The 70,182-nt window shown below is 34.7% G+C and overlaps 8 protein-coding genes across 16 annotated transcripts; 3 read left to right on the forward strand and 5 right to left on the reverse strand.

Annotated features, from left to right (window-relative positions):
* On the forward strand, positions 2,130-5,259 carry LOC109718610. Of its 2 annotated transcripts, XM_020244917.1 has the most exons (4): positions 2,130-2,585; positions 3,644-3,805; positions 3,875-3,931; positions 4,601-5,259. In XM_020244917.1, exons 1-4 carry the CDS (start codon positions 2,277-2,279, stop codon positions 4,952-4,954), a joined length of 882 nt encoding a protein of 293 aa, XP_020100506.1. In that variant the 5' UTR covers positions 2,130-2,276; the 3' UTR covers positions 4,955-5,259. The 2 variants fall into 2 exon arrangements, with proteins under 2 accessions (XP_020100506.1, XP_020100507.1); XM_020244918.1 differs by lacking the exon at positions 3,875-3,931 and having other exon boundaries at positions 2,134-2,585.
* On the reverse strand, positions 5,725-7,800 carry LOC109717903. Of its 5 annotated transcripts, none has more exons than XM_020243859.1 (4): positions 7,164-7,800; positions 6,909-7,077; positions 6,206-6,815; positions 5,725-6,073 (listed from the first exon to the last, which is right to left on the reverse strand). In XM_020243859.1, the coding sequence occupies exons 2-4, from the start codon at positions 6,976-6,978 to the stop codon at positions 5,902-5,904; spliced, it is 852 nt and encodes a 283-aa protein (XP_020099448.1). In that variant the 5' UTR covers positions 6,979-7,077; positions 7,164-7,800; the 3' UTR covers positions 5,725-5,901. The 5 variants fall into 5 exon arrangements, with proteins under 5 accessions (XP_020099448.1, XP_020099446.1, XP_020099445.1 ...); XM_020243857.1 differs by having other exon boundaries at positions 6,206-7,077; positions 7,164-7,221; positions 7,493-7,796; XM_020243856.1 differs by having other exon boundaries at positions 6,206-7,077; positions 7,164-7,330; positions 7,493-7,796.
* LOC109718166 (pollen-specific protein SF21-like) lies at positions 13,053-17,780 on the forward strand. 3 transcript variants are annotated; one of them, XM_020244201.1, is made up of 11 exons: positions 13,053-13,289; positions 14,497-14,596; positions 14,892-14,989; positions 15,118-15,206; positions 15,422-15,482; positions 15,556-15,642; positions 15,746-15,823; positions 15,935-15,991; positions 16,108-16,163; positions 16,556-16,691; positions 17,230-17,780. In XM_020244201.1, the coding sequence occupies exons 1-11, from the start codon at positions 13,176-13,178 to the stop codon at positions 17,449-17,451; spliced, it is 1,098 nt and encodes a 365-aa protein (XP_020099790.1). In that variant the 5' UTR covers positions 13,053-13,175; the 3' UTR covers positions 17,452-17,780. The 3 variants fall into 3 exon arrangements, with proteins under 3 accessions (XP_020099790.1, XP_020099792.1, XP_020099791.1); XM_020244203.1 differs by having other exon boundaries at positions 13,054-13,289; positions 15,108-15,206; XM_020244202.1 differs by lacking the exon at positions 13,053-13,289 and having other exon boundaries at positions 14,470-14,596.
* Positions 18,247-19,906, reverse strand: LOC109718165 (putrescine hydroxycinnamoyltransferase-like). The gene has a single exon (XM_020244200.1). The coding sequence runs from the start codon at positions 19,782-19,784 to the stop codon at positions 18,384-18,386; it is 1,401 nt and encodes a 466-aa protein (XP_020099789.1). The 5' UTR covers positions 19,785-19,906; the 3' UTR covers positions 18,247-18,383.
* LOC109718167 lies at positions 20,718-26,496 on the reverse strand. Of its 2 annotated transcripts, XM_020244204.1 has the most exons (11): positions 26,113-26,496; positions 24,990-25,043; positions 24,845-24,907; positions 24,248-24,326; positions 24,050-24,124; positions 23,359-23,437; positions 22,863-22,908; positions 22,458-22,567; positions 22,285-22,354; positions 21,574-21,656; positions 20,718-21,027 (listed from the first exon to the last, which is right to left on the reverse strand). In XM_020244204.1, exons 1-11 carry the CDS (start codon positions 26,440-26,442, stop codon positions 21,000-21,002), a joined length of 1,017 nt encoding a protein of 338 aa, XP_020099793.1. In that variant the 5' UTR covers positions 26,443-26,496; the 3' UTR covers positions 20,718-20,999. The 2 variants fall into 2 exon arrangements, with proteins under 2 accessions (XP_020099793.1, XP_020099794.1); XM_020244205.1 differs by lacking the exon at positions 24,990-25,043 and having other exon boundaries at positions 26,113-26,493.
* On the reverse strand, positions 28,577-31,815 carry LOC109718615 (probable inositol oxygenase). Its single transcript, XM_020244922.1, has 11 exons — positions 31,697-31,815; positions 31,003-31,108; positions 30,789-30,870; positions 30,342-30,549; positions 30,047-30,106; positions 29,887-29,939; positions 29,672-29,794; positions 29,503-29,572; positions 29,319-29,397; positions 28,932-29,013; positions 28,577-28,828 (listed from the first exon to the last, which is right to left on the reverse strand). Exons 1-11 carry the CDS (start codon positions 31,725-31,727, stop codon positions 28,802-28,804), a joined length of 921 nt encoding a protein of 306 aa, XP_020100511.1. The 5' UTR covers positions 31,728-31,815; the 3' UTR covers positions 28,577-28,801.
* Positions 46,744-56,064, forward strand: LOC109718149 (DNA repair protein RadA). Its single transcript, XM_020244176.1, has 15 exons — positions 46,744-47,762; positions 48,066-48,121; positions 48,882-48,940; positions 49,105-49,176; positions 49,508-49,591; positions 49,716-49,823; positions 50,349-50,411; positions 51,192-51,272; positions 52,078-52,143; positions 52,450-52,605; positions 53,273-53,350; positions 54,000-54,038; positions 54,550-54,632; positions 55,008-55,080; positions 55,665-56,064. The coding sequence occupies exons 1-15, from the start codon at positions 46,897-46,899 to the stop codon at positions 55,839-55,841; spliced, it is 2,061 nt and encodes a 686-aa protein (XP_020099765.1). The 5' UTR covers positions 46,744-46,896; the 3' UTR covers positions 55,842-56,064.
* LOC109718150 (ATP-dependent 6-phosphofructokinase 3-like) lies at positions 56,302-61,451 on the reverse strand. The gene is made up of 15 exons (XM_020244177.1): positions 61,291-61,451; positions 60,945-61,154; positions 60,461-60,507; positions 60,282-60,321; positions 59,748-59,810; positions 59,495-59,632; positions 58,850-59,008; positions 58,678-58,731; positions 58,403-58,471; positions 58,190-58,319; positions 57,714-57,754; positions 57,361-57,585; positions 57,095-57,146; positions 56,838-56,992; positions 56,302-56,748 (listed from the first exon to the last, which is right to left on the reverse strand). The coding sequence occupies exons 2-15, from the start codon at positions 61,044-61,046 to the stop codon at positions 56,521-56,523; spliced, it is 1,503 nt and encodes a 500-aa protein (XP_020099766.1). The 5' UTR covers positions 61,047-61,154; positions 61,291-61,451; the 3' UTR covers positions 56,302-56,520.

Below are 70,182 nucleotides of genomic sequence, written 5' to 3' on the forward strand. Positions count from 1 at the left end.
ATATTTTTAAAATATCATAATATATATATATATATATTAAATTATAATTTAAAAAAATAAAATTTTAAAAAAAATGGTGCACCGGGTGCACCCAAAAACCTGCTGCCCTTGTAGGGAGAGCAACAGTAGTGATGGGCCCGCATGGCTTGGATGCCACACGGCACCCATCTGGAAATGGCTCTATACACGTGGCGCCAATCTGGGATATCCCTAAATTAATTTTTTTTGGACACAACGTCCATAAAAATTTTGCCCTGTTGTTAGTTGTTACTACTAGTGGAAGATGAATATAGAGTCCAACATCAATCTATTCCTGCTTTTATTCTCTCCTATTGCCTTTTCTTTTTCTGGTGAAATATTTTCTCCTATTAATTGAAATGCACTTGAAGTATTCTCAATTCAAATTCAATTGCTGGTACAAATAGGGGAGGGATTAGCTAATATCACCCCTATTTAATATTTAAATATAAATATAAATTTTTATTTTTAAAAATTTATAATTTTAAATTTCAAAATTAATATTTTTTAAATTTTAAATTTAAATTTTAAAATTAATATTTGTAACTTTAATTTTTTAAATTTGAGATTTAAAAATATAGATTTTAATTTTGAATTTTTGAATTTAAATTCTAATTTACATATTTTCCAATTATTTGAGAATTGTACTATTTATAGTTTATATTTTATATTTGATAACTAATTTTTAAATTTGAGATTTAAAAAAGATGGATTTTAATTTTAAATTTCTAATAACTAAAATTTTTAATTTTTTAATTTTAATTATATATTTTTAATTATTTAAATTTTTTTAAATTTAAATTCAAATATAATGGTTGCGGCAATATCATTATTTTCATTTTTAACTATCCACGGGTATTCTTTTATTCTATCTTACTCTATCCAAACGTTATTACTTTCTTTGTGAGCCCCTATGGGAAAGTTCGGATATTTAATTCGATTGAGACCAAAAATGCTTCATCCAAACGGGGGCGGATCGCGAGAACGTTTCACGCTAGTGTGGAAGAAAAAGAAGTACTTGAGCGCTAAAAATATTAATAATTTTAAAATATAAAGTAATTCAAACATTTTATTACTTTATAAATTATGCTCGTAGAATTGTAACTTTTCACTTAAATGATAGTGTATGTATTTTAAAATAGTAATTCTTAATTTTAATTTTTAAATAATTAACTATAATATATTATAATATATAATAAATATATAGTTATAAAGTAATATAGTATAGATATATTTAAATAGAATAAGTAAATAAATAAAATTAAGAGCCAGTCCAGAAGGCCTGTGCCGTGCTGGTCTGGGGCTATGCTGGGCTGTACCGGGCTGCGTGGATGGCCTAACACAGCCCACATTACACGGTTTTGGATCCCAATTTTTAGGCTGGGTCAAAACTTGGTTTTATGCGGCCCAAAATATAAATTGATAGAAGCCTGTAAATAATTAATTAATATTTTTTTTATTTTTATCTTTTTCAGATGGCAAGTTTTACGGGGACAGCAGATTTGATTTTGTCCTTAAATAGCTACTTGTATGGGGTTATTGCGTTTGTCTTTTCGGTGGCAATTACTCCCCCTCCATCTGTAATAATTATTTCAAATGAATGTATCGTAGGATTTAAATTTTATTCAACTTTATGTATTTTAGGATTTATAACTATTATTGCTAGTTTAGTCTCTATTACTTCTGCTGCTTATGCGAAGTATATTTTACTTCGCAACCCTAATCAGCGAAGTAAACAAATAATTATAATTTTGCGAGTATTATTAGTGAATGCAATAGTAGGATTAAATATTTGTATTGTAGGTTCTTTTTTTTCTTTTCTTTTTGTACTGCAAATAAAAATTGGAAAGTTTTCTTGCTTTCCAATTGAATTGCAGATTATCGGTTCTATATTATCTATGTATTTGATAGGTTTAGAGTTAGTATTTGGGATCAACACAATTTATGATATACTATATATAGAATGAAAAAAAAAAGAAAAAAAAAGAAAATTAAATAAATAAAAAAATTAACTAAAGACATAGGTAGTAACCTAGGGTTTTTNGAATGAATGATAGCAAGCCACCCATTTCTCTTAAAAAAAATTTTAAAAAGAAAAAAAGAGAAAAAAAAAAAAAGAAAACTAAAGACAGACAGTGTCTCACTTTGTAGCTTAATACATCTTCTTAATGAAAATGAATGGTAGCAAGCCACCCATTTCTCTGAAAGAAAAAAAAAAAAAAACTAAAAACTAAAAACTAAAAACTAAAGACAGACAGATGGAGGGAGGATCCGTCGAGTCCTCCGGCGCCACTTTGGCCCCTGCGGCGGAGGCGGCGGTGGCGGCGGCTGCGGCTGCGTCGCACTATTCGCTTCCGCCGAGCCGGTTCCAGAGCGAGGACATCCTATTCTGTGTGGACGTGGACGCAGAATCGCGGAGGGAGATGAAGCTCTCTGGGCCGAAGGGGCGCCCCATAACGCGGCTCGACGCCGTGAAGCAGGCGCTCCTCCTGTTCGTACACTCCAAGGTCGCCATCAACTCCGATCACCGCTTCGCCCTCTCCGCGCTCTCCCAATCCGTATCCTGGGTACGTGAGAATTAGGGTTTCCTCTTTGCTTTGATATTATTCTAATGGATAAGCATGTCGTTTCCTAGCTCCTGTGATTTTGCTTTGTTTCCAAACTATGGTTTGTTGTTGGTTCTGAATTCGTGAACGCCCTAGTTGGAATTCTCTGACAATTGTTTGGATGAAGCAAATCAGATTTCGATTACTAGGGCTTGGGTTTTATTTGGCATTTTATCTTACGAAGTTGGGTGAGTTAGGGTTTGTTCGCTGGAATCCTCGAAATTACTGATTCGGAAGGAGCAAATTAGTTTAGTCTCCAGTTTCTCCATACGATTATAGAGTTTGGAATATTTTGATGAGTACAGACGAATCCAGTTATTCGGGGTCGGATTTGATTCGTGTGGTTCCTAAAACCTGAAAATGTATTTTCTTCAAAATCTTAATGGCAACAAGTTAATTTAATCTCGATTTGGTAAGCTTTTTTTAATCCTTTAATTGTTGTTTGCCTTGATGCCTTAAGTAGATGTGTAATTTGTCGGACTTTGGAGCGATTATAGATTTTTAAGGATTGGAAGGAATTTTAAATTCTACTTCTTACAACTGAGGGTTTTTAGCCCTGTGCCTTGGCACCCTTTGGCATTCGACTAAAATCTATTTTCTGTTTGTGCTTTTAGTAAGTTTGGCGCACTATGTCTTTCATTTACTCAAACAGCAGGACAGCTCACGTTGCGCGAACTTACCCTTACTCTTCACATTCTTCTATTATCTGTATATTAACTTGTGGTAGTGTATAGAAGTTGCACTGAGAGACATTCCAAAGAAGCCTTGCGATACTTCACTTGACAAAATAAAACAAGTTTATAACAAACAATACTGGTGTTTGCCATGTATTCTTTCGTGTTCTTTCTTTTTAATGGAGTACTTTTAAAAAAAAGTTTTCAAGTGTGATAATTCAGTTTTTTGGGTTCCTTAGAGGGGGAAAAATAAAGGATACAATATTCATTGCTTTATTTTATGTTGATGAAATATGAATTTTAGAATCTAAATCTAAAAATTTGCTTGAACTTTCTTGCTTTAAGGTGAGGAAGGAGTTTACCAATGACATTAATTTGGTAACTGAGGCAGTTAGATCACTCACAACAGTTGAGTCACCATCCGGGCTCGCCGATATTACCCAGCTTTTCCGAATAGCTGCCCACGAAGCAAAAAAATCGCGTGCGCAAGGACGTATTTTCAGGGTTGTAAGTATCATCAAACTTCTCTGGAAATCATAAATCTTTTATACCATGGGCCTTGATTTTTTTTTCCAGGTTTTATTGCCTCAATTTCACCGGAGTGTGGAGATTTTTGTTTTGGTTGTTATAGAGGTATTCTTATGTCCATTTTGTAACCATTTCTTCATGTAGGTTCCAGATAAAATACTTCATTAGTTATTTTACTTTATTTATTGAGTAATTTTATCGAGATAGAATCATTTTAGGGTAGCGTGAGTTGATTAAGTATGATGAGAATGTATTCAACTAATTCAATGCGATGCATATGAACTGTATAGATGATAAAGAGATTATCGAAGCTCTGTTGTACATTGTTTACTTTGTTGCTAATTGAATAATTATGTTGGCCTGAATAAGAGAATTTCTTTGCAAAGCTGGTCAAACTGAGACTGATAAACAGCTAGTTCGTTTGAATAAGAGAATTTCTTTGCGAAGCTGCTCAAACTGAGACTGATAAACAGCAAGTTCTATGTGCAAACCTTACCTGAGTAATAGCGTGTTTTGAAAATTTTGCTTTTACTACCTAACCTCTCACTCTCTTGGATTATTCTGTAACCTAGCAGAACATTCTATTACTTGGCGGACCATTTTATGACTTTCTGCTCTAAAATTGTTTGGTTCGAACAAAAGTTGCCAAAATTTTCCAAATGAGATGTAATGAGTGGTGAAATAGCCATTTTAAAACATGCTATAGGTCAAGTTTGTACATTTTTACCTAATACTTGTTGCTTACACCAGCCATTTTTTATTATTCTTTTCCAGATACTCATCTACTGCCGATCATCGGTCCGACCCCACCACCAATGGCCGGTGAGCCAGAAGCTCTTCACCATGGATGTTATATACCTCCACGACAAGCCTGGCCCCGAGAACTGCCCGCAAAAGGTGTATGATGCCCTAGTTGATGCCCTAGAGCATGTCAGCGAGAACGAGGGCTACATCTTCGAGAGCGGCCAGGGCCTGGCTCGCGTCCTATTCAGGCAAATTTGCACACTCCTGGCCCACCCAGTCCAGCGGTGCGTGCAAGACGACCTCGACATACCCAAATCGCTCACGAGGAAGGTGCCAACCGATGTTACTGCTGGTGAAGAGAGTGTGCCTGTTTCCACCGTTTAAAATTCAGATAACCCTGCTGGAAATATTATGAGCTGTGCTTTGGCCTTCTTGCTGATCAGAACCAACAAGCAGACCTGTTTTCTGATAAATCCGTACGATAAACTGAGTTGGGTAAAAGTGCAAATCTCGAAATCTCCGAGAGAATTTTATCTGCATTTTGGCCACACTGTTTTATGGAGAAGAATATTAGGACTTCGTATACTTGTTACTTAGCTGAATGTTTGTTGTAATACTGTACTACCTTTCATCTAAAATGAATAGTTGGAAGCTCTGTTTCTGATTAAATGTTCAATGTCTTTCAACTATTGATATTATGTATAAAGCTTAGTAACTTAGTTCTATATTTAAGCAGCAAGAGATAATCAGTGTCAAAAATAATTCTCCCTTTGTAAAGGATTGTAGGATGCTGATCACGAGATCTGCAGTATCGATGATTTTGTGCATCAGTTATAAAAATGCGCGTTTAATGCACACCTATCAGATGTGCATCAGTTATAAAAATGCGCGTTTAATGCACACCTATCAGACGGAATTTGGCAAGCTTATAATCGACGGTAAAATGTACTAATCATCCTCCAACTATCAACAAGTTACAATATGATCATTAGATGTTTTGTGAAAATCAGTGTCATTCTTTCTTTCCCCGAATAGTACGGCTCCGTGTTCAATTCATTTTCATATCATACAAAATAATTACTTTTTTAAAAGAATAGTCCTAGTAGATATAGTTCATGGTACATTTTCTAAAGCTTCTTCCCAACTGCCCTTAATAACACGACAAATGCCTTTATAATTATAACTCAACTGATATAATAACATTGGTAATTTGATTAAGAAGAGAAATTCCCACCATCTCATTAAAAGTTATGCTACAGCCTACATGTTTAACTACAAGAAATGTACACATGGAGAGCAGAAATTGAATTGCTGTTACGTGCGTCTCAGATTCAGCGGCAGAAAGGGCAACTGGAAAAGCAAGAAAACCAGCTTTGCTCTGCTGCATCTGGAACTGCTTTTGAAGGCTGCTTCTGTAAAGGAGGATCCTGCGTTTGCTCTTCTTGTGCCGGCCGACGTACAGACTCGCCCTTCAGAGACCCATTTCTTCCTTCCCCTGTTAGTCTGCACATTACCCAGATATTAAAAATTTCGCAAAACAAGTCAATATCCTAAAAGGAAGAACTTTTTTTGAGTTCCTTTTGAGCTTGCAATGGCTATTTACGCCACCAAATGGGGAAAGAGAAGGAATCATACATTGGAAACGCAAAAGAACGCACGCTGCCATCGGACAACCCGGACGTACTGTCGGAGTGACGAATATCAACAACGGCGGGCTTGCTTTTACCGTTATGCTCCTCTGCAGCTGCTCTCAAGACATCCTTCATTGCCTCCGCATTCGCCGCCTGTGCTGTGCCTGGCTGCTTCAAATCCGGCTGGGGGATCGGACCTTGTGGTGAATTAGTGACGACTAGCGGAGTAATCGGCGAAAAATCCAAATGGCTGCCATAGTAATTGGTCAGATCCCCGGACCTTTCTATGTGGATACTGAATAGTGATTCATTTGAAGTCACACTCCATTCCACAGGGTTTGTGGACTTGGACCGGAAGATCGAAGAAGGAAGTCTGCTAGGCTCGGGGCCGTCCGATCTCCCCATCGATTGAATCTGAGGGCTTTGCTTCGCTCCTAATGCGACAAGATTATCTGATCCTGGAGTTGAAGTAGTTGAATCATTTTTAGTAGATAAGTCGATGATTTGTACTTCTGATCGAGCACTTTCCTTATCAGAAACCTCGTCTTTTTCTGCGATCGACCTGTTGAGGTCGGCAGGGTCTAATTGGAAGAAATCTTCATCTGAAGATGCGTCTGAAGAAGAAGAAAATGATGAGAAAGACGCTTCTTTTTCGAGCTTGAGCACAATATCATTTTCTGGCTTGGAGAGATCGTTGGTGTCCTTACGAACTTCAGCTTCCAAATTCTCCTCCGCATGTCCGAGGTTTGCTTCCGCATGTAGAGATTCTTTTTCCATGTAAATATGAATGAGATCAGGTATTCTAGAATCTCAACATAACCGCGGCATCTGGATAATTGGGGGGGGTGGAAAGGTAAAGAAGTATTTCCCAATAACCTGTACAAGATTAAAAATGTTTCATTTATGACGGAAAATATAACAGAAACAGTTCACAAAATTACAGGAATAGTTACATACACAACCTGCAAAATTATCTAGTTAAGTGTATGTCCCTGCAGAATCGAAGCTCCCATATACATCCTTCAAAAATTAATCTTCTTACATCAGCAAAATTTGAGTGTGAATTGAATCAACACGCAGATAATTTTGAATATGAATTCGATCGGGAACATAAAAACCCATAATTGGCCTAAAGATGAACATCAACAGGAGGAGCAAATTAATAGCAATCAATGAAATTAGAATCCTACCAACAACAGTGAAAAGCGTCTCAACACTCGCAAAACTTGCGATTTTCGCCCCAACAACATCAACAAAACCACAAATAACGATATGCGTGAGGAGGAATTACCTTCTTGAGAAACAGATGCTCAAATTGAAGCCCCGAAAAATGAGATTTTTTTTCCCCCTCCCCCTTTCTCTCTTTCTCTCTCCTTTTTTTCCTCTGAACGAGGGGGAAAATTACCTGGAACTTTCGAATTTGCCCTAATTAGAGAAGGGAAGGGGAGAACCTCTCCCTCCCCACAACCTCTCCTCGGGTCGCGAAACGCGGGAAACCTCCGATCGACAACCATCGAAAACGCGGGAAGCGCTTTTCCCGCCGCCGAGAAGTCCCGCGGCGAACCCACGCCGTTGCTTGGGCTGTCGTCAGAGCTGGCAACAGGAGATATTATTCGACGAACTTGCTGCACCACGTCATTCGTGGACCGGCCACTGTGAGAGTGCAACACAAACTCTTGAATTGCATGGTAAAAAAAGGCATGTATATACTTCTTGTACTTTTGGAGAAGCTCTCAAAAATTTTAAAGGTATTTTCATGTTTTATTATAAATAGGAGCTTTTGCTTTTTTTTTTTTTTTTTTTACTATTATGCAAAAATTTTAAATTTATTCTCTAGGAGAAATAAAAATATTTGAAGGAATTTTTTAAAATCAACAAAGTTATTTTGATCCTTCAGAAAGAAATAAAAAAAAAATTAAGAGGGTTAGGGTAGAAGATTTTTTTTTTTAGAATTGAAACTTATAGAAAAAAATAAAGAAAGATGAAGAGTAACGAAAAAATAATAATATTTCACAGCAGTCAAAACTTTTTCCTTTAAATTGAAGAGATAGAATAGAAAGAAAAAAATTATTTTTTTCTTTTTTTTTCTTCTCTTAGTCCAAATAATGGTGAAAAAAAATTATCTTTTTTTATTGCAACTGTCATCGAAAAAATACGTGATTATATAATATCAGATATTTTTATAATGCAATAAATAGAATGGACTGCGGTGGGTATATCTGATGATGGGCCAAGTTGGGCCAAATTTGGCTTCATAGGCTTCCGTCTCTCTGATATGTAAATTTTACGCTCTATTTATTTAAAAGAAAGTAAATATAATGTCACCATGTCATAGCAGCAAAAAGCATAGTGATTAAAATTGCAAATATATATATGTAAATATATTGCGAACATTATTAAAAATTTGAGTTAAATTGAGCCGGATTGGTCCTTGGTTTTTTGCTAGGAGAGCATTTCCAAAGGCTATACTATTAGGTACCGTTTGGTTCGGGTATAAGCAAGAACTAGTTATTACAGGAATAGGTATAAGTATGAGGATAAGAAAAATAGTGTTTGGATGAAAATTAGATTGTTCTCAGAGATAAGAACAATTTTAGATAGTTTTATATAGAAAATGAAGGTGTTGGTGGGGATAATCAAGAACTATTATTCTCGGATAAAAAATTAGCGTTTAGGTATAAAGGCGGGATAAGAGCCTATTCCTATCCCTATCCCTAACCAAACGCTGCCTTAAGAACTTGATTTTGCTATCGATAGATAAATTTATTCTGTTTAATTCGGTAAATATATATAATTTATCCTTATTAAATATTAATGTATTAATGTATTAATGTCACTCGCCATTCACAAACTAACCGAGTTTGTTGTAGTTTTGTCCAATTTACCATCCTACCCCTGATTATTTTACATGAAAGAAGATGATGTTCTTATCCATAGGTTATAAAGCATTATCCACACACAATTAAAAAATCATCTCTATCAAAAGTTAAAAAAAAAAAAGAAAAAAAAAAGAAAAGAAAAAAAAAAGGATGATGAGTGTACAACCCTCAACTAAGGCCTAAATTTTGGTACTAAACCTTTACTTGCCATTTCCTCCTAAGAAAGGGAAAAACAATTAAAAATGGTTAGAAAATCCTTAACCACTACGAATTAGGTAGCTTGTGCGTTGTCAACCCCTTTTCCAAGTCATTGCCAACTTTGGAATGACCCGAATAACCATGCGTGCTTGTTTGTACCTTTCTTTCAGATAAAAAGTATTTCCTTGATCACCTTTACTTTGAATAAAAGTTTGTGGTTTCCTCACATCTTGCTTGAGGGAAAAGTGCTTCTACGGATGGTGATGTTAAGTGATGGAAAACTTATCCTAATTAGTTTTTAATTTGGCCACTATCTCTATAATTTTGTAACGTCCCAATAATTTCACATGAAAAAGGAGTTTTAATTAGAAATATATGAAATCTTGCATTCTAGTAATAATAATTAGGCCCAAATATTTCAGCCTGTGGTTTGGGTTCAAAACGAGTTATTATTGTTAGCAGATCGAATCGTTATATTGGCATCAGAGTCAAATACTCCGGAAGTGTACAAGTTAAGTGTTATGCGGAGCAAAGTTTTACACCATAAATTTAATAGGAGTCACCTCTTGAAGGTCTCTCACCGTAATAATAATAATTAAATTTAAATATTTTGGACCGATAGTTTAAACCTAATAAATTATTATTGTTGGCAGAGTGAGTCGTTATATCTTTAATTTTTATTGTGGACTAGCCAACTCTTGGCTTCTAGCCTTCTTTACCCCACCCTGGGTGTTATTGAAGATAATTAAATCGAAGCACCATTATCTGACTACTTAAGTTTTTAAAAAATAATTATTGTTTCATATTATTTAATATAGTATCATAACGGACGGTCCAGTCAGGCTCTTATAACATAATTAGTTTTCTCTCATTTAATTTAAGTCCACATTTACACTATCATCTAATAGCTTCGCTTCTAGAGAATAATGACCGTCTTATATGCGCAAGAGAAAGACAGATGCCTAGCTATGTTAACTATACAAGACAAAATTATCCTAATATATCTTGACAACACAATTCTAAAATACATCACGTATTAATTAGTCAAGAGAGGAGGCCCTTCTTGTTCTTAAGTTTCTGTTCCATCAAAACTAAATTCAAGCATTTTAAAAATTGCTCGAGTCAAAGCCGTAACATAATAGATTACTCTTTACATTTCTCCAATTTAAAACCTAATTCTAGAGAAGAATACAATGGCTTTACTAGTTTCCCTCCGCCAATCGCGGCGTAACGAGAATGTAGAGAAAGCTATATATGTTGAAGAACGGCAGGAATATTCGCATATATATTGTGAATAAGCTTCTCACATTAAACCCAACACTTTTGATGAGATCACCTACCACTTTTGATTAAATTAATCCTTAATACCATGTTAAAAATTCGAGTCAAAATCATAAAGAAAATCTAATTGATATAAAAACATCTTTACAGATTATACACAAGTCAATCCATGCTTCTATCATATGAGACTATTATGCCAAACCAAATAATCTTGGAAACAAAATAATCAAATTTAGGTATCGGAAAAATCTATTGATATGAGATACTCAAGTGTTATGTGTTTCTAATTCTACGCCTAACAACTATGTCCTACAAATCTACCAAACACTAACTTCAATAACGGCATAATAGTCAAATATTCGAATGTTTTATTTGTGTGATAAACTGTGTGAGAATAAAGTACTTTTTACAAATAAAATAAGAAACCTGGCATGACTCTTAATTTTAGATTTCTGACTCTGATATTATGTTAAAAGATATATGAAGTTATTCTCTAAAGTCTACAACACTGGATTACCAAATTTTGTATAGATACAAGTTTTTGGTTCAAAGTAAGAAGCCACATCAACATATATTCATGTAGGGCCCCAGGGCTACACTTAGCATGATTAAGTTTTGGGGGGATATATACAGGGTCATATTCCTAGATTGTGTCACCTTTTAGCTGGGGACTTTTTAAATACATATGTTGCATATAATTAGCTCTTAATAATCTAAAGCTATAATTTTAATAGATATAATATAAATTCATTTAATAATATAATTAGCTCTTTTCCTTCGTAATTTTATTTATTATGTTGTATTTTTGGATAGGTTATTGTCTGAATAGTACTTGTAAACAAAGTAACGCAATTAAATCCCCAAATAGTACTTCTGTAGCGGCAAAATGCAGCTTCTGTTTAAACATCATATTTTTTCGATACTTTCTACTGTAGTAAAAAACTTTAAATTGTTCTAATTGTCAAATTTTGTGTTAAAAGTAATAACCGAAAAATATAGAGATAAAAACATACAAAACTTACATGATCTATGGACCATTTTGAATTAGGTATCCCACCATTTAAAATTTTGGTTCTACAAATCAATCTTTTAATTTGTTTGATCTAAATTAGTCAACAATATTTTAACTTCAAATTTTAAAATATTACTTATAATTAAAAAAATTATATAAAATATACTAACTAAATTTAGAAAGATAGACGATATATTCAACTTTTTTAAAGTTAAAGCACCGTTGACTAATTTAAATCAAACAAATTTAAAAATAAATTATAAAATTAAAATTTTGATATAAATTTTTATTTGTTCTTACCAAACAAAAATAAGAATTAGTTGGGACAACCACACTAAAGCCAAACTATCAGTGGGCCCCAACTTCCCAGCAACATACAAAGGAGAGTGTTGCAGCAAAATGAATCTTATCCAGCGAAAAAGAGAGTGGCAAAGAATTTAATGATTAGTATCCTATTTAGTTTCTAAATTCAAAGCCTAATTATTTTATATTTTTTTATTTTTTTTTAAAAAAAATTTCTTTTCGTACCTCACTATCCCACCAATTAATTAGTATTTATTCTAATTCTGATAAAGAAAAAACACAAATTGATTACGGAATCGTCTCAATCTCCCTAGAATACCTTCTTTTTTTTTTTTCCCTCATCCAAATATATATTTATTAGTTTGATCAAAACTCTTCAATGTCACGCTTGTAATATACTATTACAATTATTATGTCTCTGACATGTGGGCCCAAAGTCAAAATACACATAAGCGTTCTAACGTGATCTCCCTGGCCCCACATGGACCATCCATCAATTGCGCCAGCCACTAGCCACGCGCCACGTGTCCCGAAGGCATGCAACGGCCCGTTACAGGACCACAGCCTCACAGCTGCCACATACTTGTTAGCACGTGTTGAGAGGTCAAAGTTGGGCCCACCGCTTGCCGATCCCAGCCGTCCGATCCGATTAGTCAACGGTCAAACCTCCGGGAGACCCCTGATCGAGCGGTGTCCAGCGCGAAACACGGGCGACGGGGAGAGGGGAAATGTTCTATTTCAGGGAAATATATCCGGCATGTAATTGATTACTATTAATTACTCAATTGATTTTAGTAAGAATGTACGAAGAACCCCCCCCCCACTCTTTTTGACAATTTTGCAAAACGTCCTCTGCCAAACTCTCGGAATTGACTTAAATTAGAGGATTCCATATAAAGTAACCATTCAGTAGTAAATAATCAAATTCTATAGAATTACTTTTTTCTTTGAGAGAATAGTAGCATGCTACATTGCTACTCCGTCATTTTATTTTTTAAAAAGTAAATTTAAAAAAAATATATAATTAAATTAAATTTTTAATTTAAAATTTTAAATATCAACAATCAAATTTTTAAGCTCGAAATACCCATAGAATTCGTTATTGGGTTATTTCAAAATTATATATAGTTGAGGTGGTTACTGTACATTGTCATCTTCATTATCTCTTTTTCTATTATCCAGTAGCGGTAACCTCACCGGAGGTGGAGGAAGAGCTGCGAAGAGAGGAAAGGGAGCGTCGAGACGAAGCGCTTGCTATATCTATATATATTCGAGACGAAGCGCTTGCCATATCTATATATATGCGAGAGAGAGAGAGAGAGAGAGAGAGAGAGGGGTCCTCGTCGAGATCATTAATGGGGGAATCGAGCGACTCCGTGTCGGTGGATATGGAGAGAATCACATTTGGGGGAAAGGTTAGGGTTTCTCGAACAATGAGGGTTTTGATCATGGATCATTATTATTGTAACCTCTTGCTTGTTGAAGTTTGTCGATTCTTAGATCTGATGTTGATCCATTCTAGGTGGTTATATCATTTTCATACAGTTTTACGACATATTTATACGTTATTTTTCGACGAGCTTGATATGTGTATGTAGAGATTGATGGGATTGTGTGATGGTATGTGTGATTTAGTGGTAACATTCTTTTTTTTCTTTTCTAAATTTTTGTAATCAAAAGAAGCTGATTTTATAATTTTGGGTTTTGTGTTCCCCCCCCCCTTTTTTTTTTCCTTGATATGTTCCTTGCGTCGTAGTTTTCGTTCTTTTCTTTTATTTCTCTCCATGATTTAACTGTAAATTTGTTTCAAGGCTTATGGCAATTTGGAGTTTCCTTTGGTGTATTATGCTTCAATTATGGGATAAGTAACAGTAAAGAATATAGATTAAATCGCTAATAATTCATGGCCTTTTCTTAATTTGTAGCCATACGTGTTGGCAACTTAGATCATGAAAGATTTCTGTTAAGTTGAAAGTTTTCTGCTCAAATTGGGTTAATCATAATCTCAATCTTGAAATGTTTATCATGGAAGTTCTTTAGCTCAATTGGGTTTTGTATAATCTCCTTACTGAGTTCAATTGTGTTACGTAAGTTAGAACCTCCTCCAAGTCGAAAAATTGTATTTTGCTTTTACCTTGTAGGTAATCTCTTATTAAGTGAATGCTACAATCACAAAGCCGAATTACTTCAAAGAAAAGGAAAAAAAAAAAAAAAACTTTGGAATCATCTCCGAGGTAGTAAAATATCACTGAATTCTCTTAAAATGGCATTCCATTGTGTGGCATCGGGAATACGTTGTTTTACCTTCATTTATTTGTTAACTTATGTGATTAACATAATGGTTTATCTATGGGTTGTTATTTACTATACAACTCTTTACTAAGCCTCAATAGAGTGGTCTACTAAGCCTCAATATATGATCATGATTCTTTTCATTGTAGTTAGGTGCATTTCTTTACTTAAATTTGATAATAGTCGTTCAGTGCATAACAACTTTATCTTTACATGACCAGGTTTTTTTTTTTTTCCTTGTCTCTTCTATTCACTCGTTAACCTAATAAATCATACGTCTCTTATTTTTCTTTTCTCTAAGGCATGTATGTTTTCGCTGTCTCCCTCCAGGAACATCGGATACACACAAAACATGGCTCTGTATCTGTTGCTGTATATGGGGATGAAGACAAACCTGCACTTATTTCTTATCCAGATGTAGCTTTAAATCGTAAGTGGGATAATTAACCCATTTTGGTAATTGCACATATTACTAAATTGTGGCTGCACTTGCTACAACTATATTGTTTGTGTTTTTTTGAATAGCTCTACTAATTATACTTCGAATGGCTTTATTCATTAATCAATTTCTCTAGTCACTTATGTCTTGGACTTATATGTGTTGTTTATTTCACGGTTCAAGTTCATGGAAACTAGGAGAAGATTTTTTCAGTTTCTTTCTTTACATCTTTAATGCAAATCAGGACTACATGCAACTTCTAGTTACCTCTATTGTTGTTGACTAGATATGTCATGCTTCCAAGGATTATTCTTTTGTCCAGAAGCTGCCTCTCTTCTACTTCATAACTTTTGCATATACCATATAAGTCCTCCAGGGCATGAGGTCAGTAATCTGATTGCATTTCTATTCCAGTTTTAACATAGTATAAATATTTCATGCATTTGCCATACATAGTCCACAGGCTGTTCACAGGATTTTATTTTTCATGAAATTCTTTAAGAACCATACAGTTGGGAGCTGCTCCTATTTCTCCAAATGTTCCGGTACCATCTGTCAACGAGTTGGCTGACCAGATCGCTGATATCCTTGATTACTTTGGGTAATATGCTATGACACTTGGTTAAGTTTTGAACCACAATTTTGTTAATAACTAACATTCTTAGAGTTAAACGCACATTTTTCAACTGTTAGGAGATATTTGTCTTTTGGTCCTAGGTCAATGTGATAATTGTGATATTTGTCATGGGTTTCTTGTGTTTTAACATTTTCTCAAATCAGACGTTTAAAATTTTATTATGATTTCTCTATTTCCAGGTTAGGCTCCGTTATGTGCTTGGGAGTCACAGCTGGTGCTTACATTCTTGCTCTTTTTGCAGTAGGTGCTTCTATAAAAGCTCCCTAGTTTTCATCTATGAACTTCTGTTAAGTATTCTCTATAATATTTGCAGACAAAATATAGGGAGCGCATTCTTGGTCTGATACTTGTTTCTCCTTTATGTAAAGCCCCCTCATGGACGGAATGGCTGTATAACAAGGTCTAAGTTAGTGTACTTTACTAAATATGCTCATTATAGGTTGATTATTTCATTTCATGTATGGATACCGGCGATGTTTTGACAAAGAGGAACTAATTTTTAGGCTATGTCAAATTTGCTTTATTACTATGGGATGTGTAGCTTCATCAAGGAAAGCTTACTTCAGCGCTACTTCAGCAAGGTATATAAGAAAATAAGATTTCTCCTCTGTTTATTGCTTTATTTTTTTGACCCTTAGTAGCTTAACTCTGGATTTTCCACTTATATATTTTACTTTTGCCTCTACTGGCAGGAAGTTCGTGGAAGTTCACAAGTTCCTGAATCGGATATTGTACAAGCCTGTAGAAGTGTTAGCACGCCAATCCTTTCTTTCCCCTTTCTCTGCACATGATATTGAAAATAATTCAACCTTTTTTCCTTTGTATATTGTTTGGACTATTGATAGTCATAAGCTGATTTGTGCAGTTGCTGGATGAGAAACAAAGCATTAATGTGTGGCGGTTTCTTCAAACCATAAATGGGTATGTTCACTTAGTCTACTGTTAGATTGTGGCTGTACTGTACCAGGGTTTTCCAACCTTTTAACATATTTCTAGTTTTGCCCCCACCTTTTCAAAGGACACAATGTGTTCACTAACCTTTGCATGCAAGCAACCTGTAGACTTCTTATATGATGATTAAGTGAGCACTTCCATCTAATTTGATGGAGGAACTTATGGAAAAGTAGAAGTTTGCAACAGGATGCAAAGGTTTGGGGCCCAACTATAACACTTAAAGGGTTTGCTCCAAAACTGATACCTTGAAAGAAGGTTGGGGCCGCCTGGAGCAATTTAGGTATTTACCAATAAGACTAGCCTTGATGGTGCTTCTGCTTAATATTAAAATTCACTATTGCTCAAATGTAAATAAGCAGGAGACATGACTTGACGGAATCACTAAAGAAGCTGCACTGTCGGACACTAATTTTTGTGGGCGAGAACTCTCCTTTCCATTCCGAGGCCCTCCACATGATTTCAAAGCTGGACAAAAGATATAGTGCTTTGGTCGAGGTAAACTTAATGAAGTTCATGTAGTACAGCTACCTGCCTTACTGCCCCTCTTCTGTAGTAGCTTCTCTACTTGAGATGCAAAAAGCTAGGCATCTAGTAAACAAAAAGTTCATAAGCCAATATGAGTTTTTGAGGCCTGACTTCAGGCCTTTCTGGCCTAGCAGGAGCTTCTGCGCACGCGCTATTTGAGTATAATTGTTTGAAAAGCATTAGAAAATTGTTCATTAGAATTTCCTCAATAGCTCCTTTGGCCATATTCAACAAAGCCCAAAATATTGCCTATGCCCTAGAAGGCTTGAACTCAGCATATTGAGACCAGTGTGTAGAATGAAATGACTTCTACTTATTTTGCTGAAGCTCCAACCATGCCAAACAAAATTTCAACAGGCCCACTAATATTATCAACTCATTAAAACAGTTCTTCATTCGCATGGATCAAAATGCTTTAGGCCCAATTTCCTAGTGCTAGTATGGCATATCTTGTGTACCGCTATCTATTCTCTAACATACTGTCAATATGATGAGATTACTTTTGCAGGTTCAAGCATGTGGGTCAGTGGTGACAGAAGAGCAACCCCATGCCATGCTGATACCCTTGGAATACTTCCTCATGGGCTACGGGCTTTACAGGCCGTGCCAGCACAGCTGCAGCCCCCGGAGCCCACTCAGCCCACTCTGCATTTCTCCGGAACTCCTCTCGCCCGAGAGCATGGGAGTGAAACTCAAGCCCATCAAGACTCGGATTTCCCTCGAAGTTTGAAAAAGAAAGAAGTTGGAAAAGGTTGAAGAGTTAGAAGGGCTTGAATGAAGCAAAGGGACCCGGAGTTGGAGGATGTACCATTAGTGTAAATCCTGAGACATTCTTTTGCTAACGTATAAATAATGGTCTTTGAGGTCATTTTTGTTGTTGTGGGATACATGTATTATTTTATTCGGCTGTAGATACAAAAGTTAGATCACTTAGAACTGGAGAGAGGAAAGGCAAAGAGTTCTTGTGATTCTATTTTATTCATTTGTAGTCACTCACAGACACTTGTATATCTTTCATTATTTATACTTATGAAAGAATAATGTGAAAGGAGCGAGCAAGATGGTGGCCAAATCCAAGGTATGTCGTTGCTTAGTGAATCCGTCTAATAGCTTTCCATGTTTTTCCTATTTTGTTCGGTTCTTTGTTACGCGCGTTCCCAGATCTCGTTCAGAGAGGTACGTATGCTCTGTGTGTAACAAAGCTACTGCTTGATCAGAAAGCCCGTTGCAAGTCTCTTTAGTATGGGTTAGGAAGGACAATAGATTGCGTTTTTTGGGTGGGGGTAGGGTATAAATGCTCGTCTTACTTCTCTGTTTACCATCCACTTTGATCAACAGGTTATTAGGAATTTATCTATTCTCATTACTGAACTACTCATAATTTGCCAAAATTAGAGAATCTCGTAATCTATGGTAATGTAAGACCTCTGTTAGTTGGAAATCCACAGTGGTTCCACTACTTTACAATCAATATTTTTTTATATAACTTTCCAGCTTAAATTTTACAATAATAATACTGTGAAAATAAGAAAAGAAAAATATATATCTATTTAAAAACATGTTGAGTATTACAAGTAATCATGCAGGCAGAGAGAGTTTCGTTGAGATTAATAAATGGCATAAAAAGTGTCATCACGTATGCTTACTCCGTCTACGGCATTTTCACAAACGGCTCGCCTGCCGTGCCGCCAGCCCGAGGCTGTCGGCCGTGAGCGGCTTGAAGACGGCGGCGGGATCGCCCTCGAGCACGGCGGCCAGGCTCGGCCACAGCCGCGTGTTGATCACCCAGGAGCCGTCCCCTCCCGTCCCCCGGCTGATCGTGAACGCCGCCGAGCCGAGCCGCCCGGGGCGCAGCCACGGCATCGCCAGCGCCGGGGGCCCGAACCCGAAGTCGGCGTCGATCCGGAAGGGCAGGAACGAGGAGACCACCGCGGCGGGGCTCCCCAGGCCCAGCCCCACCGTCTCCGTCCACTTCCCGGCCCCCTTGTGCCCCTCCATCCAATCCACCAGCTGCTGGAACCTCTCCTCGCCCGCCGCCCCCGCGATCGCCGCCCCCGCCTCCGCCGCCGCCCACGCCATGGAACCCCCCGCCACCTCCTCCACCCTCGCCTCCCTCCACGCGTACGTGATCACGTTCCCCAGGTACTCCCCGATCCTCCTCCCCGCGTACTTGCGGCACCCCGCCAGCCGCGGCCGCCCGTCGACCAGCCACGCCATGCGGCACCGCTCGTCGCCGCCGGCCGCCGCCGTCGCCGCCGCCAGCGCCTTCCAGATGTACGCCGACACCGCCTCGAGCCGCGTCGCCCGGCGCCGGCCCTGCCCCTCGCTCGCCGCCGCGCGGAGGCGCTCGACGTCGGCCGCGTCCACGCGGTAGTTGCGGCGCACGAACGTGTCGCACATGAGCACGTTGACGAGGCGGGCGGGGTCGTACAGCGTGAACTCCTGATCGAGCGCGGGGTCGTAGCGGGGCGGGGATCGGGGGCCGAAGAGGGAGCGGTCGTGGTTGGGGGACCGGGAGAGCGCGCCCGTGTGGGCGAGCTCGGAGAAGAGGGTGGGGAGCATGGTGAGGCCGTGGCCGTCGACGAGGAGGTGGTTGGTGCCCCACGACACCGAGAACCCCCCGCACGCGAACCGCACGAGCTGGAGCGAGAGCGCGACGTCGTTCCCGAAGGGGATCTGGATCCGGTAGAGGGACCTGTGGACGTCGCCGAAGTCGACGGCGGAGAGGGGGGCGTCGGCCTCGGCGAGGACGAGCTCGGCGCCGGCGTTGTTGCAGTGGATCTCCGGGAGGGAGGTGGCCGGGTTGGCGACGATGCGCCCGGCGAAGGGGAAGAGGTGGTTGAGGAAGGAGGGGAGGGCGGAGCGCACGGCCGCGGCGGCGGCGGAGAAGTCGCCGGCGGCGGGGGAGCGGGCGGGGTAGACGGCGATGAGGGAGATGGGGAAGGAGTGGAGGATGAGGTCGATGTTGGAGACGGGGAGGACGCGCGGGGATGGGGGCGGGTCCGATGCTCGGATTAGGGTTTTGTCGATGATTCGGACCGCGAATTCGCCCTTTTCCGCCATTGGGAGGGAGCAAGAGAGATTGACTGACTAACAAGTAACAACAAGAGCTGGTAGCGTTTGCAGACCAAATTTTTCCGAAACCTGAAAAAGACTCGGGTCGTTCGGTCAACGTTTGCAGAGCCAAATTTTTCCGAAACCTGAAAAAGAATCGGCACGTGCCGTGACCGAACGAATAACCAAGATTTTCTATTTTTCTCTCTGATTGGTTCTCACCAGTCCACAGGATGCCGATTCCTTTTTCTGTGTACACAAAATAGGGCTAAATGACTTGAAGCAAATAAATTAAAAAATTAAGTAATAAAATTAAAGTATTAAAATATTAGACGATCGATTCAAAATAATTCATAAATCAAATTAATTTTGTACCATTTTTATTTTTTTCTTTGAAAAAAGAAAGTATAAAAGTTTAATTTTTAAACACCCTACATTAATTTACATAATAAAGCAATATCACTAAAATTAAATGAAATGTCTACGTATTCTTCCAAAAAATATTAGTATAACAGAGTTCAGAGTAAATAAGGAAACCAATAAAAGAGAAAAAATTATAGAAAAATAAAATTACTTTTGTTTCCTCTTCAATGGAGAGAGAGAGAGAGAGAGAGAGAGATGGTGATGAAAAGATCAGAGAGAAAGGATAACCATAACAGAGGGATATCCATAATGGAGCGCATAACCGACCGGTACTAGCACAAGTGATAAAGAACTTGACGGTTGATTTTCAAAATTCTAAATTTGAATCCTAATTGATTCACATTTCTAGTTAAGTTTATTTCTAAATGAAATAAATAAATCAGATAGCATGCTACCTATCTCTCAAAAAAAAAAAAAAAAAAAAAACAAAGCCAGCAAAACAAAATCCAAAGTTTTGGAGCCACCACATCAGCTTCTGGCTAACTCGGCATTCATTTGTTTGTATAGATTGCTCGAGAATTGGCACAACCAAATTTTTTAACTTCTCAAAAATGAAAATAAAAATATCACGTCAGGAACTTGAAGCTAACTATTGATAAGATAAGACAATTTCCTTCACTGATATCTTTACACAGTACCTCAAAAGACAAATCCACACATATTAGGAGCTGTTTTGTAATTAACAATACTTCTCATCGTAAAATGAAAAATCTAAAGGAGTGTAAATTAAACAGTTTACGGCTCCCTTATGCACAAATCACCGGCGATGAATGAAGAGGAGCCTTCGACAGCGATGTTGGCTTATATTCTCATTTTAGATCTTGCATATCTGCAGGTACCAAGTCAAGAAGAAAAGCAAGGGACGTATAACATTAATTCATAACGAAGTAGGATAGTCCGAGCACAAAATATTACATGGTTGTGGCAATTTGGGTCTTAGCTCTTTACAAAGGCATGTTTAACATGTCTAAGTAAAGCTGCTTAAAGAATGCACCAACAAAATTTCGAAACAACCTTCTCAATATTCTTACGAAAGCAGATATAGGAACCTCAAATAGAAAATTCTGCTTTCTGAATCCAAAAGCTTATTGTAGTTTTCCGGCATAACAAAAGTTCCATACTATTTATTGGCCAAATGCTAGGCTCTTGAAGCTTCCGCATTCTCAAGTTGTTCTAGAAGCCAAGCAAAACTAGCACTAAGCTAGGGAATCGAAAAAGTCACCGTGGTGCAAAGACTCCATGGACCATGTTCAGAAAAAGCCCAAAATATTATCTATGTCCTAGTTAGACTTGCTCAAAATCTAGATACTAAGGCTTCAGTGTTCATCTCAATATGGATATAAGATATATAAGCATAGAAACAAATGAAGGATACTCCAAATGCAAGCCACCACGATCAGATGTAGGCAGGAGAGTGCCTTGAAGACTTTTCATAGCTGCAGAAGAGGATTCAACATCCTGCATATTTATTTTTATTTTTATCAGCAGAATCTCTCACATGTAATTCAAATATAATATCTAATTAGAAAGTATTAAATATATATTTCTGATTTCCATCAGCTTTCAGATCAATCTTAATAAGATTAGCCACATCTGGTTGCTTTTGCAAATACCTCATGTATCCATATTAAATTACTATGTCCAAATTGGTCGAATACTTTATCATTTGAGGGTCATGGCACACTACCGTACAGAACTAGCTCATAAAAGAAGTGGTCATTTGTAGCAATAGTTAATTGAGGCCTCTAGGCAATTGAATAAGATCGGTGGGAGGCAAATTGTTTGCAATTTCCAATCTTACGTCTAAAGGCTTCTCTTCCTTGCAACAAAATACAGAGATATGTAACTCATTTTGCCTTTCAGAAGAAGAAAGGGAAGAAGAGTTTGCTAGTTAACCAACAACAATAAGAATAGTTGTCTTAAAAGAACAATAATAAAAACATAGAAGTTCATCCACCGGAGCATTCACTTGCACAGAATTGGAGTTTACAAAAGGAAATTAATATCTAAAATGAAAAGTTTACCCAGATGAGGGCAAGTTTACAACAATTTCAGAAGTGCAATTTGTCACAAAGAGCAAACATACCTCAAAATCAGCAAAAGCAACAGGCATCCCACCTCTTCTGCGCATTTTAAGCATGTAATATCCAGAGTGCCTAGAAACAAGAAGCAAAGCCCAAGAGTTTGTTAATAAAAATTAAATAAAATAAGGAAAAAAAATCAAATCCAAGAGGCAAATTATTGTGGAGTAACACCTACTTTGTGAGAACTTCCTCCAATTCTTCTTTAGTGCAAGTAGTTCCTAGATTTGCAATAAATAGAGTAGAACAAGGTGGAATATCCGCAGTCGACGGTTTTTCTGACTTCTCCTGTAACAACAACAATGGGATTCGCATTACAGCATCTTGCAGCTTAAAATCTATTAACATAAAAACAAAAGCTAGTTATGGAAGATTAATTCTTTCTTGTCAATAAATGAATATATCTCCAATAATTAGATAAATAGACAAGGCTCTTCCCAATACTACATATCTAAGTACATGAAAAGATAAGAATTCCTAAGGAAAAATACTAACTCAGCAGGCCGCCACAAAAAACAACTTATGACGTTATCAAACAAATCCTACTGAAAACGAATGATTGTAAATCGCCAGATTAACTTACCTTGGCAGTGGCCCGCTCATGATCCTGCTTAGCCCTATCTGTACTACTGTTTATCACAAGAAGTGTAATACAACTAGTCAATAAGTGAAGTCTGAGAACCAAATGCTCAAAGAAAGGGCAAAAAGGAAAAATTACAGACAAACACTTTTGCAAACGCATAATTTCACATGGCCACCAAAAGTTGAAAAGTCCTAAATACCCCTGTATATGTATATCAAAAATACTAAAAAATGCTCTAAGGAACATTATGTATGCCCCCTGAAAATGTGCTTGTGTTTTTCATGAATGCCCTCTGAACGGAGAATATTAGAATATCTGTGAAATTTCACACTTTCAAGCGACATACACATGATATTTTCAAACTTCTAAGGGTACAGTTGAAATCACCCTAGAAAGGAAGTAATCTGTGATATTTTAAGAGTAGATGAATCCACAACGATACAAAATGAAGATATCTCAATCAGATAATTATGTGCATTCTAAAGTGTGTGTAAACCTCTTTTCCGGAGACAAAGCACCCTTGTTGCTGGAATTATCATTTTCGGTGTCAGATGATTCGCCAGATCCAACATCTCCTGAACGTGCCAATATTGCCAAAAGGTGCGCAAGTGAGCTATAGATGCAGATTCTGGTGATAGTGCCCTCAGTGAACCATACATTGTGCAAATCCCAGTTAAACTAACATATAAATGGTACTTATTGAAAGAAAAAACAGGAATGTATGGATATCAACAGTCCTATTCCGACTTAGCCCCTGAATTTCTTATATATTGCAATTCAACCATGGCTGCCAAAATAATTTGACAATATATGACTTTTCCTTATAAAATGACCTTGTAACCATTGTATCAAGTGCTGATGTAAGGAATTATCGCTTTACAAAAGTAGGTATATGGTTATTTTACTGGAAAAACTTGGATTTTCTTTCGCGGTTAACGATTGAATTAAAAAATATGAGAAGTTTCAGAAATCAAAGCAGTTTAATGTAAAGTTCAGGGACTAAGCTGCAATATTGGGATTGTACAGGGACTATACATACATTTTACCCTGATAAAAACTGTTCAAGGATATAATTGTTCAATCCCAGTGTGTTGCTATTAGAAACAATGTTATAAGACCGCATATAGAAGGGATCAGGGACTCAGGTGGTGCTTTCAATCAAAACCGAGTGTTGGATATTCCATTACCATCATTACTTGATTCATCTTGGTCATCCTTTTTTGCTTTGACTCTCTTGTCAATCACGATGTAGGCTCCACCCCCTACATTGAGAAAGGCAATCTTTGTCAATGAAATAATAACAGTATGGACTCCCAAAGTAGTAATAAAGAATTAATAACCAATCAAACTTCTTGTTAAGTATATGGCTAACTATAGAATGATACCCTGAGGACGCTTCCGAGAATTTGATCTAGCTAGCTCAATATGAAGGGTAGATCCAGTCTCCGGATCAAAAACCACTCCCTAAAACATCTGAGTAAATATTACTAGCAATAATATTTGTAACCTGAAAGCTTCAGCATAGGAAACTAAGATGCAAGTAGCAGAATGGGAAATAAATAACAAAGGTTACATAACATTAGCACCCTAGTTGCAAACTTGCACTCGTGTCATTAGATCCTTGGGAAAGGATCTCATGCAGTGGTGATTTTATGATGGGATAACCATATCTCTATAATCAATGATTATAAGATATGGTGAGAAAACTCTGAAAAAGAAACAGAAATTAAAAACATGGAAGCATACAAAAGAAAATATGACAGAATACAATAAAAAAATAGTTAGAAACTTAGAATCCAATAAATTAAAGGCTTCATAAGGCAAATATCAAAATTTTGTAAGCCTGCCCCTCTCTAATTGTAGTGTCAATAGATATTACTAAATTCATCAAGAGATCAATTCCACAATTACAAAGAAGAAATAAAATAGGTTTCAAAGGGTAACAGTATCACAACCGAGAAAAACAATACACTGCAACTCACATTTAAGGCGTCCATTGCTGCCATTGCTGCGTGATGAGTGAAGAATGTTGCAAAGGCAATAACCTGTGGTATTAAAAAAAATAATAATAAAGAGTAGTTATAATTTCTACCAAAATTGTCATTTGAAGTAAAGAGCAGCTCTTTCCTTCCAGAAACAATCCAACTTGGAAGCCATCAAGAACTCAAATAACTTTTCCACCTACAAGCCAACAATTAAGGCAGAGTGTTGGCCTCCAGAAAAAATAAACTTTTGTACTCATGATGCAGAAGCAACGCATTTGGCTATCACAAGGCCTGAATTCATTGTAGAAATTTCAAACGAATCTCAAATTGAGACCAGAAAAATCCAATTTGAAACTTCTACTTCTGCTTGAAAAGAAAATATTGGGGCTCCTCCAAACAAAACCCTGCTGCTGCTTCTTCTAACTGTTCGCAAAAGCTATTGCCAGATTTCAATGGAAATATCTTTTAGGGTTTCTTCAAACAGCTCTAGACAAACACATCTCCGCAACTGCTACTTAACAAAACTCCACACGGGCCAAAACGTGCAACGAAAGATAGTTAAAGATTTATGAAGACCCCCTCAACTATTGGCCGCTTTGAAGCAAACACCTAATCTTTCTTCTTTTGTAATTAACATCTTTCTGTTGTCTACCGAAAGAAAATTCTCTATAGAACCTACAGATTCAATAGTTAATATGTCAGCAGTGCCATTAACTTAATCACCAAAAAACTTGACAAAATTTCTATTTATCTCATAAAAATAACTTAAATTAAAATAACGAAAATTGAGGGATGCCGACAAAAATAAATTTAATGGCCTATTTAAAGATGTATGGAGACCTTCTCCACTAAAGTCCATTTCGAAGTAGGCAACTTTAGTGTTTCTTTTTTTTTTTTCATTGACGCCCCCATTAACTTTAGATTTTTTATGAATTTAACAGTTTGAACCAATTATATTGGAATTTTTAAAAATTTGAAGGTGATTCTGTCGAATTTGGTAACTTTAATCACTAACTAGAAAATAAAACTGACATAGTTAACAGCTAACAGCTAACAGAGCCATTAATTTTGACAAATTCTTAACTTAACTAACTAAAATAAGTCAGAAAAAAAAATAAGCTAGGGAAAATTGAAATTGAGGGTCTTGCTTCAAAAATAGCCTATAATTTGCAGGTCTCGGTACTTTTAACCGATCTTAAACAAGAAAAAAACTAGAGAGAAACTAACACATTCGGAGGACCAAATCTGAGAACCCTAACCCTAACCTGGTTCCCACGGCCGGTGTACTCGAGCTGGCACGAGTCGAAGCCGCGGCGGCGACGGAAGAGGTTGTGGATCTCGCGGGGCTTCACGTCGTCGGGGAGCCCCGCGACGAAGAGGGTGCTGATCCTCTGCATCTCGGGGTCGGCGTGGACCATCGGCGGCGGCTGCGCCGGCGCCGCCGCGTGGTGGGGGCGGAGGTGGGGGTAGTAGGGTTGGGTGAAGGATGGGGACTCGACGGCGACGGCGGAGGGTGCCGCCGCCGCCGCCGCCGCCGCCGCCGGAGAAGAGAGGGAGGAATAGGGCGGAGGGAGAGGCGCGAGCGAGGGTTTCATGGTGACTTGCGTCGGAGTGTGCGCATAACGCAGCGAGTTTAAAAGGAGAAGGTAAAACTGCACGGAGACTCCTCCACTATCAACTTCGTTGAAATAAATCCCTCAACTTTAACTATTATTAATTGATAGGCAAACTGAAACTTTTCTACTTATTAGTTAAAAAATTTACAACATTCAGTGGTTTTGTTAATAGTGTTATCGGTTTTTGCTTGTTACCACTTGCTTACAATCACTTTATTCTTAAAAAAAAAAAAAAATGAAATAAAGGGTCCCAATCAAAAAGCTGAAAAGTGAGGGAGGCGTTTCGGAATTTTCTATAGCTGAGGGGCCTCCCTACATTATTACCAAATTAGAAAGAGAAAGACCATGTTCAGTTGGGTCATGTTGGGTAAGGGTTGAATTGAACCAATATCAAAAATTACAAAATGGACTAATGGAGTCCCTATTTCTCTTACCAATTGGGCTTATTAGCCTCTTATGGGTTATGGGTAGTCCAAATCAGTTGGGTCCGGGTCCGGATTAATCCGAATCTGTAGTGTAAACGAATTCTGTTTGTTTATTAATAAACAAGTCAGTATGACAATCCCTAAAATATTGACTTATAGAGTTGTGCTAGAATACTATCGGTAGTAAACGAGCCGTTTTACTAACGATTTGTTTTCGATGATAGAACTTCCAAATTGACGATCGGCTCCGTTTAACATGATCTATAGCACTTGAAGTGTTTAAAAATCAAATTTCAAATCTTTTCGACATAATTTGCCTAATGATCAAAGGGTTTCAAAATTTGTAATTTTAATGGTCGATAAGAAACGTTTTCTCGTTTAATGGCGTAAAGATATCCAAATCAATTGAATTTTTGTTATAAAATTCTTTAAACTATTTAAAATAAGATCTATACTCTTGATCTTGATTATAAGACTCCTATCATCATTTTTTAAAGAGTATTCATTTTCAGCCATTCATTTTTCTGTTCACTTGATGGATGAAAGAACAATATCGAAAGTGCGTGAAATTTGATTTCTAAGTAGTTTAAATGGTTTAGATCATATTTAATGAAGCCAATCGTCAATTTGGAAGCTCTATCATCGAAAACAAATCGATAGTAAAACGGCTCGTTTACTACCGATAGTATTCTAGCTCAACTCTTGACTTATATATATCTATGCAGTTTTATCTCGGAAAAGTCCATCCTTTTGATGTAAAATGACCATTCGCCCCTTCCCTAGTAGAGACATCAACTGGACGGATTTTCAAATATTCGAATCCAAATCTGACTCCAAACCTGATGAAATTTAAAAATTCATATCCAAACCTGAAACAATTAATTTTTTTTCAATATTTCAAAACATATTACATTAAATCTAAATTTTTAAAATACAAATTCAAATATAACATCAAATATATATATATATATATATATATATATATATATATATATATANCTCTTTTTCTTATCAATTTTATTATTTTTTTTTCTTAAATCAATAATAAAGTTAAAATTAAAGGGTACTAAAGTGAATATTTGATAAATCTAGATGGATATCTAAAGTTTTTTGTATATAATTTAACGAAATATTAACGAAAAAGCTACCGAAAAGATAAAAACGAAACCACAGGGGGGCAAATTGATACACTTTAAACCACAGGGGGGCAAAGTGAGAAACTACGAAACCACATAGGGGCTTTTTGAAGTTTTCCCATTATTATATATAATGCAAAATAAATTCGAATTCGGGTTGGTTTCAGATTCAGGTTGTGTACAGTCAAAATTCATATCCGAACTCATATCCATTGAATTTTTATTTTTAATATCCATATTCAAAGACATATCCATTTCACATTAGATATATTCTCTCTATTTGATCAGATAAAATTTCGGATATCTGTACCAATCGACATCCCTATTTCCTAGAAGGATGCATTTATTAGAAAAGTTATTTCGTAGAATTTAATCATGACAAGTTGGGGGAAAATTGCAAAATTTAATTAGCTACTGTTGTGTTGTTCAAAAAGTTGGATAATAAGTTAAATTCAAATCTGTAATTAGCATTTATAACATGCTGAGGAAAATTAGGCTTCACTGTGTGCTCTGCTGCGCTCTAATTTTCAGCAAACTCAAAAGGAAAAGAGATTTTGGAGAATGGCTCATAATAATATTAAATTCAAATTGCAACATCTGCACATCAGATGTAGGCTTTACATAGATGAGGAAGACACCTCCATACATACATGACTATTATTCATGTAATAATTTGGACATAACTAAAGAAAATGATAGATAATGGTAGCAATTTCCTCCCATCAACTGCTCCAAAATGGCCAAACAAATGAATCATCATTTGGATTTTGGAGAGATTCACCATCTCAACTTCGCAGGGAAATACTGCAAAAAAAAGAAAAAGAAAAAGAAAATCGATCACAATTAGATAAAAATTTAGAAAAAAAGCTAAAGTCAAAAGGAAATTTTTATTTGGAGAAAACCATACCTTCTCAATAAGTGAGAGGTAGTATGGCTTCACCTTCTCCACATCAATCCTCACTTTGCTCTTGCTGTATAAATCATACTTGCTGCAGATAGGTTCGGAGGGAAAAAAAAAGTTATGGTTATCTAAGAACTGATATCATGTTTGTTTCTAGTAAGGAAAAATATTATTTGAATGAAGTTTTTATTATTGAAGAAACGCTAGATTCTTCATTTTTCGGTCAAATTAGAGATTCTATTTTTGCAGCCCAAATTCTTTTCGTCAGAAACAAGAGTAGAACTTGTTTTTTTATCCTTGGGCACGCAAGGGACACTTTGATAGAACAGTAGAGCTGTAGAGATCTCTTTATCAATAATTAAAAAAAGGAGTACTATGAGATCAGCAACATACTTAAAAACGTGGAGCCACTTCAGATTCTCCTTGTCCTCCTCATTCATTAAGTACTCATAGGCCCCATGCTTGTGAAGAGCTGAAACAGTAAATGATGCCCATGTTTTAGTATATTTACGAAATAGAATTCAAATTTCTAGTCGAAACTGTTTTTACCAAAGATGACGAAGGGCAAAACGCTTACGATAAAATGAATGGTATCGAATGATAAACAGTGCAGCTGAAGGGAGAGTGGTCTTGTTCTCCTTAGCCACCTAAATTTAACCAATTGACAAATTCAATTTTATTTAGCAAAAAAAGGAAAATTTTAACTAATAATAACTAAACCAAATGTAGAGGGGGAGAGAGAGTACCAAGTACATATAGTCATCATGTCCCCAGGACATTAACACATTGTCCAGTCCACATCCTTCAGAATAAACTCCAAATTTGGTGTTGTATTTAGGATTGTTGTAGTCAGGGTTCTCTTTAAAGTACTGTATAAATAAACCCAAAAAGAATCAGATAAAATTCTATAAAACAGTAAATATATTTTTGTTCAGATAAATAAATAACTTTGACAAAGTACCTTGTGGTGCACATTGCACTCATCAAAACCACATCCAACAGGGAATGTGTCACCTGAAATTCAAATCAGAGAAGTGTTTCAAAAAATTCTTTTTTTTTTTTTTTTTTTTTTTTTTTGAGGTGGTTAAATGACCAGAAAAAGAAAGGGCACAATTTCTTACCCACAACAGCCCACTGGGGAAGCTCCCCAAAGCTTTTGTGCAAAAGAACCTTCCCAAGATCTAATAACAAAAGGAAAATATTAACAATAAATAAATCCCATGAAAAGTACAAGCACTAATTGAATTGTGCATTTGTCAATTTTGACAATTTTATCTCTAAAATTTGTTGAATGAATAATAAAGTTCTTATATTAGTTTACTGTATAAATAATATCAAATCGTGGTTCACTCTCTGACACGACAAAGCTTTTGAGGTTGAATTCATAACTAAATTGTGAAAATAAGCAAATCGTACCGTGAATTAGTCCAGTAAGATGCAACCAATCCTCATTGGGATAGTCCTTCCGAATAGCTTCTGCAGTTTGCAACAGGTGCTCAATCTGCGGCTCGTCAAGATCAGGATCACTTTCGTCGACAAACTCGTTAAGCAGTTCAATGCTTTCCCAGATGCTCATTTCCACCCTGTTTAACTTGCCATATTTCTCCTCCCTCATCTTCTTGACCTACACAATAGGATTCATTTAAGTCTATCAAAATCTAAAAAGGACAAAGTAAAAAAAAAAAAAAAGAAGGCCAATTTATAGATTTTAATTTTGAAATTACATAGACATCCTGAAAAATGCCAGTTTTCCGACATAGAAATGAAAGATATTTTAAATATTTGCTGGGTAAAATGATACATCAAACGAAAACTACAACACAAAAATCAAGTAAACATTGGGTATAATTCGATTGCACGTACAAAATCATAGGTTTGGTTGATGTGATTGACACGATAGAACTCTTCCACGGTCTTCTTCCTCTCAGATTCAGCATCATAGTTCCTAAAATATATATTAGTGTTCTCTGCATTTAGTGTTTTTTTTCCTTGGGAAATGTTCACAAAAAACTATAGTCGGCAATCAAAGATTCAAAGCGCCGAATTCTCCAAACAAAGTTTTTATTTACTTATATACCTAAAAGTCTTGCCAAAAGCGTTCGAATCCGGCACAACGAATCCGCCATCCAACAGCAACTCCTTCGGGTCAGATGGGTTCTCACCCTTCTCCTCTACTGCTATTTCTGGAACAAAAACCATCATTTATATCAAGAAAGATCCCCCAAATAAAAAATTGTTAGCATACCAATGCAGAATTGGTATAAAATATCGGGAAAAAATGTATATAGTATCTTCGACAAGACATGCGCGTAAATAAATAAGGTTTATAAATGTCACGCCCCGCGACCAACCGTCAATTTGGATCGGATCGCGGCGCCAACGACAGACCGTCGAACGGACCGGGATTTTTCCTGTACGCGGACAGAGTCTCCCCTATACGTTCTAGGCGTCGCAATCCAAACAATGTACATTATAAGGGTTCCAACTAGGAACAGATATCAATCATAGATTGCAAATGGAAAGGTATCAACAACATAACAATAAGAGTAGGTGCAGATACCGACTCTGTAAAATTTCAGTACAATTTTTGCACAGAATATAGAAGAAACAGGTCAAAAAGGAATATTCCTTTATAAGCCAACTGATGAGCATGTAATTAATAAGCTCAGAATCTCAGAAGAATATATATGTAAATAGATAATTTTTCCCAAACAAAGGGGGAAAAGGAAAATGATGGAAACACAATGGAGGAGCCATGAACATTAGCTTACCCAGTTGAGGTTCCTCAATTGTGATCGTCATCTCGACGTGTTTCTCCTCAAAAACTTTTTCAAGTATAAACCCAATAGGTGAAAATAAAGAACAATGCTCTATCTCTCTCTCTCTCTCCTTTTGCAAGGGAAAAGGGTGGAGGGGAGGGGGTATTTATATGAGGTGGAGCGGAGGGATCCAGTACAATACGCGTGGTCAATGGTACATCATTATTATAATAAGAAACCGATTAATTGGGTCCAAATTAAGTGTACCTTCCCAATCTTCTCCTATTTTTTTTGTTAAAAAAAATAGTAACCTATCTGTCCAATTCATTTTTTTAATAAAATAATTAAGTTTTAAATTTGAGAATAAATACGACTATTCAAATTCCACCCACTTTAACTATTATTGTCCAATAGAATTCTTTTTTTTTTTCTAGTCAAAAACTAAGGTCAATATATGCAAAAATTTTGAAAATAAAGTGTCCAAATTGAATGCAAAAGAATCAAACTGCTATAAGGGGGTAGTACACGGACCATTTCTTATATTGTTACATTGAATAAAATAGCGTGATATTTTGGGGTGTAAATGCGGTACGCGTAGCGGGGACTTAAAATAGAAGCTGGGGTAAAGCTGGATTCGCGGAGGGATAATAAGATGAATAATAATTGCGGTAATTAAAAAAAGGAGTATGCTGACTCAGCGGTGGCGTGGAGGCCCCGTCGCGGATAAGGACGTGTTGTGGGCCCCCTGGGTGACGTGGATCCTAGTCAACTACGCCGAGGTGGACGCCGAGGAATCGGGGAAGCGTTCTTTTCTCTGTAATGACTAAAAATAGCGAATAAAACACGTGGTTAGTGAGCTTTGCTGTGGGAGCGTCGGTGAAATACTATGGAAACTAATCAACTAGCTAATTAAAATTTGTCCAGTAAAAAATATATTATATATTTTTTAAATTTTTTTTTCCAACTCTATATCGTTTTCTCTTATTTAAATAAGCTTTCACCGTCGAGTGATTTCTCTTAAAAAAAATATAATAAAAGAACAGAGTTGGTGAGCTATAGTTAGTCATAATTATTTTTCTAAAACAATATTTTTTTATAAATAAAAAGAATAAATTCTTTACCACTTGCACTGAAAAATATCGGTGATAATTATTATTTCTATTGAAATTTTGTTTGGGAAGAGATGAGTGCCCCGATTTTTCAGAATTTGGTCGAAACTTTTGCGATCTAAGTGGATTCCAATTCGAGGTACAGGGTTATCGGTATTAAATACTACGCATTCGATGAATAAAGGTTTTCTTAACGGGCACAATATTCAACCCTTGAGATGAATTTGGAGTAGCGGTAGTTTTTTCTATTTATACTGAAGATAAAGTAGTTTAGTTTCATTTTTCACTTACAGTCATGAGTAAAAATAATTTTAGCAGCTTTAACTGTACGTAGTAGTCGAAATCTCAGTAATTACACACTCTCCTAACATTTCAATCATCTCCGTTTGGTTGGGGTTAAGGGGTGGAATAACCCCTTAACCCCTATTTTATTTCCCAACATTTTTAAAAATGGGTGGGGTTAGCTAACCGTACCTCAAATGGGTTATTCCGGATTAGCTAATCCCACCTAACCCCACCAAACTCCAACCAAATATTATTTTCTATTCATAATAATCTACTATTCTTCTTGTCCCACATATTCCAACCAAATATTATTTTTCACTATCCTGAACTAACTCCAATCTCCAACCAAATACAAAAATACTCTAACCACACCTTAACTCTAAACTTAATCCTATCACTGGAATAACTAGTTTTTCCTTAACTCCGAACCAAACGGTAGCTCCAGAATCAACCGAATATAATCGATCTAAGTTCGGTCCGAGTTTAGCAACCAAATGTATCGTGCTTCAATCGAGACTAAGTCACATCAAAGAATCCAAGCCGAAAATTTTGAGAATCCAAATATAATAATTCTTTACTTGGATCAATTCCTTTCTTTTTTCTTTTTTCTTTTTTTTTTGTTAGTTTTCCCAAAAAGTTAATTAACATTGGTTGGCTCAATTTGGGATTGTAAGTAAATGATACTACATGCTGTTAGAAAGAGTAAAACTATATCGCTTATTTTTTTAAATAATATTACATTTGTGCGTGGCGCAATAAATCAGTTAAAATACATCTTTAACCTCTATTTTTATGTGAGGCGTATTCGAAATCCAAAAAGTTTCTTATTTGCTATCGTGTTTATTGTATATTTTTAAAATACAATATTAAAATATTCCATAAAATGCAGTGTAAGAGTGGACAATAAATTACTTGTAATTTATTCGTCTAAAATATTTATTTAATAATAAAATAATTTCAACAATTTGTTGCTTTTAAAAGTTGTTTAAATAAGTTCTCATTTATCATTTAGTCAAATACATTGTAAACTAACTAAATATAACAATAAATACAATTCTTTTCTCCAACCAATGCACTCAAATTATAAAAAAATAATTTTTAGAAAATAAAAAATAATAATGGTACCAAAAGAGCTCTTAAACATATTATTTTTATTCACATACATAATATTGGCTCGGGAATACACTTTGGGATACCTTTATAATATTTGTAGCATCTATGTCTATATAAATATAAATATATGAATTCATAGTTGCAAAATGCCATGTGCCATGTTGGGAATCTTGAGATGCTCCTCTGATTGGATTTTTTTTTTTTTTAATCCAATCTAATATTTTCTCTCATTATAAAAATTTTAAAAATATATATTTTTTATACATAACTTTTTAGTTTAAATTACATGTATAAAATATACATTTTAATTCTATAATATTGAATTTTTAAAAATTCAATTAAAATTATCTCTCATTATAAAAAATTAAAATATATAAATTTTTATATTTAGCTTTTTAAATAGTTTAAATTGCATGTATAAAATATACATTTTAATTGTACAATATTGATTTTTAAAAAATTCAATCTAATATTATCTCTCATTATAAAAATTTAAAATATATAAATTTTTATATATAGCTTTTTAAATAGTTTAAATTGCGTGTATTAAATATAAATTTTAATTTTATAATACTTGATTGTATAATAAAAAATAAGAGAAAATTTTATGGAATTTAAGTTAAGTGTTATAATTACTTATTTTAATAAATTTAGTTGCAGGAATTATATGAAGTATGTTTATTATATCTGTAAAGATATACGATATATTCAATTTTTTTAATCAATATAATATTGAATAACTCAAATTTAAAAAGGTTGGACAGTAAAAATAAAATTTTGAAAGGTTGATAACTGATTCAAATCATTCATAATTCAGAAAGTTCTAAATGTTTTTTGCTTTAATTTTAATATCATTAATGTAATATTTATAGTTTGATAAGTGATAAATTTTGAATTTAAAGTTTTCTAAAATATCAAAAATATGATTGCCAACTTTAAATTTTAACAATTACGTATTCTAAAATTTATTAAATAATTTAACAGGTTCTTGCCGATAATGAACTTACTAATTGAATAATATCGATCAATGCTCAACTCTGTATTCGTCGGACATAAAAATAAAACAAAACAATATAAATTATATTTTTGGTCCTCAATCGATAAGACGCTTTAGTCCTCAAACTTTAATGCACTACAAATTCTGGCTTAAACTATAAAGCACGTGACACTTTAGTCCTCAAACTTTAATTAGTCGAAATTTTAACTCGAACTATGAGGCATATGATATTTTAGTTTTCAACTTTTATTGCTGCTATAAATATAATTTATGATTTTTATAGTTTTATTCTTTTTTTTTTATCTTTCTTATATTTTTACTGCAGCAGCTGCTGCTTACTCTTCAATTTTTTTATTGTTATTCTTTTTTTATTTTTTTGACTCTTTATTATTTTATTTTTTTTATTTTTTAATTCCATCTATATATTTGTTCCTACAAAATCAACCCATTGCAATATGCGGGTGCTTTCACTAGTAACACATGATCATAAAGGTTACGGGCTAATTTGGTCATTTTATTCAAAACGTTATTTGTGAAAAGGCATGCAATAATGTAGTGGGTAGGTAGTGTTGGTAGCTTAAAAGGCTTATGCGCGAGCCTCTCAAACGACAAGATATAAGACAAAGTACATATAACTCTTTAAATATAAGTTTTATATTTAAATTTATACGGAGCTAAGTGATAATGACAAGTTGCACTCAGTGACATTAACAGATTCCAAGCTAATATGAAAATAATTCGATATCCTAATTACTATTGCATTATTTACTGTGATATAAAATTTTAATTACCGCCACGTCACTGCCATGTCACCTAATTTGAAGTGAGAAACAACATAAATTAGTATTGTTAGCTTATAGTAGTTATATACATTACATTTTCACTTGAGCTAGTTAGATTCAAAGAATATTCCAAAAATATATGACACACGTTATTTTGTTGTATTGGTATCTCTAAAACCTTTCTTATTTCTCCAAAATGGCATAGTTGTTGAAGTGTTCTCCTACAAATATAAATACCCCACTTGCATTAAATTAATGAAAAGAGGATAGAGCAATTTTATACTTACAATCCAATAATTCTAAGGGCGTGTTTGGTTAAAAAAAATTTTAACTTGAGATCGGAATCTTAATAGATGGTTTTGATTGTTACTGCTCGACAACGAGAGAGTCTCATTTTGATTACGATTCTCAAAAAAAAAAAAAATGGAGATCGCCTAGTCACCCCATGTTGCTAATTTTGAATTGAAAAATGAATCCGGAGAAAACGTAAATAGTTTCTAAAACTACTCTCTTGGGTTGCAATTTAAGTGTACAAATGCTATTAATATTTTAAATCTTTAATTTGAAATAAACTTTTTATTTTTAATTTTAAATTTAATCATGCATTTTTAAATTGTGAACATTGGATTATGAAATTTAAATTTGAATTCAACCTAATTTAAACTTTAAGCTCAAGTCATATGTTGGTGAAAACTCAAAATTTTGAGTTTGAATTTATTTTATTTGCACTTTGATGTTTTATTATTTATTATTTTATTTATTTATTACTTTAATTATTTTATTTTATTTAATTATTTTATTATCTTTCTTAATGAGAAAGATACTAACGGAATTTTTTCCGTTCCGTTTCTTTCGCGTTACGTTGGGCGGGTTCCGCTTCTTTCTCGTAAGAGAAAAAACGTAAAATCCTCTTTCCTTTTTAAGTCTTTTTCCTTTTCTTCTTGCTCAAGATAGAGCAGGCACAAAAGATTTTTGATCATTGGTTAATCTCTATCCATTTATTCTTTTATCTTTTATTTTTGAACATTCCCCTTATCCACTGGGTGTTGAGAATCTTCGTCAACCTCCTTCACGATCGTGCTCGCAGGAGGAGGAATTCCGGTCGTACCTTGGGGTGTTATTTCCGGTTAATCCCGCACGTAAGGACGGAAATACGCCTTAGGGCAATACCTCGCACGCTTCCGGATAAGATCAAATCATTATTTGGATATTTGCGTTTATCTGTAAGTTTGATTTTATTCTTATTACAAAATTAGTTAGATATTAATCACAATCAGATTTTCGTTGTGGTATTTGTTCTAACATCATATACTCGATTTCAAGTTAAATTTTTAATTAAATTATAACTTAAATTGTGTACTCAAATTATTAAATTCAAAAATAAAGTTTTAGTTTAGTGATGCTGTAATTTAAATTTGTTTACTAATTTTGTAATTTTGAATTTTGTTTTCAATATAAATCTGAATTATATTTTATTTTATTTTTGTTTTTCAAGTAGAGTTGTGGATTGCAATTTAAATTCAAAATTGAATTCAAAGTAAAATAAATTAGTTCTGTGTTATAATTTACCAAATCAATTTTACATTTCAAACTAAGGAAATTTTAATTTTAATTTTTTTAGTTCAATTTTGAATCCAAATTGTAAATTTAATTGTATACTTTAAATAATAAACTCCAGTTTAAATTCAATTTTATATTTTGCAATTTGAAATATAAATTTTAAATTTTTTTAAATTAAACCTAAATTTTCTCTTTCCAAATGGAACTATGGAAATGGGAATCAACCATTTCGGTTCCGATCAATTTCCAAACCAAACCGACGAGAAGATTTTGTCATTCTATTTATAATTTCAGTCTATTTCAATATCGATTCTGATCCTGATTTCTATCTTCAATCAAATGTGCATTAAAAGCTCACAAAACAAAACAAAACAAAGCAAAAATAATCTCATTTTGAGGCAGATTCGCGTGCGATTTTTTTTGACAAAAACTAAACCTTATTTACAGCTTGAATTACAGTAATTGAGTTTAGATACAACAGTTCAAATAAAAGTTTTAGAATTCCGCACAAATAAGCAATTAAATGAAAAAAAAAAAAACTAATAGTTGAAAAATGGGAGACCCACGAACTAAAAAGGATAGTTTAACAAAACAATGAGAGATGAATTAGATAAGAAAGTGTGAATTTTATTCGTAGTCTGTGGACGTATATATAGCATTGCTCTTATATAAACCGATTTGTAAATAATAATACATATTAAGATATAATACACAAATTAAGTCAGACTCGAATCTCGATGACGGACCTCTTTGGAGGATGCTTTACATTTCTCAAGTCCTAAAAAAGATTAGGACTAATATGCAATAGAACCATACTTCTATATGGGTGATCAATTATCTAATTATAGGTAGGGATGTCGACGGGTCGGGTTTTGGTCGGATTTTTAAAAATTCGAACCCGAACCCGAAAACCAAATTAAAATCTGTATCCGGACCTGAACTCGGCGGGCTTAAAAAATCCATACCCATATGCGTATCTGACCAAAAACCTGAAATCCAAACCCGGATCCGACGGGTTTTAAAAATCCATACCGTTGAATGAAAATCTAAGAGATAAAAATTATTAAATATTTTATATATTATATAAATATATAAAAATAAAGTATGTATATATATAGAGTCTTGCTACTATGCTATTAATAGCACGAAACACTTGGTGCTACCAAGTTTTCCGCCGTTAGATCTACTCTTTTGATCATTTTCACTCGTTAGATTATACCTATTCAACACCACACTCAACCCTAGAAAGGCCCACATATCCTAACCACACATCTCTTAATCCGAATGTGCCAAAAAACTGTACACCAATATTTGGTGCTATTAATAGTATAGTACCTAGTGACTTTGTGCTTATTAATATAATACGTAGCCTAAGTTCTATATATATATATTAATATATATATATATATATAATATATATTATATATATATATATATATATATATATATATAATATTATTATATTTATATAATTTTATTTGCTGGTTCGGATTCGGGTTCGGGTGGGGTAAATACAAAATCCATACCCGAATCCTTATCCGTCGGATAATTATTTTCTATATACATAACCGAATCCATACCCGTTTAGCTCGGGTAAACTCGCTCTGTTCAGATTTGGGTTTGGATAATATTTCGAATATTCATACCCATCGACATCCCTAATTATTGGTGAAAAAAGAAATTAATTGATTATGATATAATAGGTGGTTGTTGCACCGACAGCTTAGCTTGGGCATGGGCCTGAAACCTTCCACATAAAATAAAAGGATAAAAAATAAAATAAAACACGTGATACGCGCGCGGAGTCGCGGACAAGTGAAAATAAGTTAAGTGCGACATTTTTGTTTTTATTTTTTATTTTTCGTACGAACAAGCTTTAGAACATCACATTAGACATGTGGTAATTGTTGCTATACAACATTAAATCGTTTAGCTAAATTTTTTAAATATATTAATTTAGCTATAAAATATTTTGAAAGGATCAATCATAATGAACTGTACTGCAGCTATATAATAAACCATTTGAGTCATCTGAGATGAAAGTAATTTCACAATATGATATTTTACAGCTAAAATAATGTTAAATTTTTTAAGAATATATTGTTACATATGTTTTTATATAGATAAAATTAGTTGACTAAAATTACTTTTTTGTTGTAAAAGTATTTGTTAAAGAAAAACTGGTTGACGAGGGCGGAGATTTCTAACGTGCTTTAATTGTCGCATAAAGAAGGAAGGAACAAATTTACGATTCAAATCTCATTTTCTCCTGGCGACTATTACATGAAAGTATCATGCGTAGATACCTAATCAATTCCTCATATAAAGTGTTTCTACACAAATCTCATAAGATCCCCTTGGAGCATTACTAAACTTGATCGCCAAACTAATCATTTTATAATCTAATTCAGCTACCAGATAAAAATACTGACTTATCTATATTATTTTGAAAAGATTTTTCAGATGATACTGTTGTGTGTAATGCATCTAGTGGGTCTTGGCCCTGGGGACCAATTGAATTATTGGTTGTCCCATTTATATGCAAACAATTATTTTCGGACAAGTAGGTACTATTAAACAAATATTTTCGAACAAGTAGGTACTATTAAATTTAGAACATTCAAAGCAGTGACTATTTTCGGGACCGAAAAAGACACGAATAATTACCCTGTGTGGCTCCTTATGAAATAACTTATCTACTTATTAGAGCAACACATATAAACGCCAAATAAAAATATATATAAGAGATCTAACTTATGCTGTGGCAATAAGTTGAAACAAGTCCCTATCGCGAAACCCTAGCCATAAACTCTGAATAATAGTGAAAACCAACTCATGCGGTGACAGCTTAACTGATAGAGTACGGTTCGACCAAACGGTGCAGATGAAAAAGTAGTAAAGCATTCTATTTCATTTATGTTGAGATCATGACTTTTCTCCAAAGTTTGTGTCATTAAACTTATTTGATCTGGATCTTCAATTAACTTTTGTTAGTGTGCTCTTCACCTGCATTGCTCTGTAGATTATGAGCCAAGATTGTGTCGAAACAAATCAACAAGTTCACATTGCTCAGTAATGTTTTCAAATCGCAATACATTCAACTTGCTTGGCAATGTTAGTGCTTCGAATAAAGGTAACTTCTGAATTTTTCATAAGAAAACAAAAATAACATTAAAAAAACTACTAGGAGTCATGGTTATTTATCAACCACTCGCTTAGTTAGCGCTTCTCGGACAAGAAAAATTATTTCGTAAAGTGGAATTTAGGCAAACCAACTAAACAAACACCTTAGATATTACCATTGAAAGGAATGCACATTGAATCAGATCATTAGTCAGTGACCTAATGTGATCCAATTGTTTGTACACATGGTGGACCTTTTCCTAATTTAATCCTCCAAAAAAGAAAAAAACAAAGATGTAATTTTCTCAGTATTTTATTTGGAAACTAAGCCTCCACGTAGGCATATTGCCAAAATGTTGGGAGCTAGACGTTACATTGATGGTGATAGCGAATGTTCTTATATCTAAGAGGGGTTATGCAGATTAATATATAACTAGTGTAGTTGTCCGTGCGATGTGACGGGTATGTATTAGACTTTTAATTCAATCCAACTCATCTTAAATAGAAACTATCAAATAATTTTAAAAAATACTGTAAAATAGGTTAAAAATATATTAAAAAAATAGAAAATAATAAGAGAGAGAAAATAAAGAAAAGATAGAGAAACTTTCACTTAATATTGGTCTCTAAGAGGGTGAGGCTTGCCATTGCTTTTACTGCCGCCTCGATCTCCACTGTCATTGCCCACGCTTTCTTCCGTAGCCGTCTTAGTCTCCAGTACCATCACATTTACCACCTCCGCCATCGCTATGACCCGAAGCATCGCCCACGTCTCAGGCTAAATGAGAAGAAGATAATACATCAAAATTAGAAATTAAAAAAAAAAGTAAATAGATCCCACACCTCTTGCTAAATGAAGGAGGTTGTAATTTATTATAAGAAACAAAATAGATTTTTATTTTCATGACATGCATAGGAGAGAATGAGGCTTTTGCGTGAGTTTTTATGATTTACGATTATATTAGGGTTAAAATGAATAGATACATTAATTAGACGTTATATGCGGAGGGAAGACAAAGGGTTGGGCCTTTTGGATGGGATTCTAGATTTACGGTTTAGATAGGATTAAATTAGGCGTATATGTGGAGGGAAGACGAAGGATTGGTTTCATAAGATAAAAGTCCAAGAGTAAAGAATTTGATATTTAATGTCACTAAGGATTGTTAATTTGATATTTAGACAGAGGAATTGGTTTTATTTATTTATTTATTTATTTATGGGGATGAAGGGATGAAGGATGACTTGTCACGTGGCAAGAAATATTGTGCTTTCATTTAGATTTATAGATTATAGATTTATAGATTTATTACGTTACGGTTTAATTTGTTTGTATACGAAATGATCATATTAATAAGTTTAGTTTAGTTTTAACTTGTTTGCGCAAGATTCTTATGTTGGCGCACATGTGTGGTGTGCTGCACGCGACGTTTGCAGCTACGGGGCGTGACTTCCGAGGGAGATATATTTGTCTCGTTTACCAGAGCGGGGCGCACATAATGTTGAATGCAAATAGCATATAGTACAATCGAAACATTAGATGAAATAAACGAAACGGATAATGTGCTATCTATCTCTCAAAAAAAAAAAAGGAAAAAGAAACATGTGATGCGCAATTGCAGGTAGAGAGCGGTACCACTGATGCCGAATCTGGTACGGTGAACTGAATAGACAAGTCGAATTACAATCTATGAGATATTCAGATTTATATGATTTGGTCCACTTATTTAGCGTGACGCATATGATGTATCATGATGTATCAACGTAGGCTTATTTTAGGGCCTTTTTTTCCATTTGGCTTTCAATTTTTTTTTTTTTTACAAATAATTTTATCAAATTTATAATTATAAATTTAATCCTCTTTCCGCCATACAGGCGCCACATCAGCACCACGCATGCAGTAGGATGTTAAGTTGGCGAATACGATGAATGATTCATCGTGTTCTATACTTATATTCTTCTTATTTTCCTTTTTTTTTTTTTTACAATATATATATTTTTTCTAGATACGGTGAATCATTCACCGTATTGATTCACCGTGTTTAACTTAACAAACTGGCCTTAGCCCGCTGACGTGGCGCTGACGTGGCGCATGCATAGCAGGACTAGAGATATTTTTGCAAATATTAATTTGCTGGGGCAATTTTTAAAATAAATTTTTTTCAAAAGACCAAATGCAAAAAAAACCCCTTATTTTATATGCATTATACGTAGGAAAAATGATAACCCTTCTTAGTTTGCAGGAAGGAACAGCATAGATTTTGAATACCACAGTATAATTAGATATTCACATAATAAAGTATCTATATATCTATATCTATATATAGTATATCTATATATAGTATATAGATATATTATTCCTCAATAACTTCAACGGGAGGGCGACACGCGGCAGGCAGAGCCGAGCAGGCGCGGGGTGGGCGCTGGCGCGAGCGCGGGGCGGGAGCTAGAGCGTGTGCGGTGCGGGGAGCGAGGCGCAGGCGCGGGGGCGGGCTTCGGCACTAGCGCGGTGTGTGCCGGCAGGCGGGCGCGGAGGGGCACGCACGAGCGCGGCGGGGCGTGGGGCGGGGGCGCGGTACGCGCGTGGCGCTGGGCGGGCGCGCGTGGGAGGGTTTTCACAGGGTCCAAGCGGCCTCGTGGACCACATAAGATAGAGGTCCACGACTCCACTGTGGACCTCCTCTCAATCTATATATATATATAAGAGTGGGCTGGTATGCTCATGGAAGCACGGACCTCCGTGTTTCCAAGTTGTTTTCGATGTTCGGACTTTCGAATCGCGATTGGCTCGTTAGAGTTGATCTAGAGTATTTGAAGTACATAGAAAATAATTTTGTGACTTTTTGATATTATTTGCCTAGTGATCGAAGGGGCTCAAATCAATATTTTAAAGGTCTTGGTAAGCCGGTTGCAAGTTTAACGGTGTAGAAATATCTAAATCACATGAAATTTTGATAGAAAATTTTTTATACCATATAAAACAGATCAATAACTTTATCTAAATTTTAATGTCATATCATCATATTTTGTAAGATTTTTATTTTCAGCCGTTGATTTGAGCACTTCGATCACTAGGCAAATGATATCGAAAAATCGCAAAATTTATTTTTAGATACTTCAAATACTCTAGATCAAGTCTAACGGAGCGATCGTCGATTCGAAAGTCCGAACATCGAAAACAAAGTGGAAGCACGAAGCCTCGTGCTTCTATTAAGCATCCTAGCCGTACTATATATATATATATATATATATAATATATATATATAGTTGAGCTAGAAACTCTCAAAACACCAATGAGGTGATGCTTTGAGTTTTTAACCATTGGATAGAGGAATGTAAGGTTGTGATGATGGTGGTAGGTGGTGTAGGTGGTGGTAGGTGGAATAATGTTTGATCCAATGGTTTAGTAATCAAGGAGTGATCCAGGGCTAGAAACCTAAAAGCACCAATGAGGGTGATACTTTTAAAAGTATTCTAGCTCAATTAGTATATATATATATATATATATAGTCTAGCTATGGTGCTTGTAAAAGCACCGAGCACTTAGTGCTTGTAAGTTTTTTACCATTAGATCTACTACTTGGATCATTTTCAACCATTAGATTATACTATTCAACCAACCACCCACTCAACCCTAGAGGGCCCACATCATCCTAAACCGCATATCTCTTAATCCAACGGCTAAAAATCTATAAGTACCAATAACTTGGTACTTTTAAAAGCATAGGAGCTCAATTTTATATATATATATATAAAATTTTATTTATAAATATATATTTATTTAATATATATAGTATTTTATTTTTATATAGATATATATTATTATATAATAATTTATTATATAATTTACTATTTATTTTTATAAAATATAAAATATATAAATAAATGTTAAATAATTTAAACTATTGGTATTAGATATAAATGTTACTTTTATAATATTGTACATTAAAAAATAAAATATTTCATAATTATTCTTTATAGATTGTACAGTTATCGAGGAATAATATATATTATACATTAAAAAATTTTAAAAAAATTGATGCAGCTTAAGTTAATTTTATATTTGACGAAAGTTAATTGCGAAAATCACAAGTAATGATTTCTCTTCTCATTCACTAACTACTGGAGAACTACGATACCTAATAAAAATTATTTCACTAACTAATGGGGGACTACCATACCTACTAAAATTTTTTGATGTACTTATTGCACTATTTATTATTTTTCAATTTCTTAAACATGCGGTCATGTTTGAGATAATTAGTATGGGATAATTTCATTCGTACCTCTAAAAATATTAGAAATATTATAGATAACCTTACAAAATTAGTAATATTAAATCAAATAAAAGAGAACAAGATGGGAAAATATTTAATAAAGTTGAAAAACTATTTCAAAATATCTTATTGTTGAGAGAGCTCTTTATATTTGCTATATTAGGGAAGATAGCTGCATTTATTTAAAATTATTTCGTAATTTATCTGTAATATTTCATAATTATTCTGAAATTATTTTTTATAATTAATTTTTAAAATTAAAATTTAAAATAACTACCCGCAGCATCGCGCGGATCTCTTAACTAGTGTAGTAATTAAGTCATGATGATGGGCCCACGCAACGGTAGGAAAGGAGTAATTGCTTCACCTCATTTTCTACTATTTATATTTGATCAAATAATTTTTTATTTTATTTTTTTGCTAAATAATTCTGTTTTATTCAACTCAGTGTAGAGCAAAAACTAAAAAACGATGAATGGTTAATCGTTTTTGATAAAACTTAATAGCGGTAAATCATTTAACAAATTTTTTTTTCAGAAAGAAAATAATTAGTATTCTAAAATTTTCTAAAAATAGTGAATAATTCACTGTCTTTAAAATTTAATTATCTTTCACTTCTTTTTCCACCATAATGCTAAGTTGGATATAAAATACACCATGATACTGAGTTTGACAAAATTATTTTACTAATTTAAATTTTGACCAAATTATTTAGTAAATTACAATTTTTTAAGGGTCAGTTTTTTTAAAATAATTGGTAGGTACAACATTATTTTTCTTGTAGAAAGAAAAGATGTGAATTTATGACAACGCCTTAAATTTTATTTTTCACTTAAATAAAAGATTTTGTCCGGCGTCGGTATATAGTGTTCCGGATGAAAATGAAGGTCGTGTTTACATTGATGCTGAAGTCTCCAGGGGAGATTGTTACGAAGGTAATTAGGTGTTGGGGCACGCCCTGCTCTACTATTAATAAGACAGAAGAGAATGTTGCATGTTGTACTATTGCCAATTACGTGACGAGATCGCATTTGAGGTGGAGGATGCTAATCTAAAAGGAGGAAGTTTTATGAAAACCTGTATGAGTGAATTTATACGGACAAAAGTGCTCTCCATAGTAAATATACATGCCTTAGAGGCGATTATATCCTCTTGAAAGGTTACAGTAGTCTACTTATCGAGAAAAATTAGTATGCTGCTGAGCGAAGGAAAATAAAAGAAAATTATCAGTAATCTACTTATGGAGAAAAATCAGTATGTTGTTGAGTGAAGGAAAATAAAAGAAAATTGGGAAAAGTGTTTTTATCTAATCGCAAGGCCGAAGACCGCTTCAATTGGGCCAACTAGCAGTAAGGGAATTTCTAAGGAAGAGCCTACAGTACCGCCGAGGTATTATGAGGATTGATAGATTTGTCGAACTGAATTTCTTTTGTCGTGTACTTTAATTTACTTTTGTGCATCCTCTAATAAAATACACTACTAATCTAAATAGGTTTTTTAACAATCTTACGCCTACCTTTAAATGAAATGAAATAAATTAAAGGACGTGGCAGTAAAAAAAAAAAGGTCTGTAATTTTTATTTATTTTCGAGAAGCCTTCTGTGCACATTTTAGCTGAAGCAACGGTTATACAATTCGAATCTCCGAGCTTGGTAGAATTAACTCAAATACGGCGCCGAAGTTAATTTTACGCCGTTTTCAGAAGTCGGTTGCGAGATACCGCCTCTGGCCGGGAGCAGTAAAGAGCTTATCGGCGACGATAAGCCTTTCATCGCCGACTTCACCGTAATTTAAAATGAAAAAAGGAAAAAAAAAAGGGAAGAACGAAAAACGTAAACGAGAAACAAATTGGCGGGTTCTCTTTCGCGGGAGAACTCCCCGAAAAACCCTAAACCTCACTTTTGCTTCCCTCCAAAACCCTAATTTCTTCTTCTTCTTCCTCGTCCTCTCTCCTTCTTTTCCCCTTTTGATGCTTGAATCCCCTCCCCATCTCTCTCAAAACCCTAACATGCGTTCGCTCCGCGATCTCCTCCACCATAGGAACCTCCTCAGCCTCAACAAAGCTCGTTCCCTGTCCATTTCTCGATCTCCCTCCTCAAACCTCCCCAGAGGATCCAATCGCTCTCACGAATCGAAGCATTCACACCGGAGATTCGCCCTCACCGGAACCCTAGGCCGGCGGGATGAACCTAGGGTTTGGTACAGCTCCGGCTGCCCCGATGGTAGCCGTAGTGGCTGGGCTTCCTATGATCCCCTTTCCGATCAGCTCCTGGATCGCGAAGATGAGAGGCGGAGTAATTCCGAGGAGGACGAGAGAAGGTATTCTGAAGGGGACGGGAGCAACGGAGAGAGCGCATCTCCGGTTTGGGCGTTCTATGATCCGGTGGCGGGAAGGCTCGTAACTAGGGCAGCAGCCGGAGAAGAGGAACCGAGCAGGATCGACGAGAATTATAAGAGTGGGAAGAAATTTGTTAGGAAAGATAAGAATTTGAAAGAGGATTTGAGTGTGAGCAATGAGACGAGTAGGGTTTCCTCGGGCTTGGATTCAAATATGCGGTCGCCGACTGCTAGGAAGAGGGCGGGGAAGGTGAAGGTGTCTTTTGTTTGTGAGAATTGTGGCGCGAGCTTTGGGCAGTGGTGGGGCAATTGCCGCTCGTGCAGCGCGAGTGGCACGCTAAAGAAGTTTCTAGAACCTGAAGTCAATAAGTTGAGAGGCATTGATGTCTCCGAAGCAGTGGCAAGGGCATGGCTGCCGCAGCACGCTGGAAGGTTGGTTCCACAAAGTTTAGCAGAAGTTAACAAGGACAGGGACCCATCTGAATGGCGAATTCCACTGTAAGTTTCCTGAATAGTACCTTTTAGTTTGACGCGGTGTTCTCAGTTCTCACCTACAAATTATGGCATTGAAATGGGATCAAAACACTTTGAAATTTGAAACTGTTTGGCCGCCTCATCCAGAAGATGTAAATCGTCTTCTGCTCTACATGCTTTTGGATATTCATGATTTCTCTTGTAAATGTAATTATGGTTTTAAGGTTCAAACATAGCAAGGTTAACAATTTGGTTCTAGTTGGACAAATTTTCTGGTGCCTATCTTATTCATGGCAACAAATGTACGCAACTGGGCTTATTTTGTAGATCTGGACATTTTGGAACAGAGGTTGGCAGAGTGCTTGGAGGTGGTATCGTACCTGGTACAGTATATGCTCTTTCTTTTTTTCTTTCTTTTTTTTCCCTTTTGGTTTTCTTTATGTTTGTTGACCATTTTAATTGTATGCTACTTCGGTTGACTAGAAACATAAGTGTAAGTTAAATTTTTAGTTTATGAAGTATAGTAGTTTCTCTAATTTGTACCACCTTTTTGCCTTCTCAATCACTGCCTGGCTATGCTTGGTCCTATTTTTCAGTGACCTTAGTTGCAATTTTTGTGGAGGCCACTTCGTATGTCGTACAGTAGTTTTCATATAGCTTGGAAAATGGCTTAAAAAATGTGCATATATTGGTATATTTGAATTTTTCTAAAACATTATTAATTCAAATTAGGTTCGCCTTATTCTGTTGATCAATTTGGTGCTATATGTTCTTCTGTACCCTAGACTGATAATGATACATATGCCATTTTTTCCTTGATCATGAAACTATTTTGGTTAAATTCTATGCTATTGTTTGCCTATTGACATACCGCCTCGATGTTGAGAAATTATTGAGGTCGGATTTGAATTTTAAACTTAGACTGTTTGATCTACAGTTTTGTTATCCATAGGTATAAACTAAAGTTTGAGAGCTAGCATTGACTAAATTCAAGTATACTCCCTGCAACTTTCTTGGTTCTTTCGTGGAGTTGTTTTTGGTATCTTCCCATGTCATTATTCTTAATTGTTTGATAATTTTATCTGAGTGAAATTCTTTGATGATTTTGTCATGAGTAGTTTAGTCATTTATATAGTTTTGCAGGCTCTTTGGTTTTAGTTGGTGGAGATCCAGGTGTTGGCAAAAGTACACTACTGTTACAGGTATATTCTATTCTTGTTTGCTATTTTCTATCTTTAATATTTAATGTTTTTCTAATGCAAAGTCTTATATGCATACACTAGTGCACCATTCTGTCTTCCAAAGTTGCCTTCTATGTGTGAAAGTTCTTGAAGTTTGATACAGGAATTTGTTTTTCTATTTGAAGATGGCTGCTATTATAGCTCAAGGATTCAACCGGAAGGAGCCTGCTCCAGTTGTATATGTCTCTGGTGAGGAGGTTGGTTTTAACATTGCATTTTTTGCTCCTTCTTGCAGGCATGTTCCTATTTTTAATGTTTATTACTATTTACTAGTAAATAATGATGGCGCTTTATTCTGCATCTTGATCACTTTAGTTTTGTCTTTACATGATCTAATGCATTCGTTTCTCTATGATTTGTATGTAACTACAGAAAACCTTGTTACTATTCATTTGTTTAATATGCTTTATTAATCTCATCTTTGTCTGTCACATATTCTGTTATTGATCTTCTTTGTAGGTGAAGTGATGTGGAATAACTTTCTTTGCTAACTTGAATAGTTAATGAAATACATTTTCTATTTGTCAGAGCATTGAACAGATTGGAAATAGGGCTGATCGCATGCGGATTACAACCGGAAATCTTTATTTGTACTCGAGTACAGATATTGAGGTGCTATATATTTGACCTTCATTGTCATACCTTGATACATCTTTAATTTCTACTTGGTACTGTTCAATTGTTGGCAATATCTGAGCATAGCTTGTTCAGTTTGGTTTATTCTCTGCTTTCACAGGACATTTTGGATAAAATCAAACCGCTCTCTCCTGAAGCACTTATCATAGATTCCATACAGACTGTTTATTTGAGAGGAATAGCTGGAAGTGCTGGGAATATTGTGCAGGTGCCTCCTTTAAACCTCTTGATTTTCATTCTCATAATTCTCTTTTGACCGGTTTCGGGTAGCATTTTACAACGAACTTTACGTATAGAATTATAAATCCCTTCCCTTCCATTGGCCTATAAATTTATTTTTGTCACTAAGGTGCCAATTTTTTAACCAAACAATATTGTTGATATTCAGTTCCTTATTTGCTATGTTTCTTTGCATGCTGTCAATCACTGTGCACAGATTACAACTCTATAATGTTGCATTGCCACATTTTCATACTCGTAATAATTTTGTTATTTTTGTGCGACACAAATATTATTATAATGAAGACAAACTTTTTATTAATCATATTAATGGTGTTACAGTTATCTGTTCTTTGTGTCTTCCGGCAACAGTACGCTCTCTTGATGATAATACAATAATCTCAGTTTAATCTAATCAGCTTTATATTTCTATTAAGTTTGCAATCATTTTGAGATTATCACTCTCTACATTATATAGTAACATCTTTTCCATTTCCCTCTTTATGTGCAACAGGTTAAGGAGTGCACCTCAACTTTGCTGCGATTTGCTAAGCAGACAAATATTCCTGTTCTCTTAGTGAGTCGATGATTTGTTTTTGTTCAATTTGGATACAGAAGGTTATCGGCATATTGACATCCATTTTTCTTTCCCTATTATGGTTCCTAGTATGGATATCAATAAAACAACTTGGTCCATATTCTGTCAGTAATATGGATTAAGCATCTTTTTGTCTCTGTTTCTATGCAGACAACTTGTTTGATATTATTTGCCGTGTATCTTACTGAGGACTGAGTATGAATATAAACTCGCGGTTTTGAGGAAAAACACTTACATGGGAGACAATCATTTGCAGTTCACATTCCTAGCCCAGAACTTCCCCAACCAAACATACCTTCATGATAAATATGTGGACCTGAATTTGGATATGATTTTTTAAACCATATCCCAGTGAGGATAATAGATGAGGATTCGGGCCGAATATTTGTTTATGTACATGTATGGATGAACTTTGATAAGGAAGTTGGATTTAATTGCTGAGGCCTCACCTTTATTCATCCATATAGGTTGGGGATGTATCACTTTCCTCTAGAATGTATAGTTGGATTGTCTGATTTGGAACGTTAAAGAAGACACTCTGGATGAGCTGGATATATATGTATATACTAAAGATAATTTTAGGGATGATGGAATTTGTTTATGATTAATAAACAGCTTTAGAAGGTAGAATTTGACTCTAATATTTTTTTTTGTATGGTATTGTCGGTATGGTAGATTTTCTTACATTGATATCGTTTGCTAGAAACTCCCTTCTCTATTTGTGTAAGCATTATTAATCATCTTCATTTCCCCTTCCAGATAGGACATGTTACAAAAACGGGAGATATTGCTGGCCCTCGTATTTTAGAGCACATAGTTGATGCTGTTTTATATATGGAGGTTGGTGTCTGAATGGTTCATACAGATATGCGACTCTCTCTCTCTCTCTCTCTCTCTCTCTCTCTCTCGGTTTTTATTGCATAACACTAAATATAGATACTTGGCACAAGACGTAATTCACAATTGCCTTTTGTAAAATTAACTGTTGCCTACTTTTTACGTATCTTTGAAATTGGATCATGTTTGCAAGATGTTTTGAAATTTTGATTCCTGAAAGAAGTTTGTGGGATAAGATAAGAATAAGCTTTTCTACCTTGGGGATAAGACTATGATTTTAGATTAGGTGTCTTTATCTGCGAGATGAGCCGTCTAAAATTATAAACAGAAACTATGTTATTTTGCCTGGAAAAGGAAAATATATACATATCTACCTAATTCAAACTATCTAAGCTGCTTGTTTTTATTTTCTTTTGCCTCTTTTTCAAAAGTTTGGAGAAAGCAAATCAAACTTCCTTACAAGCAGAATAGATAAGTTTAAGTGGTGTAACTTTGCACATTTTTCATGGAGTTCTTCTCCCAAATATCATTTATCTAAAAATTTCTTATTTAGTTTCTTTGCCTAAACATCTTGGTGCTTCACATGTTGAAGGACAGTTTTCCATCCATGCGAAATAACCATAAACTGTAGAACACTGTAATGAAACTGCATAATGATGGCAATTTCTTGGTGCTTGCTTGTATTAAGTCTTCTGAAAGAATATTACTTGGCATATTTTCACCCTGTAATTTTCTCAAGTAGTTCCCTCAGTAGTCCTTTCGCCTTTCTTGATTACAATTTTATGATTGCTTGCATTTTTCTATTTAGGGCGAGAGCTACTCAACCTACCGATTGTTGCGATCCGTGAAAAATCGTTTTGGCTCGACAGATGAGGTATCAAATTGTTTTGCCTGATCTAGGCATATTTTATCATGTTTTCTTAGTTATATTTTGGTAATTTATATTTTTCCTGCATAACTGTTGACTTTCTTTTTCTTGTGACTTCTCTTTTCTCATTCATAACGGAACGAGGGAGAACTTATTATCATAATTGATAACGATTGCATTGAAGTCCAGTGTTTATCATTTAAACTTTTAATTCGTCATTACGGGCTTTTCCATATTATATCTTGCATTTTTTCTGAAAACATCTGATGAATAAATTTTTTAGCACTGATATTGATCCTTTTCTTTCATCAGCTTGGGGTGTTTGAAATGACAGAATCTGGCCTACAAGCTGTTTCAGATCCTAGTAATATGTTCTTAACTGAACAAAACTCTGATTCTGAGATCTTAGCTGGAATTGCAGTTGCTGTGGTTGTGGATGGGTCTCGGGCATTTGTCATTGAAGTCCAGGTACTTCTTTGTTCTAAATTTTTTTTTTTTTTTTTTTGTTTTTTTTTTGAGACCCTGGTTGTCTCACTTCTGTAGCCTAGTTTATACATTCAATCAATGAAGTAGGTAGTAAGCTATCTTTTCTCAAAAANGGGGGGAATTGAAAAGGACAAATTGAATGGATAGTCCCTCTACTGTCCTGACATTGCAACCCAGTGCCTTAACTTTTTGATTAAATTTAATCACTAACTTTCTCATATATTGCTATTCCAATAATGTAACTTGTTCCGGCACTTGAAACTAGGTTGGAAAGGTCCTTCAATAGTAAAATGGCTTGCCTGGTCAAAAATTTTTTAGTCCACCATGAAGTTGCAATATATGAGAAAGTTCATGGACAAGTATTTAAGTTTGGAGACTTAATGTTGCAATATTTGGATAGTAGATAGTATAGGGTTATTCATACATTTGATCCAATCTGAAAATAGTTATTTTTTATTTGATCTTCCCTGTTAAATTGCTGAAGTATGGAGATTTCCCATAATGGTTTTACAATAATTTTGCTAGTTTTTTGGTTTGAAAATTATTTTGTTTTATTTCTTGCTGTCTTACATATATAGGGAAATCCTCCCTAGTAAGTAGTAACTGTCTTGTGGTATGATAGAACAAAAAAAGGAAAATCTTTTTTCAGGCATTGTGTGTATCTGGCTCGTCAGCTGCACGGCATGTGAATGGAATACAACAAAGCAGGTCTGACATGATAATTTCTGTGAGTATCTAGATAACATTGGATCTTTGTTGTATATAATCTGTGCTACTTGGTGGTTTTCTTTCTTTTTCTTGATGTCATAATTTTCTGGGTCATAAAGAAACTAAAGTTTTTTTTTTATGCTGTAATTCTCATGCTTCTCTGTTTTTTGAATTGCTTATTTCTAGTATGGAAATCCCATTACAAGAATAAATACAACACATGGTTGGCTGACTGTTTAGGATAATCCTGTCAAATGCAACTGCAAGGGACTGGTTGCTAGTATGGCATACCTTATTAGAAATAATCATGCAAGCATGCTTCTCAGTTTAGTTGATAGTTTATTTATGTTGTTGTTTAGTACTTTGCCTTTCGTTTTGAAAGGTTTGTTTCACTTGGCTGTAGCGCTGTAGTTTCTGCAAGTGTTGTTTGATTAGAGTGAAAAACCCATTTTACCTTGTGACATTATCTCTACTGGTCTTGTGTATTACAGACTCTTGAAAGTAGAAATCATGTTTGAGTATTATGTTACCTTTTTCTGACGTGAGTATTATGTTAGCTTCAAACTGTAGTATCTGTTGTTTTGTATAAGCAAATATAATTTGATGTATTATGCTCTATTTAGTTACTCTATATAGTTGCCATTGACCTATTGAAAACTTCATTGAAGGTTCTCATGAAGCAAGCGGGTCTAAAGCTGCAAGATAATGTAAGAATATTGACAATTTCATTATTTTTTCTTCCAGCTATGCAATTGTTTCTCTTATGTTTGGAAAACTAGTCTGCTTCCAAGTGCCGTGAAATGCATGATTATCACATTTTCCCAGTTAAATGGCATGGTTGTGCATTAACCTTTTATTGTTTACTGTGTTGAAGGATCAAAACTCATATGCATTACTGGCTGATCATTGAAGAACTCTCTTGTTAACTTGTATATAATTAGAAGAGCAAACATGTATCGATTACTAGTTATAATATAGACATTCAACACTGTAAATTGGATGAAGAGATCTCCAACTCATAAAACTATAATTGGCTGCCATTTTATAACTTGGGTGTGCTGGAAACTATAATTTGGTGCTGAGGAAAAGTCCATCCATCATTTTCTAGCTTTTGTTGTTGAGTTCCTCTTATGATAAATGTTCAGAGTTTTATTGTTGTCAAATTTCTGGAGATCCTTTTTAATTGGTTTATAATGTAATTTTCGTGTTACTTCATAGGCTATTTTTCTCAATGTTGTTAGTGGATTTAAGTTGACGGAAACAGCAGGTGATCTCGCAATAGCAGCTGCTATTTGCAGCAGGTAAATTTTCTTCTCTATTCTTTCCAAATTTCACTTGTGTACCTCATGGCTGTACTGGAATTGCTGTGTAGAATTATTGAAGGAGATTCCGCATTATGACCAATTAAAATCACCTATTCAATATACATTGCTGTAAAAACCTGAAAAAACCAAAATGTCTCTTAGAAGTTCTGTTTCTTTCAAAATCAAGTTATTGGGAAGTCATCTAATTCATGGAGATTGGTGATTTTGAATCTGACTTATTTTGAGCAGTGGCACATTTTGCAAGGGTATTAATATAGCATGCCATATAGATGAAAGGAAAACTTGATCTTTTCCACATTTGTTTCTTTACATTTCATTAATTTTTTTTTTCTTTTTCCTCGACGTATCTAGTTTCTTGGAATTTCCAATTCCAAATGATGTTGCATTCATCGGAGAAGTCGGCTTAGGTGGCGAGCTTCGCACAGTAAGTACACCCTCACTCTGCTATCAGTGGTAGTTTCTAACGAATCACAGGTGATTTCAGCCTAGTTTGGGTTTGTGTTCAATGCTTTAGATACTCATACCCCAAAAGCCTTCGTGTTCTTTCGAGTTCCGCTACTCTGATGCTACAAAATGGAAGTCAGAACCTCCAATGGAGAAGCATCAGGGAGGATGCCTTGCTGGCGGTCTCCACTGCTGTTTTGTAGCATCGGAGAACCGGAGATCCGAAGTGCTTCAGAAATGCTTTAGATTTTTCTTGCAGCTCTAAATCGTCAAATCTTGTGGTGTTATTGGACACAACCCCGGACAAGGCCATACTGGGAAAAGAAAACTCATTTTCATTGAATTTGGGGGGGAGATAATATATATATGAAACGTCTGAGATTTTGCCATCCAAATTTCATTGAACTAAATCGCTGAGGTTTCTAGACATTTTTTTTGTCTTGTCCACCTATAACAAAACATTTACTAGTCCAGACAATAGATGCAGACAAGTAATTCCGGAAATACTGCAACACTGATTTTCGTTTGCTGCTTTTATTTTTTATTATTATTATTCTCTTGAAGGTCCCGAGAATGGATAAAAGGGTGGTAGCTATTGCTAAACTGGGGTACAAGAAATGCATCGTACCTAAAACGGCCGAGAAAACGCTTGCTTCACTCAATCTGGATATTAGGGTATTGGGTTGCAGGAATTTGAAAGAGGTGATCAATACAGTTTTCCAGTCTGAATATAATGCTTAAAAAGTGTGATTATCTTCAAAGGCTCATTTACACTCGCGTAATCTCTATGTAAAAGACTACATTTGATCAACTAATTATTATTATTAAGCCAGGAGGTGGGAAAAGGTGAGATGATGCAGTGTAGCTAATTGTGTAATTGTTACTCTGTGGCCCTTTTGTGGTTATTATGCTCACAGAGTTTAAACGGGATGCTTCATTCGTCTACAGCAGCTTTTTTATCGTCTGTTTATTATCCCATTTATTTTAGTTATTATTTACTATTATTAGTATCATGATTATTATTTTATTGGAACGAAACTAAGCCTTGGGTATTTGAAAATGAGTTACTTTTTTTTTCCTAGTTTGGATAATTTAGATTTTACCGTACTTACTATTTATTTGTCTTACGTCATATGTATTCTTTGTTAATGTACGGTCTACATCAGCCTTTTGATTTTGCTAACTCGAAACTTGGTGGAAATACATTAAAATACGTCTTTTAGTAATCCTTTGAAACATATAAGTACACCTCAAAAGGCACAAATACAGAAATACACTACCAACCAAAAATTAAAAAAAAAAACTCTGCAACTTTATACATGCTCTAAAGCATTTCAGTAAATACTCGTGGTAGAGAGCTACATAATAAAACCTGCAGATTTTGCATCTGCTTTTAGGGTTTATAGCCTCATTTTAGATCTTAAATAGAGCCGTTGCTAACAGGGCCGTTATGTTCAAGCTGTTCCTCGGCTTTCTCGTTAGCCCTAGAATTCCCCTCGTCTAAAAGCTGGGTCTGCGGTACTTCTTCCTTCCTGGTCCCCTCCTCGATCTCTTTCTTGCTTAAAAAGCTCGGTTGGTTGGTCGACGACAGAAGCCTAGCCCACATACGGTCGGTTATCACCACCTTGTTTTGCTTCTCTGTGATATTCTGCGAACATTCGAGGATGGTAACATTGATCAGCAAATGAGTGGGAGTTTGTCCAACATGAAAATTGAAGATGATGAAATGGAACTTACGTAGAAGGGAATATACGCATGCCGGCCATTAACGGGCCCAACAGTGAAACCAGTGTATCCCGCCATGGCACCGTGGATGGCGCTGTGCGCCAGTAAAGTGCAATAGACATTGTCCGATGCGTTACTCGGAACTGCACGTATCATGTATGTTGGATCTGCAATCGGAGCGTAATGATGATAAGTTAACCATTATTATCTAAATGGATTCAGCGAAGCACATTCAGCCGAAGACTTAATTTATTTATATTTATCCATACCTATATATTTCAGATTAATGGGCATCTTCTTTCTCGCTGTTGCGAAATGATCCTGCATGATGAAAAAGATAATATGCAAGTCATGTAAAAACATCATGAGGCGAAAAATCTTAAAACTAGTTGGCGGTCAATTATCCCCCGATCCACCTCGAGGTTTCTACAGAAAGAAAACTAAAAAAAAATAAAAACGCAGACGAGCGGTGTAAAGTAGAAAACAGAATGGGCTTATTTTCGCCTAGAAACAACACTTTGACTGAGAATCTAACCTTGATCTTTTGAGACAACCAAAGCCCAACGTCTAGAAGGAGCTTATTCCCAGAAGCATCTGCATGGTCCATGGTTCGCATACTTTCAGCAATGAGCTGCTGTCCTGCTCCTTCGGCAACAACAATAACCATGTGGCCGTTCTCTTTAAGACGCTTTTCAATGTATTCTAAGAGCCCACCTTTCCCTTCTAGATAGAAGGGTGATTCTGGAATCAAGCAACAGTCCTGAAAAGTGGAGGACAAATCGTTGATTTACTAGCAAAATATATTCTTCCGTTTGTTTTCTTGTCCATAAGAACCGTCAACAGAAACAAAAAGAAAAAAATTATTATGTCTGAGAAATGAAAACATACCACGTCTCGACTAGCAAGGGTAGCATACATTGCGATAAAGCCTGCGTGAGTAAAAAGTTAAACAGGTGTTAACAATGTATATTGAATGAAAGCTTCAGTACAAGCAGAATGCTGGAATATATTTATAAGCGTACAAAAAGATAAGCGCAAGGAGGAGGTTAAAATAAATAATGACCCAACTTTACAAACACTCAGCTGTAAAGAAATTGGTAGGCTCGTCATTATCTACGAGTACCTACAATAAGGTATCGGACTATAAGAGGTGTTGGAACTTGGACACAATAAGATATCCTCAAGCTTCACAGGCATCGAGAAACGCATCGACTCTAAATGGAATGATGGGGTAAAGGACCCCATTGGTATTTTCTCACAAAACAATGTCCATCATTCAGTCTAAAGTTCTTGCGGCCATCTAAGATTGCATAGATCAAAGGTCATAGTAACACGAGGAAAGTGACTGAAGAAAGGAAACCTACCACTGTAGCGACCCATTAACTTCACGAGGCCTATACCATTCTCCACACTTTCAGACTCCACATGAGCTGCATTTATAGCCCTTTGGGCCTCCTCTACAGCAGTATCAAAACCAAATGACTTGTCGATTACCTGAGTCACAAGGCAAAGCTCATATTAAACATTCAGTGATATCAACCTTATGATACACAAAAATGGTCTGGAAAATAAAGTACCGCAATGTCATTATCTATGGTCTTCGGAATGCCTGCAACAGCAACTTTGAGACCCCGCATTTTTATTTCCTATAGAATATGTCAACAATATTAAAATGAGCATTTCCATGTTGTATATCTCTGCAAAGTAAGCTACTTTATATAAAGAATGATAGGAACAAAATATGATAGGAAAAATAAGAAAAATTTTGCAGGAGTGTCGTACAAAACAAGGACTACTTAAATCAAGTTCCCTTAATAAAAACTGTGCCTTAACAAAGTTTGTTACTATTTACCTCGAAAATCACAGAGGCACCTTTTTGAGTACCATCTCCTCCAATTATATAAACCTGGAAGTCAAGAGAGTAAATGGATCAAACCAATGTATTTTCACTTAACATATGAGAAAAGGAAACTGACAAAGGAAATCGGTACAGCTAAAATTACACCAGAAATTGTTTTCTTTACCTGATTAATTCCACGATCCTCAATGCTGTCAGCAATCTTTAATGTGTCGTGACCTCCCCGTGATGTTCCAAGGATAGTACCCCCCCTTTTGTGAATGTCGTTGACACTCTTGGGGGTCAGGGTAACTGTATTGCGCGCATAAAAACCTTTGTATCCATCCTGCGAACAATCCAGTTGGATAATTAGATAAGGTAACCACATGAGTGTACAATAAAATAATAATTGTTCGCAAGTTCTAATGCACAGTTATATCTTATAGTTGTAAAGCACCAAAAAAAATAATGTATTTTCTTGGAAAGATGTCAAAATTGTCGGCTTAGTTAGTAAACACCATTTCTTTGTCAACTTACTATACCTTACATTAATTTCATGAGCTTAAATTTGCAACCAGAAAAGCAAATATTACTTCGATAAAGTTCATAGAGAACATCATATCAACTGAAGAACATGACACTTCGTACTTCGTAATTGCTAAACAATAATCAGGTTTCTATTCACTGCTAAAAGCCATAGCAGCACTTATAACAAAGTTGCAGTTAGTCAACTAATTTGGTGATACAACAACAGACAGGCAAACAAGATGATTCCTATTAAGCATAGAAGACAAAGGTCAACAAGTCAATAGTAAAAATACTGGATGCTTACTTCTATGCCAAGGATTTTGGTTACGCCATACATATCATACAAGCCACATACAATTTCCCTTATCACTGTGTTAAGCCCAGGACACAGGCCTCCGCATGTCACAATACACGCGCGCACCTCATCAGATTCAAAATACACCTGCAAGATATGCACATCATAACTTAAAAATCCATCACTACTAGGAGAATCCCTTTGGGGCACAGTGCAGGGGGAAGCTGCCCGGGATCGGGGGTGGGTGTGGGCATAGACCTACCCTCTGGCGAGGTCCAGCACGTCGAAAATGTATCCCTCGGGGGCTGTTCTTTTGAACCACAATCTACAGGAAAACGGAAAAGATTATTATGCCACAATTACCTAAAGAAGTACTAATTTTATCTTTCATTTTTGATACAGTTGAACGCAAAGCTCACAGTACATCATTTGCAATCTAAAAACTTGACAAAGAAAAATAAGAAATTCAGAACTGCTTAAAGACCACCACAGCAACCTAGGGCCTACTAGGCCCGGCTTGAGCTTTCAAAAGAAGCCCAAACAATTTCTAGCAAAGTTCACTCCAACAGCTTCCAGCACCAGTTAGGAGCATAAGCTTGAAAATGAGGGCCTTGAGGATTCTTCTTTTGGGTCCCAGAAGCTCATTCTGGCCATTTCCTAGAGCCGGAAACCCCACAAATTTCTTTCCGACATGTCTGAGTATTACTTCTCCCTTTCTCCAGTTTAAAAAATTGTTTTAGAAACGATGGGTATAGTTGGATTAGTAAGAAATTCCAAAGAACTAAGAAAAGCTCACCTTTTGAGTGACAGTATCATCTGAATTAACAAAATACTGCCTGCAAAGAGAAAGCTCAAAATTTTACTATACCAGAAAGGGAAAGCATAAGATTACAGTAACATGAAGATAAACAAATGGAACACGCGATGACCAAAATTCGAGCAAATTATAGGGAAAAACTGATGAACTATTCTTACTTCACAACAGAGTATGCTGGATTGTCTTGGAGAGGATTCGGATAAGTCTGTAAATTATCACAAACAAATAAAATATTAATACTTGAATATTCTCATATACGAACAAAATACCAGGAGAAAGTAAACATGGCCAATTAAATAAAGAAAAAGCGGTCTTCAACCTTAAATTCAACAAACATATGCTCCGATCATTTGGGAATTTTTGGCTTAAGAACCAATTAAAACTAAATCAAATGAAATCAAAGTAATTATGATCAAATCCATGAAAAAAAAAAATGGTGGTCTAGCATCGTTATTGGAACTGTTCACAAGTTCAAGCATACGCTCCGATAATTTGGGATCTCGTGCTTAGCATTCAATTACAACTAGATAATCAAACTTATACCAAAAGCAAATTAAAATTACGCGTACAACACAAAATTCAAATCCAATTCGCCACAAACAACTAGGAAACCCCCTCGATCCACCGAGGAGGGAAACTCACAGGCAGATCGGGGAGGTAATCGGTGAGGTGAGGCACGTCGTCGAGCACGTAGCCCCAATCTCCATAGACGAGCTTCTTCTCGGCCTTGCTCTCTCCCTCCATCCTCCTCGACAACCGGCTCAACCTATACCCGTTCCTCGGCGGGACCTGAACTGCGGAGAGCGAGCTCTTGAGATCGAGGAGGTGGTTCAGGTTCTCGCGTTGCTGCTTCTGCGGGGGAGAAGGGTTAGCCAATGACTCCATTAGAGCAATCGATCGAGAGAGAGAGAGAGAGAGAGAGAGAGAGAGAGAGAGAAGAAGAAGAAGAAGAAGAGCTTTCGAAGGGACAAGGGAACGCGCGACGTACTTATATAGAGGAGGAGGAGGAGACCGTTAGGGTTTTGACGAAACGGGAGGTGGCCTCCGTTGTGGGGAACGGCGTTTTGCGACGACGTTGGTTTGAGAGCGACTTGGAGAAGAGGAGGAGAACGATGATGGAGAAGGAGATGAAGAAGGAAAAGAAAAGTGAGAGGAAGAGAAGGAAATAGACGATGAGGTTCTTACTACTTTAACGGGCTCGTACTCCGGGTTTATTTACGATTTTGCCACTGGGGGAAGAGGGTGCGAAATTACGGTTTTGGCCATGGGGGTGGGGAGGATGGGGGGCGGCGTAACTGTGGGAGCGCTGAAAAATTGGAAAACAATTTAAAGGGACTTTTGCATATGCACCCCTCAAAACACAAGTATTTACAAACTCCTTGCTGAATCTTAGATAATTGCATGGCCACATCATGGGTGTCCGTAAAAAGTTATATTATTGCTACTCAGATAGGGTGTAACGAAAAAGTTTGCTTTTGCATTTAAAATGGATCCATCGCCTAAAAATGTTCAAATGTAGTATTAGTTTCAAGCAGGAACTCATCTTTTTAGTATAAAATATTTTTAGTAAGGGAAAATTTTAAATACCATCAGGTAGTTTCGTACTTTCTCACTTTAGTATCTTATAATTTAAAGTGTCTCACTTTCGTACATTATAATTTTATTTTTTTTATTTTTTCTTCAATAATTTTTTTCGTTAAATCAATAATAACATTAAAACTAAAAGGTATTAAAGTAAATATTCGATAAATTATAGGTGGGGTATTTGAAGTTTTTTATATATGATTTAATAAAAAGTTAATTGAGGGACTGCCGAAAAGTTAACGGAGGAAAATTTTTATCACTATCCTTCCAAATAAGTCTAATATCGTAAATGTCTCTATAAAAATTGAAATATCATAAATAATCATTTAAAAGAGAAAAACTTTCAAAAATAATCTTTACACTAATTTATTATTAATTTTGAATAAACAACAAACAAAATTTCAACTTTGCCTCTATTGTCATTACCATCTTAAAATATTTAATTAACTGTAAAATTATTTATAATTTTATAAACACTCTTTTAAATTTATAAATAACCAATATTTAGAGATAAGTTTTTGTCAATTAAAAAAATATAATCCTGACAAGTTAAGCTAAAAAAATAAAAAAAAAAATCAAAAATTTTGAAAAAAATAGCAAAAAATTGTTTAAAGTATCAATTGACTCATTAAAATAAGATTAAATAGTTTATTCAAAATATAACTTAATTCTATATATAAGTTTGAGGATGAGACTCCTGTACTCTACTTTACACTAGTATATATATATTTGAGAGGATTAGAACTAAGTTTAAGAGCCTGTAGAAAATATCATCACAAATAACTTATATTTTTGGGAAAACTTTAAAAAACCCCCTTGTGGTTTCGCAGTTTCTCACTTTGCCTCCCTGTGGTTTAAAATGTATCAATTTGCCCCCCTGTGGTTTTGTTTTTCTCTTTTTCTTATTAATTTCATTATTTTTTTTCCTTAAATCAGTAATAAAGTTAAAATTAAAGGGTACTAAAGTGAATATTTTGATAAATCTAGATGAGTATCTGAAGTTTTTTGTATATAATTTAACGAAATATTAACGAAAAAGCTATCGAAAAGATAAAAACAAAACCACGGGGGCAAATTGATACACTTTAAACCACAGGGGGGCAAAGTGAGAAACTACGAAACCACAGGGGGGGTTTTTGAAGTTTTTCCTATATTTTTTTGGGAGCATATTTATGTAAATGATCATTGTATTTTAAAAGGTATTTATACATCTAACAGCTGAAGAGGGTGTTCCTCCTATTGTTCTACGTATTTTTTAAAATAAATAATAGAATAGAAAAAAAAGAAGTTACTTAAATTTTAATTTAATTTAAAAAAATTATCTTAATAATATAAACTTGTGAGAGTTGGGATTCACGTGCCTTTCGCACGTGGTTGCTTCTACGGAGCCACGTGCGCCGGGGGTGCGGCTGCTGCGGGAGTGGGTTGTGTTTGTGGGGACGGGGATTGGTCAAAGTGCGATCGTACAAAGGAATCAATCCACCGGCCCTGCGGCCCACCGAGTTGGAACACTTGGAGGGGGCATAATTGTAATTTCAGGCAAGCTTTGATGGTATGACGTGTCCTTTTTTAAAAAGTAAATTTGAAAAACACGAGTCGGGACTCGGGAGTTGGAGACTTGAAGATCCGAACGAGATTGAACATGAAAAAGGCTTTTAGAAAAACAGAGCAGGTTCTAGATGAAGCCGTAACTTTCTCACTTTTTTGTATTTTATAATTTAAAAAATATTAAGTTAGTATTTTATAATATTAATTTTATTTTTTTCATTAGCTTATTTATTAATATTTTATTAAATTATATATAAAAAATTTAAAATACTTTACCTAGATTTATCTAATATTTACTCCAATACCATTTTGTTTTAACTTTATCATTGATTTAATAAAAAAAATTAATAAAATCNCTCTCTCTCTCTCTCTCTCTCTATATATATATATATATATATATATATATATAAAGCGTATAGAAATTTTTATAATGATAGACGGAATCGAAAAAGGAATAAAAGAATATATTATACGAATGGTTATGATTAATTTGTTAAAAAATATCTCAAATAAGAACGAACGGTTATAATCAATCTATTAAAAAATAGTATTCCTATTTATTTATAAATCCTACGAACGGTTATGATCAATTTGTTAAAAAAAATTTCAAATTAAAACAAACAGTTATAATCAATTTATTAAAAAATAGCATTCCTATCCATCTATTTTACATTAAAATTAAAAATTGAGTTTAGATCATGAATTAAATTTAATTTTTGATATCAAATTTGAATTAACAATTAAAATTTTTTAATTACAGCGAAACAACATTAAATTTTAAATTTTAAAGTAAATATGAATTAAAATTTTGATACTTTTAATTTAAAACACATATTTAAATTTTAGATTCATCAAAAAATAAAAAAATATATAAAATTTTTTAATTTATTCTATATCTAAGTGATCAATATTATATATAAAATTAATAATATTAATTTTTTTTTTCATTAGCTTATTTATTAATATTTTATTAAATTATATATAAAAAATTTTAAATACTTCACCTAGATTTATCTAATATTTACTTTAATACCATTTAGTTTTAACTTTATCATTGATTTAATGAAAAAAATTAGTAAAATCGATAATAAAAAATAAAAACCACAGGTACTAAATTGATACACTTAAATCACAGGATTACTAAAGTGAGAAAAGTGAAACTACGAAAAGTAGAATAGTATTTAAAGTTTTTCCATATATATATATATAATATATATATATATATATATATATATATATATATATATATTATATATTATATATATTAAAGCGTATAGAAATTCTTATAATGATAGACGGAATCGAAAAAAGAATAAAAGAATAACCCTACGAATGGTTATGATTAATTTCTTAAAAAATATCTCAATAAGAGGAACGTATGATCAATTATTAAAAAATATAATTTCTATTATCTATAAATTCAATCCTAACGAACGGTTATGATCAATTTGTTAAAAAAATCTCAAATTAAAACAAACAGTATAACAATTTATTAAAAAATAACATTCCTATCAATCTATTTTACATTAAAATTAAAATTGAGTTTAGATCAATGAATTAAATTTATTTTTTGATATCAAATTTGAATTAACAATTAAAATTTTTTAATTACAGTGAAACAACATTAAATTTTAAATTTTAAAGTAAATATGAATTAAAATTTTGATACTTTAATTTAAAACACATATTTAAATTTTAGATTCATCAAAAAATCAAAAAATATATAAAATTTTTTAATTTATTCTATATCTAAGTGATCAATATTATAAAATTAAAATTTATATTTAATGTGTAAAATCTAAATTATTTAAAAGTTACGTGTAAAAATTTATATATTTTAAATTTATATAATAAGAGGAAGAAAAATTAGATTAGATTAATTAAAAAAAAATCCCAAATTCCTTTGTCCAGAGTAGTGAAGAGAGAGAAGAAAAAAAAAAAAAAAAATTGGCCCCATCCTCACGTACCCCTATCCGCCTGGACCCCACCCGCATCCTCTAATCCCCGTTTATTCCCTCTTAATGCCACCTGTATTTAAACTGAGCTTTCATTTTTTCTATAGATAGATTATTTTCTCTTAATGCCACCTGTATTTAAACTGAGGTTTCATATTTTCTATAGATCTCCATCTATTCCATCTTTATGCCAATTGTATTCAAACTGAGATTTCATATTTTGATTGGGCTATATAACTTTTTTTTTGGCTAAATTACAGAAAACCCTCATGTAATAACCCGCTTTTTCACTTCCCCCCCTGACATTTAAAAACCTACACTTTGCCCCCTTATAAAATGAAAAATGTGCATTTCACCCCTACCGTTAGGGGTTCTGTTAAAAAATATTTTTTTATACCGAAAATATCCCTCTGCCTCTTCTCTGATGCTTCGCTCCCTCCGGCTCGCCGCTTCGCCGCCTCGCCGTCCTCCACTGCTTCGCCCTCGCCCACATCCCCTTCGTCCTCCTCCGCCGTCTCGCCTTCGCCCTCGTTGTCCCTGCCTACCTCTCCATCAATACCCATCTTAGTATCCTCCATATTGTCGCCGAAATCGATGGGCGACGACGGTGTATGAGGAGAAGGGGAGCAGGTGGAGAAGAAATTGGAGAGGAATCGTGGTCGATTGAGGTGGAAATAGCGGCGGATCGAAGGGGCGGCTGAGGAAGCTCAGGAAGAAGACAACAATGGCGAGGGGCAAAATGGTCATTTTACACACCGTAACCCCCCTGTGAACATTTTTCATTTTACAAGGGGGCAAAGTGTAGATTTTTAAATGTCAGGGGGGGAAAGTGAAAAAGCGGGTTATTATAGGGCGGTTTTCTGTAATTTAGCCTTTTTTTTTTTGAGAGATATGTAGCACGCTACCCGTTTCGTTTATTTTATTTAGAAATAAGCTTAGCTGGAAATGTGAATCAACTAGAATTCAAATTTGGGTCTCGAGTACCAACCACCAGGCATTTTGCCACTTGCTCTAGGGACGGTTGGTGATTGGGCTATAAAACTTTTTAAATTTTTTTTTAACTATCCAACCTTTTTATATGTTAGGTTTGAACAAGTCAATGATACTTTGATTTCAAAATTTGAATGTGTCGTTTAGTTTATAAATTTAGTTTCTATACTTCATGTGATACTTGCAGCAAAAATTTATTAAAATTAATAATGAACTTGAACTAAATCAATCTCTCTTTTATTTTTTATTATACAATTTATATCTAAGTGATCAATATTATAAAATTAAAATTTATATTTAATGAATAAAATCTAAATTATTTAAAAGTTATGTGTAAAAATTTATATATTTTAAATTTATATAATAAGAGAAAAAAAAATAGATTAGATTAATTTTAAAAAAAACCCTAAATTCCTTTGTCTAGGGTAGTGGAGAGAGAGAATAAAAAAAACAAAATTGGCCCCATCCTCACCCCTATCAACCTGGACACCACCCGCACCATTTAATCCCCATCTTTTCCTTCTTAATGCCACCTGTATTTAAACAGGTTTCAGATTTTTTAGAAAAAATTTCAAATACCCTCCCAATAATTTTGTATTTTCTCACTTTAGTACCATATAGTTTAAAGTGTATTAAATTAGTACCTTGTGGTTTCGCACTTTCTCACTTTAGTACCCCATGGTTTCAAGTGTATTAAGTTAGTACCTTGTGATTTCATTTTTGTATCAAGTTAGTACCCTGTGATTTCAATTTTTTCTTTTTATTATTTATTTCGGGGTATATAATTTAACAAAATATTAAACCACATGGTACTAAAGTGAGAAAGTGCGAAACCACATGATATTAACTTGATACACTTGAAACCATAGGGTACTAAAGTGAGAAAGTACAAAACTATATAATACTAACTTGATACACTTTAAACTATATGGTACTAAAGTTAGAAAGTACGAAGTTACATGGAGGTATTTGAAGTTTCTCCTATTTTCTATTGATATTACTCTTTTATGACCATGCATACTTTTGGACCTGTTAGCAAAAATAAAAAAGCTTGTACTAATTAAGCCACCGACCTTTCTAATTAATTTTGAAAATTATTTTTTTGTCCAATAATATTTTATTGTCGGGAATATCCCCACAACTTACTTTCAAAAAAAAAAAAAATCCACAGCATCTTTTTATTTCAGGAATCTCATGATGATAAGAGGCAAAAAAAAAAAGCTTTTATATTTCTATCTTTTTATTTTTAACTACCAAACCTTTATGAAATATCAGAACTGGTCCTTTTTCTACATTACAAAAATTCCCCCCCTCCCCTGCCGCCAAAAAAAAAAAAGGACTGTTAAAAATTGTTGACATAAAAGAAAGTTTGATTCAATTAATTTTGCTGTTAAACAGCGTTAGCACGAACAATTAATTAAGAGTTATTTAAAATATATAATAATATTACATCAATGACATCAGAGACTACAATCATATTTATTTTAAACTAATTAGAGATCATATTTAAAAAAAAGAAAAAGAAAAAAAGAGGTACATGACATGATCCGCATAAAACAGGCACCCAATAATGCAAGTGATGATGCATCCAATGATCTAATTTTTGGCCGTAAAATACGGTTAAATTTAAAAGTTTGTGGCCCCACGAAATAAAACTAATCAAATTGCATCATCTTCGCGCAAATTGACCATAATTAAAGATTGAATAAAAAGAATCTTCATTAATCTACTAAATAATATTACTATTTTTGGTGTTCTTCTCGCTTAACATATCATCAAATGAACTATTTATTTAATCTGTATGCCTATCAATGGTGCAAATATTTTAATATTTCTTGGTTTACTTTGTTATAGTGTTTGTTAAAATTCGTCGCTGTTCTGTAGCGTACTGAAGATGATGACATCGATAATGGATTATATAATTTGATTTGAGAATAGGATTAGGATGAGATTCAATTTGACCTTCCAGAGCTATAATGGGGCCTCTTAATATTAATCTATTTTCATTTATATATATATATATATATGGATTCTTCAAACATTCTTATTATGAAATTTAATGTAGTATACTCTTATAATTTGCTCTGGATAAATCTAGTTTTCTTCAAATATGTGAATAGAAACACACACAAATATATATATAAAATTATGCTACTATACTATCAATAGTATCAAGCCCTTGGTATTATTGAGTTTTCAGGCGTTGGATGAAAAGATGTGCACTTATGATGATAGTGGTCCCCGGTTAAATTAATAGTGGTCCCCTAAGGTTGAGTGGGTGGTTGGCTTAATAGTATAATCTAACGGGCGGAACTGATCAAAGGGTAAATCTAACGGTAGAAAACTCAGTAGTATCAAGGGCTTGGTATTATCGATAGTATAGTAACCGGACTCTATATATATATATATAGAGAGAGAGAGAGAGAGAGAGAGAGAGAGAGTCCGGCTACTATGCTATTAATAGCACGAAGCACTTGATGCTACCAAGTTTTCCGCTGTTAGATCTACCATTTTGATTATTTTCATCCGTTAGATCTTACTATTCAACCAACTACCTACTTAACCGTAGAGGGTCCACATCATCCTAACCGCATATCTCTTAATCCAATGGCCAAAAACTTGGTAGCACCGATAACTTGGTGCTATTAATAGTATTCCAGCCTAGTTCTATATATATAGGCTAAGGCTTACTATCCTATTAATAGGATAGTAGCACTTGTCCTATGAAATTGTTCTTGACGATAGAGATTCCGAATCAATGATCGGAGTCGTTGAAGTTGATCTAGAGTATTTGAAATATCTAGAAACTAAATTTCAGAAATTTTAAAAATTATTTACATGGTGATCAAAGTGTCATAAAATTGACAAGTTTTTATGGCCTATATGAGCCGTTTGCTTGTTTAATGGTGTAGAGTAATCCAAATTGTTTGAATTTTTGATAGAAAATTCTTTATACTATTTAGATAATGTTTGATAATTCTGATTATGAATTGAGGATGTCTAACCTCTATTTTAAGAAGGTTATTCATTTATGACCATTCATTTTTCAACTCTTAAGATGGACTTAATAATGATTTTTAAATATTACAAAATTTGGTTTCTAAATATTTCTAATTGTGTAGATCAATTTCAACGGTGCTGATTATTAATTTAAAANTATATATATATATATATATATATATATATATATATAGAGTGAGGCTACTATGCTTCTTGAAGTATGGAGCTTTATGTGCTTTTATGTCGTTTTTGATGTTGTGACTTTCGAATCGTCGATCGGCTCCGTTAAACTTGATCTAGAGTATTTGAAGTACTTAGAAAATAAATTTTATAATTTTTCAATATCATTTGCCCAGAGATCGAAGGTACTCAAAATCAATAATTTTAATGGACGTGGTGAGCCGTTTGCAAGTTTAACAGTGTAGAAATATCCAAATCACGTGAAATTTTAATAGAAAATTCTTTATACTATATAAAACAAGATCAATATCTTTGATCTAAAATTTTAATGTCATATTATCACATTTTGTAAGATTTTTATTTTTAACCGTTGATTTTGAGCCGCTTAATTCACTAGGCAAATGATATCGAAAAATTACAAAATTTATTTTCTCCATACTTCAATTTTAACGGAGCCAATCAACGATTCGAAAGTCGCAACATAAAAAACGACCTGGAAGCACGGAAGGCTCCGTCCTTCCAAAAGCATAGTAGCCTCACTCTATATATATATATACCAATCTTTATACTATAAACATAGAAATGATACTATTTTCCTTGTAGTATTAATAATAAGATTTCTC

This window comes from Ananas comosus, linkage group 12 (assembly GCF_001540865.1).
Source record: "Ananas comosus cultivar F153 linkage group 12, ASM154086v1, whole genome shotgun sequence".
Taxonomy (NCBI): Eukaryota; Viridiplantae; Streptophyta; class Magnoliopsida; order Poales; family Bromeliaceae; genus Ananas; species Ananas comosus.

Coding starts and splice junctions, on each gene's coding strand:
- LOC109718610 (XM_020244917.1), top strand. CDS start 2,277: ATGGAGGGAGGATCCGTCGAGTCCTCCGGCGCCACTTTGGCCCCTGCG. Junction 2,586..3,643: donor TCTCCCAATCCGTATCCTGG/GTACGTGAGAAT, acceptor TCTTGCTTTAAG/GTGAGGAAGGAGTTTACCAA. Junction 3,806..3,874: donor AAGGACGTATTTTCAGGGTT/GTAAGTATCATC, acceptor TTTTTTTTCCAG/GTTTTATTGCCTCAATTTCA.
- LOC109717903 (XM_020243858.1), bottom strand. CDS start 6,978: ATGGAAAAAGAATCTCTACATGCGGAAGCAAACCTCGGACATGCGGAG. Junction 6,074..6,205: donor CGTTCTTTTGCGTTTCCAAT/GTATGATTCCTT, acceptor GGTAATGTGCAG/ACTAACAGGGGAAGGAAGAA.
- LOC109718166 (XM_020244201.1), top strand. CDS start 13,176: ATGCGAGAGAGAGAGAGAGAGAGAGAGAGAGAGGGGTCCTCGTCGAGA. Junction 14,990..15,117: donor TAAGTCCTCCAGGGCATGAG/GTCAGTAATCTG, acceptor AGAACCATACAG/TTGGGAGCTGCTCCTATTTC. Junction 15,643..15,745: donor CGGAATGGCTGTATAACAAG/GTCTAAGTTAGT, acceptor ACTAATTTTTAG/GCTATGTCAAATTTGCTTTA.
- LOC109718165 (XM_020244200.1), bottom strand. CDS start 19,784: ATGGCGGAAAAGGGCGAATTCGCGGTCCGAATCATCGACAAAACCCTA.
- LOC109718167 (XM_020244204.1), bottom strand. CDS start 26,442: ATGAAACCCTCGCTCGCGCCTCTCCCTCCGCCCTATTCCTCCCTCTCT. Junction 25,044..26,112: donor ACACCGGCCGTGGGAACCAG/GTTAGGGTTAGG, acceptor GTTGGCTTGTAG/GTGGAAAAGTTATTTGAGTT. Junction 21,028..21,573: donor CGTGGTGGCTTGCATTTGGA/GTATCCTTCATT, acceptor TGGTACCTGCAG/ATATGCAAGATCTAAAATGA.
- LOC109718615 (XM_020244922.1), bottom strand. CDS start 31,727: ATGACGATCACAATTGAGGAACCTCAACTGG. Junction 31,109..31,696: donor AATTGAGGAACCTCAACTGG/GTAAGCTAATGT, acceptor TTTTTGTTCCAG/AAATAGCAGTAGAGGAGAAG. Junction 30,550..30,788: donor TCAACCAAACCTATGATTTT/GTACGTGCAATC, acceptor CCTATTGTGTAG/GTCAAGAAGATGAGGGAGGA.
- LOC109718149 (XM_020244176.1), top strand. CDS start 46,897: ATGCTTGAATCCCCTCCCCATCTCTCTCAAAACCCTAACATGCGTTCG. Junction 48,122..48,881: donor TGGAGGTGGTATCGTACCTG/GTACAGTATATG, acceptor ATAGTTTTGCAG/GCTCTTTGGTTTTAGTTGGT. Junction 54,633..55,007: donor GCAGCTGCTATTTGCAGCAG/GTAAATTTTCTT, acceptor CGACGTATCTAG/TTTCTTGGAATTTCCAATTC.
- LOC109718150 (XM_020244177.1), bottom strand. CDS start 61,046: ATGGAGGGAGAGAGCAAGGCCGAGAAGAAGCTCGTCTATGGAGATTGG. Junction 59,811..60,281: donor ATGATACTGTCACTCAAAAG/GTGAGCTTTTCT, acceptor GTTTTCCTGTAG/ATTGTGGTTCAAAAGAACAG. Junction 57,755..58,189: donor GTTAATGGGTCGCTACAGTG/GTAGGTTTCCTT, acceptor TTACTCACGCAG/GCTTTATCGCAATGTATGCT.